The sequence below is a fragment of the Saccopteryx bilineata genome, chromosome 2 (genome assembly GCF_036850765.1).
Source record: "Saccopteryx bilineata isolate mSacBil1 chromosome 2, mSacBil1_pri_phased_curated, whole genome shotgun sequence".
Lineage (NCBI taxonomy): Eukaryota > Metazoa > Chordata > Mammalia > Chiroptera > Emballonuridae > Saccopteryx > Saccopteryx bilineata.
Window position 1 is genome coordinate 305,696,187 of NC_089491.1, and position 54,594 is coordinate 305,750,780.

General features: G+C 45.3%; 1 non-coding gene and 1 pseudogene across 1 annotated transcript; both read right to left on the reverse strand.

Moving 5' to 3' along the window:
• Positions 1–26,017: 26,017 nt before the first annotated feature.
• TRNAV-GAC (transfer RNA valine (anticodon GAC)) lies at positions 26,018–26,093 on the reverse strand. Its single transcript has one exon. It is a non-coding gene; the product is annotated as a tRNA-Val (tRNA).
• A 6,707-nt stretch (positions 26,094–32,800) lies between these two features.
• Positions 32,801–33,987, reverse strand: LOC136322549 (tubulin epsilon and delta complex protein 2 pseudogene; annotated as a pseudogene).
• Positions 33,988–54,594: the final 20,607 nt, after the last annotated feature.

Consider the following 54,594-nt stretch of genomic DNA (forward strand, 5'->3'; position numbering starts at 1 on the left):
ATGTTCTGCTTTGTCTGATGGCTGTTCAGAGGAATAAAATCCTGATTCCCTCAGAAGTCAGATGATAAAATGACGATTTCTTTCATTAGGAGGAAGGAAGTGAGCAAGTTAGAAGAGCCAAGGGAAGACACTGGCAGAAGTATAGCTTTTAAAAAGAGCTTCAGAGCTCCTTGGGAGAAGTTGGAGATTGGGAAAATGGAGCCGATCTCTGAGGCTTGGCACGCTGAACAAAGAGGCAGAGGTGCTGAGGAGATAATTAATGTCAGTAATCAAAGCAGAAACTGTGTACTAGCTACATCAGACCTGTGAGTAGGCTGGAGGCTGCCTGGAGGTAGGGAAAAAGATAAACAAGCAAATGTTTGGAGAAAATGAATTTATAACAATTTTGCTAATGACAAAGCATTTAATTTGCACTGTGGAGGTTTTATTTCTTTTAACCCTTCTCTAACTGGAGTATTCCATAGATTCGTGGAACAGTTTCTACAGCACCAGCTAATTAAATATGTGTTTTAAAATAAAAATCATGGGACTATATCTAGTGGTATATTTCTTTAAAAAAATTTTTTTTTATCACCCCTGCCTGGAGTAGTCCAACCACTGCTCTCATGCTTATTTTAACCAGGCAACACTTATTCAATAGGGTCAGTCTCTAGAAATCTGTAGAAATCAGAGTCCCCTTTGATGGTGGGACCATCACAGACCTGACAATGAAGCTGTAAGTCAGTAGAGTGGAGTCCATCTAATATAAACAAGGGAGAAGGAGGCAGTTTTCTGGCTACTTAATGCTAAGCAGAGTGAGCTACCTCAGCAGAAGCTGGAAAGTCAGCGAGGAACGAACCCCATCCCCCTGCCCACCCCCCACCCCCCACGGGCCAGGCTGTGAGCAGTGGTAGTGAGTGTGGTCTCTACAGGAGTGAATGACTATGAATTCTATTCTTACCCGGTTTGTATGACTCCAATCACCACAGAACAAGCAGCCTGATTATGGGAGCTACATAAATATCAGGGACACAAATATCCACAAAGAGAAGAGGTGAGGGGAGAGAAGTATCCTCACACACTGACTTACAGCAGGCTGGAAAGTTGAAGTTGCCTTCTTTGGGATAGAGAGAAGAATGACAGAATCTTTTGAATCCTGTTAATGCAAAGGGTAAGGGTTCAGAATCTGTCCAAGCAGGGAGGGGAGCCCTCTTACTCTTTATGCTGGGATACCTTAGGTTGAGCAACTACTATGACATCTGTATACCAGGAATGGTGAAGGTCAAGGTTCTGTCCCTGACCTTCTGTCCCAGTCCTGGTTAGGATGGTGAGGATGACGATGACACTTGTACAATGCACACTATCTGCCAGGCACTTTTCCAAATAACAAATGTATAACTTGTTTAATCCTCACAACAACCTTGCAAGTTAGGAAAACTTCCCCAAGGTCACATAGTAAGCAACAAAGTTGGTATTCAAACCTTGGCAGACTAATTCAGTACCCATTTTTAAAAAATTCTTTTTTCAAGTAAGAAGATGGGAGAAAGAGAGACAGACTTCCTTACGTGCCCTGACCAGGATCCACCCAGCAACTCCCATCTGGGGTTGATGTTCTGCCCATCTGGGGCCATGCTTGCAATCAAGCTATTTTTAGTGCCTGAGGAAGAGGCTCCACAGAGCCACCTTCAGCACCTAGGGCCAATGTGCTTGAAACAATTGAGCCATAGCTGTGGGAGAAGAAAAGAGAAAGAGAGAGAAGGAGAAGGAGAGGGGTGGAGAAGCAGATGGTCGCTTCTCCTGTGAGCCCTAACTGGGAATCGAATCTGGGACATCCACATGCCAGGCTGATGCTCTACCACTGAGCCAACCAGTCAGGCCCCACATAGCCCTGTTCTTAATCAAGAAAGGCTCTGCTGCATTTATATATGGAGATGCATATTAATATTAATATTAGAATATCAATACTAACAATAAATGCTATTGATCACTTGCTCTATGCCAGGCACTGTACTAAGCATTTTAGTACATGATTATATTTAACTCTTAAGACAACTCCATAAGAAAGTATCAATATTTCTCCAGTTCTGTAAATGACATGAGGTTTAACAGTTAAGGAACTAGGAAAGGTCATGTAGGTAATAAGTGGCAACGTTGTAACACCAGCTTTGGAATACATGACCCTTTCACAAATTAAGGGTGAAGTGAGAAACCTCTCCAAGGGCAGGTAAAGAGCTTAGTTGATCTGGTGAGAGGAGCTCCACCTCTGTCTATAAACACATGCACACGGCCGTCTAAACCTACACTAACCTTTCTCAAGTTATTTCTGAAAGAGGATAAAAAGCACCAAGGATGGCTCTTTTTTTCAGTATTCTTTTCTTTGCTAAGAATAGTTTTGAGATATATTATGGAGCAAGGTTCTGCAAATTGGGTCAAATCCTGACCATACCCATTTTTGTAAATAGAGCTTTATTGTAAGACAGCCATGCCCTTTGATGTCTATGGCTGCTCTCATACCATAATGGTAGAGTGGAGTAGTTACAGTGGAGACCATGTGACTCATTACCTGCAATATTGACTATCAGACCCTTTACAAAAAATGTTTGCTGCTCCCTGCCATAGAGGCAAAAACTGAAGGCACCTGCCAGTGGATTGGATGTGGGCAGAGAAGGAAAAGGAGAAATCCAGAGTGACCTTTAGGTTTGGGGGCACTCAACAGTTTATCACCCTTTACTTTTTTTTTCAGTGAGGGGAGGGGAGATAGTGAGACAGACTTCCACGTGCACCCTGACCAGGATAGACCTAGCAACCCTGTCTGGAGAAGGTGCTTGAGTACTGAGCTATTTTTAGCACCTGAGGCTGACAAGCTCAGACCAACCAAAGTATCCTCAGCACTGGGGGCCAATGATTGAACCAATCTAGCCACTGGCTGCAGGATAAGAAGAGGGAGAGAAGGAGCAGAGGGAAGGGGAGAGAAGTAAATGGTCACTTCTCCTGTGTGCTCTAACTGGGAATTGAATCCAGGACATCCACACACTGAGCCAAAGCTCTATCCACTGAGCCACTGGCCAGAGCCTTATCACCCTTTTCTTGAGTCCCATTTATTTGTCAAGCAAGGTGCTGCTACACACTGAGGACTCAGACATGAGAAATGTAACCTGGGTAAAGCACACAAAAACACCAGTGACAGGTGGATATGAGAGAGAGATGAGTCTGGGAGGGTGGGCTTAGCACCGCATCCGTGAAGGATGAAGACAGCAAGGAGTTGATGTTTATTTATTATCTCAGATGCTTAAGCCAACATGATGGGCTCTTCCTCCCTCCCCTTCAGAAGGTTATAACCACTGAAGATTGACTTGATAGATCAGGAAAGGATGGATATTCATGTATTTATCATCTGACACTTGTACAATGCGCAGGCACTGTACAATTTCACCAGGCACTATGCTAAATACTGACACGAAACAGACCCAGTCCATTACCCCACGGAACTTTCTTAATTGTAACCAGAAGGCAGGAGGAAAAGAAAATAAAAGGTGGGAGGAGTTTTAGGAAGACGAGGGAGTGGATTTCAGATGGTTTCTATTCTCCCAATAAAGAAAGAAGTGTGAGGCTTGAGGCAAGAAGAAAAGGCATCATAATAGGCATCACTGGGAGTGGAAACATTTTCCCCAGATAAAAACATTGGAATCACCAGGCAGAATTGGGTGCCAATTGTAGGGCTGAGGTCATGACCTTATGGTAAAAGCTGGTTCAGCAGCAAGGTTCCTCTGGCAACATCGTGCAGGTATGGGCACAAAGATGGACACGTGTTGGGAAGGACCAAGGAAGGGGGAGGCAGCCTCCCGGCAGGGGGAGCCATTCAAAATGTGGGACTGCGAAGTCCCTTAATGTATTGTAAGCATTTTAGTTAACTGGAGTAAGGTCATGGGTCATGATATTGGAAGTATTGATTAAATCCAAGTCTGCTGAGTAAAACACCTGCTTCCTTGTGGAAATCTAAAGACCTTATCTCTCACTGACAGGCTTTAATGATCCCAGTGCAGCTAGGACACTTCAGTTCCAAGAGATGATTAGCATTGTCAATTAGGCCTGGAAACATTGATTTTCTAATTAGCCTTGGTGTGTGCTGTAGTCTCTTCCCTTGTTAGGCTCTGTAAGCACGGGCTGCCACCTACACAGGTGAAGTCATCACTCAAGTGAAGACTCGGCCAAAAAATGTCCTACCTTAAACAATTTTTTACCTTGAAAATTATAAACGAACATTTGCTAATATTTTGATGTAAGAATGTGACCTTTTTGTAAATATAGATCTACTGCTTTTTCTCTCCTTTTCTTTCTTCCATGAGTCATACCCATAAGGCATCAGCGAACATTTCTGTTTTACCCAAGGACTTGAAAACATTTGTGTAGCAACCTGAATGTAGAGTCCTTGGGATTTCTATAATTCTCCTTCCCCACCCTCCCTCTGCTAATATTTTACTGACAACTCAAGCTTTCTTATTCCGTTTTTTTTTTAAAAAAAGTAAATTGCTTTTATGGGCTCTTTCCAACTTAATTTTCATAGAAATAACTCTATGGATTTTTTGGTTTTGGTTTCATCAGTTTATATATATTTAATTAAAAGTATATAATTGCAAAAGAGTACCACTAGCACGAGCAGATTTTGGACAAAACACAGCTGGCTGTGGGAAGCAGAGAGCACGAGGGGTGGGCAGAGGTGAGGGGGCTAAGGAGAGGCATCAGCTGAGGGAGGCAGTGGGTGAAGGGGCTTCTGCCACATGTCCTCCACACCAGGACACCTGAGCTCTCCGAGGCCAGACTGGTGGTTGAATCTCTTCTGCCCATATTGATGCCTTGGTGACAACATGGTGAAGTCCTTTCTCTAGGCTTGGAATTGCCCCTTCTCTTGATCATCTTTCAGACTACACATTGGCCTTTAGTGAGGGAGATGGATTGATTAAGTTTCTACTACAAAGGAAGAGTTTTTCAGATTATTGTTTTTTTACATGAAAGGAGGGGAGAGAGTGAGGCAGACTCCCGCATGCACCCCAACTAGGATCTATCCAGCAACCCCCATCTGGGGCCGGTGCTTGAATCAACCGAGCTATCCTCAGTGCCCAGGGCCAATGCTCGGACCAACTGAGCTATCCTCAGTGCCTGGGACCAATGCTCCAACTAATTGAGCTACTCGCTGTGGGAGGGGAGGAGGAAGAGAGGGAAAGCAAGGGGAAGAAAAGCAGATGGTTGCTTCTCATGTGTGCCCTGGCCAGGGATTGAAACTGGCACACCCATACATCGGGCTGATGCTCTATTCACTGAGCAAACTGGCCAGGGCCCAAATTATCTTTTTCTTCTGGAGAGAGCTGACAGTGCTCAATGTCTAAAAGCATGACCTTTGCTAAATGACCAGTTTTTGACCAGGTGCGCCCTTTAGAGGTTGGTGTGGGTGTGAATATGCTCTTCATCCCCAGCCCTCCGCCCTCTGCAGGCCAAGTCAGCTTCTTGGGTATGGAGCCTGGGGCTCTGTGCCGACCAGTTGGGGCTACAGGGCTCATGGAGAAGGGCTTTCTACTTCCTTAGTATCCACTGCTCTGAGGGAGGAGGCAGCAGTGGGGAGCATGGGCAGCAGCATTTGGATGGATGAGTAAGAGACAATCTGGCCTCCATCACTGTTGACCTTGACAGCAGCAGCTGCCAGCACTGAAGGCCAGACTGACTATGCTATGCACGACCCTGGTGCCTATTAAGGGAAATGGTGACATGGCAGCTCTGGGTAAACAGGGGGCTTATTTCTGGCTCCTGTTTCCAGGATTCTGGAGATTTGAACCTGCTTGTTGTGGGGATAGAGGGGGGCACTGTGGGTCCGAGCACTGCTTTTTTGCAAAGGAACCTTGGCCCTCTGGCTTCTGCATCTTGGAGACTCCCAGCTTTGTGCAGGATATTAAGAGACACCCTGGTGCCATGTAGGTGGCAGGACAGATGTGATTTCAGAAGCCAGACATCTGGGACATGGGAGCATGTAGAGGCTCAGAGCACTAGTCTGGAGTCAGTCTGGCTGGGTTAGCGTCACAGTACCTGTCAGTGGATGAGTAACCTGGGGCTACTTCGTCTAGAACAGTGGTCCCCAACCTTTTTTGGGCTGCGGACCGGTTTAATGTCAGAAAATATTTTCATGGACCAGCCTTTAGGGTGGGACGAATAAATGAACAAAATAAAATTATGCAACCGGCGTAAAAACTGTGGTATTTTAAAATATAATTGTCAAACTTACGAGACAAGCATCAAGAGTAAGTCTTAGATGGATGTAACAGAGGGAATCTGGTCATTTTTTAAAAATAAAACATCGTTCAGATTTAAATATAAATAAAATGGAAATAATGTAAGTTATTTGTTCTTTCTCTGCGGACCGGTACCAAATGGCCCATGGACCAATACCGGTCCGTGGCCTGGGGGTTGGGGACCACTGGTCTACAGCATACATTTCTGTACCTGTGCCTCAGCTTTTTTTTATCAGTAAAATGGGGGAATCCATACTCATCTTAGTGAACGGAAGGAAGAGAAAGTCACATAAAAACACGCAGCATACGCTGGCCCACTGGGAGTTGCCATCGATGCTAGCTTCCGGGAGCACCAGGGAGCTGCATAGTGTGAAGAGGTGGGGAACATCGGTCAGGTCTTCCTCAGAGCCCCCCCCCCCACTGCCTGTGCCTCACTGGGGGACTAGAAGTCAGATTGCTCAAACTCGCCTGGCCTCAGTTTCCTTTTCCATACCAGAGAAAGGTGCTTTCTGGGGAGGAGACAATGGGCTTTGATGACCATAACAATTTGCAGTTTGGTGCCTCTCGGGCATCAGCGTAAACTAGGGGCATTTCTGAGACAACATCAGAGCCAGTTGGCATTTGGAAATTTCAGATCACAGGATCCTCCAGTGGCAATCTAACCCAAAAGAATTTTCCACAGTTGTTTTTAAATCTCCAGAAGCTTGAGAGTGAGGTTCATGAGCATCCCTCTGATTCTACCTCTGGCCTCCTTCTCAGGCTCCCCAAGGCCAAAACCCTGTGTTGTGGTTTTAAAATCTCTGCAAATTTTTTGACCTCCTTTCTTCAAAAGGCAGAGCCTAATTCCCTTCATCATGACTGTAAGCCAAACTTAATAACTTAATTCTAAACAATAGGCTGTGGTAGAAGCCATGCGATGTGACCCAAGGCTAGGCTGTCCAAGGGACAGGCTCTGCCCACTCTCTCTCCTGACTCTCACCCCAGGGAGGCCAGCTGCCGTGTTGTGAGAACACACAGGCATTCCCAGAAGAGGCCCCATGAGCAGAGGAGCTGAGATTTCCTGCCAAAGGCCAGGACCATCTTGCTAGTCCTATGGGTGAGCCATCTTAGAAATGGCCCCTCCAAACCCAGGCAGGCCTTCACAGGAGGCCTGCACCCCAGTCAACGTCTTCACTGCCGTCCAGGGAGACGAGAACCCGAACTGCCAGGCCACACCTCCCAGATGCCTGGTTCACAGACACTCTGTTGATTATTTTTGTTTTTATTATTGTGTTAAGCTACTAAGTTTTGGGGTTAAGTGGACATGCAGCAATAGATAACAAATACACTCCATGCCCTGAAGTTAAATTAGCCTGGGCACCCTGCTTTCGCCCTCCTTCCAGTCTGTCTGGTGTCCTGGAAAGACAGTGGGCTGGCAGGTCAGCAGCAGTGCTCTGAGGACGAACAGTTCTGGCTCCTGGAGAATTGGACCGGAGAGCTGGTCCAATCCTGGATTCTGCAAGGAGCTCAGCAGAGAGGCTGCATCTCCTCGAAGGATGGGAGGGTCCTGGGACCTGGAGCAGGAAAGCAGAGCTTCCAAAGCGGGTCTGGTTCCCAAAGGGTCTCTGATCGGATGCTCTGCCACCAGCCACAGTTGGGATCAACACTGGAACACCATGCTTGAGCCCTTTTTTTAATATGAGAAACTGAGAAACTACCTGGCCTACTTCACCCCCTGGCTTGGCAAACTTGTTTAACGCAGGGTTGAGGTTTGTGCAATAAGAGTAACCAGTAAGCTGGGGGCTCAGGGTTCTAACCACTTTGCCGTGGACTCCACTTCTTCCCCTTCCTCTTCCCTAGATGCTGGTGTTCTCCATGGTTCTATCTGCAGTGGGGGGAGGAGTGCAGGCAGGCGCACTCCTGAAAAGTGGCACCTTTCATTTCATGACCACTGTAAACACAGATGAAGATCTTTTAGAAGAGGAAGCAGTGTGAAAGTGGCACCATGAGATGAGATGTGGAGAGACGGCCGTCAGAGGGTGGCACCTTTCAACTTTCTTACTTGCCCTTAATCGGCAACCAATCTGATCCCTGTCCCCAGGCAGGCAGGATGTTAGAGCCTGGATATGCAGCTTCCCTCACCCCTCTTCTTACTCTATTTGTGATACTAAGAGATCTTAAACTCGCCATTGCTCCAAATACCACCTGTATTCTGATTATACCTGAAAAATGCCTCCAACCACAGTTCCCTATGGAGTTTCCATCCCATGCATCTAACCAGCCACTAATGTGGCAGTCAGGATGTCCACTATCTGGGCTAAGCCTCATCTCCTAAGCCTTAACTCTATACCTCTGAGTTGGAGCCTACCTGCTAGAGCTATTATTCCCTGCGGTGGTGCCTGCAAGCTGCCGATTAAAATCTATATCCCTTCTTTCTAAGAGAACCGAGCTAAAAGATTAGAATTCCAAGCTTTCCTTGTAACTATATGAGGCCATCTGACTAAGCCAGTGATATGTAAGCCAAAGTAATGTGTGGGAATTCTGGAAAACTATCTAAAGGGAGTGGACTTAGCTGGAGGGAAGGCCTTTGTTCTCCTCCCCTTTCTTATTTTTGCTTCCTAGAATTAGAATGTGATGACTGGAGCTCCAGCAGCCATTCTTGGACCTTAAAGTGAGAGCCATGTGCTGAGAAAGGTGGAACCGAAAAACAGAATATTAAAATAGATATGGTATTCATTATACACTAGGCTCGATCCCAAACATATTTCTTATATAAAACCATTTAATCTTTATTGCAACCCTGAGACAGGTACGTTTATTATCCTATTTTACAGAGGATGAAAGAGAGGAAAGATAACATCCTCATGGTCTCAGGGCCTGAGAAGGAATTAGAATTCAGACAGTGTGACTCTGAAGTCCACGGTACAAGCAGCCACCTTGCACTGCCCGGGTTCCTGATGACCAAGGAGCTGCCGCATCAGCCCTGGGAGCCTGGATCTGCACTTTGCCCGTGTGTGAGAGAGAAATAAACCTCAAGCTTGCTTAAGTCCCTGCTATTTTGAGTTTTCTATTGTTGGCTGCCAAGCCTATGCCTACCTGATACATTCTCCAAATTGATTTTCATGCCTCCAGGCGCTTGTTCAAACTGTCTCTTCTGCTTGGAATGGCCTTTCCCTGTACACACCTCTGTTAGTGCATCTCGCACGCATAGCGACATCACAGTGACTTGTTTGACCATCTGTCTCCCAAGCTAGAAGGTCACTTTCCAGAATGTAGGGGACACACAAAACTTAATCTAGTCTAGCACATAATAAGTGGTTAACAATTGTTCTTTGAATTTAATCAAATTGGGAAAAACAATCTTGTCTTATAAAAAATCAGGGTAAAATAGTGTGGCATCAGATATATTGGGGCACAGTATTCTCCTCATCTCCTTTGACCAGTGTTGCCAAAAATCTTACTTATTGATCCTTCAACAAAGTTTGTCTTTTATTCCACAGTGAAATGAAACTTACTTTTAATAAGCACTGACTGTATGTTGGGCACTTTACACATTATTTGATTCTCTACACCACTGAGAAGTTTGTTACAGATGAGAAAACTGAGGGTCAGAGAGGTCAGGCAATGCTCCCAAGGTCACATGGCTAGTAAGAGGCAAAGTTAGGCCGGAACTATCTTACGTCACACACTCCTATGCTTATAAATGACAGACATTGTTTAAAACACATCACATGGTGTCACAAGTGCTAATCTGGGATTCCACAGGCCCTGTTTCTAATCAAGCCTCTTACATTTGATTAGGGCTCACTTTCCTCAGCCATAAATAATGGGTGACTTCTGAGGATGCGTCTCACTCTAACGGGGGCTGGTTCTATGACTTTAAACTCACAACAGGTTTAGGTGATTGAGAGATTTTTATACAGGAAAGTAAAGAAAGCAAAAGACACACAAAGGAAGTAACTGGAGGGCTCTGATTTAAAGGCAAGCTTGGTGTCAGTTCTGCTGGTCACTGACTCGGCTTGGCCCGCCTGGATCTCCTGTCTTTAAGCCCGTCCCTCTCGCCTCATAGTCTATCTGACATGGCCACCTCGCAGTGAAAGGACAGCAAAAAGAACATTTGCTGGGAGAGGCCTCGTCTCTAAAGAGATGTCTTTTAGCAGAGTCACTGGGATGGGGGGGTCATCCAAGCTAGAAGCCGTGGGCTCCCAGAGCCCCGTGTGTAGTGACATCCACTAGCGGAGCTCTTACTGCATCAGGAATTCCAGGGAGGCTGTCACCGTGGGGGTCTGGGCGAGGTGGAGTGAGTGTGAACACACACAGCACTTGCTCTTGGAGGAACCTCAGTGCCAGGAAGATGCCTGAAGAGATCTGAGAGCCACAGAACGCTCGCAAACAGGCTGGAAGACAGGAGGGCCGCTGCCTCTGCCGGACCCTCAGTGCTCTGCCGGACACCCCTGTGCTGCCCCCGCCCTGGCTTGGGGCCCCACCCAGCCCATGGCCCTTCTACCCAGAGTCCTGAGTTCAAATCCAGCTTGATGCGACCTGTATGTGAATTAAATATTTGTTTCTCTAAATTCCTATTTATTATACAAACAATTTAATGAAATGATTCTTCTACTCTAGTATATCAACTCCAGCCTGTCACATATCTCTGATACAATCAAAGCAACAGTAGTAGGGCACTTTCACAGTTTAGAAATCACCCTCTCATCTGTCATTTCATTGGGCTTCCCTTTGGCCCTATGATGTAAGAATTGTGTTGAAGCATATGAAATTGCTGACATTGTTTTTGACCTACAAGATGGCTCCTTCCTGTGGTTTGGCTTAATATTTGTGCTCTTGTCCTTGTTTTGCCCATGAGGAAACTGAAGCTTCTACTCGCCATGTGACTTGCCCAAGTTTTTAGAAAATGTCAGAGGTGGGCCTGACCTGTGGTGGTGCAGTAGATAAAGCATTGACCTGGAATGCTGAGGTTGCCGGTTCAAAACCCTGGGCTTGCCCAGTCAAGGCACATATGGGAGTTGATGCTTCCTGCTCCTCCCTCCTTCTCTCTCTTTCTCGCTCTCTCTCTCTCTCTGTCCTCTCTAAAATTAATAAATAAAATCTTTAAAAAAAGAAAAAGAAAATGGAGGAGCTTGGACTGTATCTCTGATTCTGATTCCAAACATCATTTATTTGTTCTGCAATTTATGTGCTGGGAGCCTGCTGTTTGCCAGGCACTTAGTGGGTAGAAATTCACCCAGCGGGAAGTGAGTCCTGGCCCTGTCTGCTTGGGCATGTGCACAAAATACCAGCGGGTGAAAGAACCCCTCACGGCAATAATTAGCACATACTGAGCACTCGCTATGCTGGGCCCAATTCTGCTTTCATATTTCTGTGTTTGTATTATTTATTTATATGTTTATTCCTTATTGTTTATAGATATAATTACTATTTATTATTATTCATACTTACATGTTAATATTTGCACCAGCGTTGCCCATTTTACAGGCAAGGAAACTAAGGCCCAGAAAAGCTAAGTCACATGTCCAAACTTAAATGACAGAGCCAGGACTGAAGTCATGTAGCTCCAGTCAACTGTAGTGACCGGTCTGAATCTACCGGAGCATCTGGGCAGCCTTCCCAAAGAAGGTGGGCTCTGAACAGAATGAAGCCTGGAGGATGAGGAGGACAGAGCCCTCTGGGTCCAGGGAAAACATGTGCAGATGTACAGCAGCCTGCAAAAGAAGGATATGCTTTGAGGGATCAGCCTGGAATATAAAGTGTTAGGGAAGGAAGTGGTAAGAGATGAGGTTGGATAAATAGACAAGGCACAGGTTATGTAAAGGGCTTATATTTTATCTTGCAAGCAACATGGAGTTATTAAAATTCTTGTCAGGGGAATGACAATCAGATTAGCCTGCTAGCAAGATCATTTGGAGGACAAGGTGGGGGGCATGCATTGGAAATGGGAAGGAGACTAGAGGGTATTGTAATTTTGGGTTCTGGGTCTACTTACAGACCCCTTCTTTAAACGTCCTGTTACTATTTGTCTCTGAGTTCTCCCACATCCTTGGCCATCTGGCCAAACCATTAGCTGCTCATGAGTCACTTTGGATACTTCCTTCAGGTCCTCTAGTCCCTTGGGAAGAGTGGTCAAAATATACCACTGGAAACTCCGTCCCTAAGATAATTTGCCTTCTTTGATGTCCTTCATGGATAGCTTTGAGGGCAGTCCTAAAGCCATAGCAGTCCCTTAGTGTGTGATGCCAGTGTAGTGTGTAAATCATGCTCCAGTTTTCCTCCAATCAACTAGTCCTAGGGAACTCTCCATGAGATCATGGGTGCGTGCTGAAGGTGGGGCAGCAGTGTAAATGGAGCAGGCGGGTTGGAAGTGTGAGCCAAGTACAACTTGCTCGTGTCTTCAGGCCCATCTTGACCCAGTTCCAAATACACTGCATTCACCTGATGGTACGGTGGTGCTGGGCACACCCTTCTTGCTTTGTTGGTCAAATCAGACTCAGTGCCTGATGGATAATGTGGTTTGCATGGTCACCTGGTGTCCTATTCTCTGGTGCCCAGTCTACAAGGTCCACTGGGTAAAGTGGTAACATCATTATTTTAAACCCCGAGATCCCCCTGCTCTGATTTGCAGTTGGTGATCTCCAATGGCTCCATATGAAATCCTGATCTGCACCAGACTTTGATCATCATTGGATCTGCTTGGTCATTAGAGGCACAGGGCAGAGCTGCTTGCTTTGTGTCCCGGACCCACAGCTCTTCTTTCTCTGTGCTACCCTTGCAGTTAGAAGCTGTTGATGGTTGCAATAATTTCTGCAACTCTTGCATGGCTGTGGGAGAAGTCCAGAGACACCCCTCCCCTCACTTGGCCCTTCTATGGCAACAGCCCTTTGTCTATGGAGCAGGAGCTAGGGAAGGCATTCTGCCAGTTGCTGTGGTTATCTATTCCAATCTTTTAGTCAGGAACTGGGAAAATACCTATGAGATAGGCTAAGTGCCACAATGGGTGTATCATGAAACAGACTCAGGTAAAAATCTATTTATCACCCGGTCTTCTAAGCCTCATATTAACCAATGAATAAAGTGGTGTCTGGGGTCCCTAAGAATTAATGTTATACCAGACCCAATGTCCAATAATCCTTGAAAGATCTGGGTGATCCAGTTAGCCTGATTAATATATATATTTTTGCCCTGGTAAATGGCCACAGATCCCTTCAGGGAAGACTAGAAGAAGGTTCACAATGCATTCTTATGGTGTTGTCACAAGATCTTCCCTCAAGAGTACTTGACCTTATCTGACCAGGTGCTGGCACTGGATAGAGCATCCCTCAGGACCCTGACAACCCAGGTTCAAAACCTCGAGGTTGTCGGCTTGAGCTTGAGCACAGTGTCACTGGCCTGAGTGTGGGATCATAGAGATGACCCCATGGTTGCTGGCTTGAGCCCAGCCCAAGCTTGCTGGCTTGAGCAAGGGGTCACTGGCTCTCTGGAGTTCCCCAGTCAAGACATATGAGAAAGTAATCAACGAACAACTAAGGTGCTGCAACTACGAGTTGATGCTTCTCATCTCTCTCCCTTCCTCTCTGTCTGTCCCTCTCTCTCTTGCTAAAAAAATAAAAATAAAAAATGAAATAAAGAAGAGTTCTTGACTTCCCACTGACCTGCGAACTGATTTAAAATGGGAAAGAAGTGAGGCCCACGATCTTCCATTATAACTTAAATCAGGCCTCTATTTGCCAGCTGGACTTTTCGGCAGTTACACAACTAGGCAAAGAGAAGCAAGAATGTAAAAGAACAATCTCTCCCTTCTTCACTGAGTGGGTTTTGATCTTCCTTCCGTTGGGTGTTGTGATTCTTTGGCAGGGCGGCAAGCCCCCTGTGAGGCAGGCCCCAAATGCTGGGCTCTGTCCCACATACAGAGGTGGGTTAAGGTCAGTTGAGGCCCCGGATACAGACTAAAATATTGGGCCCCTTACATTAGAAAAAGTGTAAAGTTGGGGTTTTGCGAGGCCCTTCAGAAGTCGGGGCCCAGGGTGTGCACCTGGTTTGTCCGCCGTTAAATCCGCCTCTGTCCACATATGGGCTTTTGAGAGGACCCTGTGCAGACCTGCACTGCAGTTTCCTGACTCAGGACACTGACTCTGGCTTGCCTCAGTTTTCCACCACTCACTAGCCCCAGCCAAATGTAATCACACTGGGCCTCCAGCAGCCAAGATGACCTTGGTGGGCAGGCAGTCCTTGTATGGAGTCACTGACAAACAATTCAAGACCAACTTCTTTCTGCTATGTCCACCCAACCATTGGGAAACTCATGGGTCTTTACCATGCAATGGTGGGATTACAGGCTTACTGCCTGTGCCCCACCCCCACGCCACAATACGCATGCCTTCCTCCACCGTCTCCCTCAAGTCTCCTTTCCATTGCTCAGATCAGCTAACAGACCTCCGAACCAAGATGTAAAATGGCAGTCTTCTCTGCTTCTTTCTTCACACGTGCTTCTCTGGGCAAACCCTCTCCTTTAGCTTCTTGTTAAGAACACTACATCCTCCCCAAAGGCTAGCAGATCTTTCTCGGTGTCACCACAGTGTGGGAGCAGGTAAGATGTTGGTGTTGGTGGTACCTATGCCTCAGTATGCCTTGCAGAGAGGTGAAATGATTACTCTGGATTTAGCATCTTTCTTTTTTCCTTAAGTGAGAAGAGGGGAGAGATAGTGAGACAAACTCCTGCATGTGCTCTGACCAGGATCCACCCAACAATCCTGTCTAAGGCCGACACTCAGACCAACTGAGCTATTCTCAGTGCCTGGGGCTGATGCTCGAACCAATTGAGCCACTGCCTGCGAGAGGAGAAAAGAGAGAGGAGAGAGACAGGAAGAGAAGCAGATGGTCACCTCTCATGTGTGCCCTGGCAGGGGATCAAACCCAACGACCATATACCAGGCTAACACTCTAACTACTGAACAAACCAGCCAGGGCCGCATCTTCCATTCTTGGCCTTCCCTGGGCTTTGATCATTATTCCAGGGCAACAGATCATGTTCTGTTAGACATCTTGGTAAACATATTTCTCGAGACCATGGAGGAAAAAATATTCAGAGGAAGTGAGTAGGTCTCACATAAATGTATTTATACATATCTACACCCCTCCCCCAATTCTATGCATTCTTTTCCTGTGTCCAAGGAATTTCTGGCATCTCAACTTCATTTCATGAAACCAATGTGGAATCCACACTTCAATCAAGCAAACACAGAATTAGAACTTGGAATTAGTGACTTAAGCTAGACATTCAACCTAGAATATTTAAATTTAGACAATCTAATACTGTATTCTTCTCCCCGTTGGTCTTATTCTCTCATATTCATTCTCACATGAATTCCCCAGATATTGGTAAGTCAAATTAATAACATCATGCAATACTTTTGGCATGCACATTTTCTCTTCCAGAGTATTACTATATAGTTCACCACCACCACCTCCACAACCCATCATCCTGAGATTTGCCTTGGATCCTGTGTGTGTGTGTGTGTGTGTGTGTGTGTGTGTGTAAATAACAAAGACAATGACTCCTCTCCTTGCAAGGTAACTCCAGAGGGGGAGGAACTACTGTTTCTGGCAAGAAAGAGTCAGTGGGAATGAGAGCGTCAGGGTACTGTGAGTCCACAAACTCTTCCCATACATTTTCATTCTAATTGTTGGGGTCCCATTCTTTGCTGGCCAATGCCCTATCTTTTACATTAGAAATGTAGAAAAGCTGTAATTTTTAACTAAATTTGTAGTTAGACCTCCTATAGGATCAAGCTTGATTGTTTTTAAATAGTTCATTCCTGTAACTATGAACTCTAAGAAAGCCTTTTAGTAGGGTCATAAAAAGTCCCTGGTTTCTGTCCATGTCTTGGGCTGAGATTTATGAGCTTTAGTTTTCTATTCTGTCCTTGAGCTTCCAGCCCTACATCCACCCTTGCATCTCCCCTCCTACCTCCTGCCCTTTAATTCCGTTCCTCTTCACAGTTCCCTGTCTTAGTTTGGGCTCTCCTGTAAGCAAGCTCAAGACTCAGACTTGGGTGCAGGTAGTTTACCTGGGGTTTCCTTCAAGAAGCAGATGAGGGAGCAGGGAGAGTGAATCAGGAAAGGCAGAAAGCCTAACAAAGGATGCATGGATTGAGCTGCTACATGGGACAGGTTCACTGGGGGTCTTTAGAAGCTCATTGCAGAAGGCATCTCTCAATCTTCCTAAGAAGGAAAGACATAGGAAGACTTATCCACCAGCTCCCATCCCCTTTGGGTTGAGGTTTGCCCTTGAGAATATTAATTTCCCCACACTTGGGAGCTGGGTGCAGTGATCATGGGCTGAGTGCTCTGCGGCTCTGGAGAAAGCCTTGAGGCAGAAAAGCGGAGACACTGGCACATGCTTGCATGTGCCAGTCCCAGCGCAGTGAAATCAGGAGGGCAGGGATGCGCCACAGGAACCAAGAGCATCTACTACAGAGGCTCCAGATCCATGCCTGCAGGGGGCGCTTCACTCCAGGAACCTAACACTCAAGTTAACTCCAGGCGATAACTTGAACTGGCCACTTGAGCCACAGCTGCTGGAGTTCCTGGCTGGCTTTCCATTGCCTTCAGCTCCAACCAGGAAGGTTAAAAGCCCCTCATTTCTTTTGAAGGTTTGTTTTTTGTTATCACTTAAGACACCAATTTCTGTATTTGTTAGGATTCTTCATTGTAAACATCAGGATTGACTTAGACCAATATATTCTGAAAAGAGTTTATTGGAAATACTGGACAACTAATAAAATTGTTGAGAAGACTGGAGAACCATGGTCAAACAACAGGCAGGAGAGAAGACAGCCAGACCACAGCCACACCAGCCCTCCATTCAGAATTTACTACAGGTCTCCCAGGTACTGGCTTGGGATGCTCTATTGAGAACTTGAGTGAACAGATCTAGGAAGAAGTACCCAACCATTGAACAAGAGAACAGACAGTTCTATTGGTCTGGTGTCCTTGGGGCCGGAGGCATACCACCTGAATAAGTGGGGAGAAGAGGCGTGAGAAACCTCTCAGGTCATAGTCACCCAGAGACACCCCGCCCCCACCATGGTTCTGGGTTTGGGGGAGGGCTCCTCTCTTCCTGTACTTTAGGACACAGGCCCTTACTTCCCATCCTCTCATATACTTCTGTTCTAGAGAGGGTATTAGAATTAACAAGCTCAGTCATTCAGACTATAAATCTACCTCGCTCTGAGGAAAGAAAATCTTTAAAATGTATACACATTAAATCCAGTGGAATAATTTATAGGTACCCAGCTTGATCATTGAATCCAGCTTGGCAACCACATAAGTCTGCTTTTCACAGGTTTAACTTTTAATGGCTTCTTGTTCCATGAAGGCCTCCTTTCCCCACTCTTTTGTGGGGACTGCAAGAGACTCTAGACCCTGAACTCCAGCACTTGAGTCCCATCTGCATGCTCAGTCCTGCCTCAGCCTCAGGCATTCACCTTGGCCTCAGTGATGGGAGTTCAAGAAGCTCAGGCATAAGTCACCCAGTCCTGCCCTGGCTACATGACCGGCTTCTTGGACCTTGTTTATGTCCAAAACACCCCACCTAGGCCTGACTAACTGCCTAAAAATCTTGGCAAGTACCCAGGTCCTCCAAAGCCAAGACCCAGCCTTATTTCCATTCATCTTCCCAGGATTCTTGATTCTACCCTTCTGTTCAGAAACCTTGCCCAGAGCCCACTGCTTCCAGTTCCCCTTGTTCGCAGCACCCCTCGCCCCTCCGTACCATGGTGCAGTAATGCTGGGGTCCTCTCCTTTCCCCTTTGATAAGCTTCCCTAAGACCACCACCTACACTATCCCCTATGTCTATCTGCACATCCTCAGAGTACACTGCCTGGCTGGATTCCCCTACAGCCTCCTGCACACCTTTCCCCAGTGAGTAGGACTCGCTTCTCTACTGCGACCACTCCTGGTCTGCCCCCTTCCGCTGTTTCCTGAGTTCTATATTCCGTTTATAATGGGTCTTATTTCTTTCTTTGAGCCTGCCTGCTTATAGCCCTAGATAATGGTTCTTTTGTGCTGGTCTCCAGGAATGAACAATTCATTGATTCAGTTAACAGCTGCTTTCTCTACAAGAGAATGGCTTCAATCAAGTTGTTTATTCCTCTGAGAAAACAATCTTTTCCTTATCTGTATGTTATTACATTTTGTTTATTCACTTAATTCACATTTATTGAGCAATGCTATATACCACGCACTACGTTAAGTTCTAAGGATATAGTGGCAATTAAGGCATGCTTTTTACCCTCAAAGGGCTTACAGTCTAGAGGAATAAAAAGTGCTATATCAAAAGAAGTTCAAAGCAACATGGTAAGTGCCATTTTATTTGAAATATGAGCAGCATTTAATTTAAAATATTTTTTTTATTACTTAAGGGATATTTGACTAGAAATATCATGTACACAGAAAAGATTAGAACTAGGTCCTAGGAAGGCTTAAAAATATCCTGATCTGCCTGACCCGTGGTGACGCAGTGGATAAAGCGTCGACCTGGAACACTGAGGTTGCTGGTTCAAAACCCTGCACTTGTCTGGTCAAAGCACATATAGGAGTTGATGCTTCCTGCTCCTCCCCCTTCCTCTCTCTTGCCTCCTTTCTAAAATGGATAAATAAATAAAAAAAAAAAAAAACTTAAACAGCCAAATATGTTTGGCCCTGGCCGGTTTGCTCAGCGGTAGAGCATCGGCCCAGCATGTGGAAGTCCCAGGTTCGATTCCCAGTCAGGGCACACAGGAGAAGCACCCAACTGCTTCTCCACCTTTCCCCCCTCCTTCCTCTCTATCTCTCTCTTCCCCTTCCACAGCCAAGGCTCCACTGGAGTAAAGTTGGCCCGGGTGCTGAGGATGGCTCCATGGCCTCCACCTCAGGTGCTGGAATGGCTCTGCACACAGCAAAGCAATGCCCCAGATGGGCAGAGCATCGCCCCCTGGTGGGCATGCCATGTGAATCCTGGTCGAGTGCATGCAGGAGTCTGTCTGACTGTCTCCCCGCTTCTAACTTCAGAAACATACAAAAAATATATATATCCTGGTCGCAGGCATGGTGCAAAGGAAGCTAAGAAGCCCCTTAGGTGAATAGAAGTGAGAATAGTAGCTAAGTAAAATGGTGAAATCCAGGATATGTTGATCATTATTGTTCAGCAAATGACGTCTTATAGAAAATCACTTTATATCTTAGAAATGCAATTTTTGTTTTGTTTTGTTTTGTTTTTGTGACAGAAAGAGACAGAGAGAGGAACAGACAGGGAAAGACAGAAAGGAAGGGAGAGAGAGATGAGAAGCATCAATTTTTTTTATTACTGTACCTTAGTTGTTCATTGGTTGCTTTCTCATATATGCCTTGATCTGGGGGGGGGGGGCTACAGCAGAGCAATTGGGCCCTTGCTCAAGCCAGCAACCTTGAACTTCAAGCCAGTGACCTTTGGGCTCAAGCCAGCGACAATTGGGTCACATCTATGACCCCACGCTCAAGCCAGCGACCCCTTGCTCAAGCTGGTGACCTCAGGGTTTTGAACCTGGGTCCTCTGTGTCCCAGTTGACGCTCTATCCACTGCACCACTGCCAGGTCAGGCAGAAATGCATTTTCTATTATTAGAAACTAAACTCAAGGGGAGAGTCCAAGGAGTTAAGGAAAAATAAGTCAGTTAGTTCCTGTGGGTCAAATAAGTTTGCAAATATGATGTATATGTTTGCTCGCTTATAGTTTGCATTGAGTGTGGGGAACAGGCTGGGTCCTTATAGCCTAAGAGGAGAAGCAGCCAAGATGGTGGAGTACTGAAGAAGAAGCCAGTTTGTGCAGAGTTTGTGCACAAAGAAGGAGATGGGGAACAGAGGTTAACACAGCTGATGAGGTAGAAACCTTTGATTCTAGGGCACATACCTAGGAGTGGAATTACAGGGTCAAATGGTAATTCTATGTTTTACTTGTTGAAGAATAAGCCATTTCTTCTTAACCAGGAAATTGCTGAACACCAGCCAAAAATTATAGAGAAAAATGATAATAGGACTTCTAAAATCTCATACATGGAGAGATTTAAGCAGATACTGCTGGCTGATCATCAAATCCAATCCCTTGTCTTCTGGGACACATGGCTAGACTACATTTCCACGTTTCTCTTGCAGCTGGGTGAAGCCATGTGTCTGTTCCTGCCAGCAGAACATAAGCAGAAGTCATGTGTGGCAGTCCAGGTCCGGCCCATGAAGACCACACACAGGCACTCTTCCATGCTCTTTCCTCTTCTGCAGGCTTGATGAAGACAAGCCCATCTCGACCTTAGAGACCACATATCAAAGATGGAGTTAATCACTAGATGGGAGGAGCCTAGGTTCCAGTATTATCACATGAAGGAGAGGTGCTGCCAATCAAATAATTGTTTTAGACTTTAAGTGAGTATGAAATAAACTGTTATTATGTTAAACCATGAGAGTTATGAGTACCCCATTACAGCCACTAGCAATACCTTATCCCCACCCTACGAGGCAAAAGGGAAGATCACACCTTGCTCAGAAAGACCTTATGCTCAGGACTAGTGGAATGAACTAGACTAGATAATGGAAAGAGCACAGAGGACCAAGGCAGCTTGAGACTGGAGAGGATTTGAGCCATGGTCCTTTTGGATCACAGCCAGAGAAGGATCTGGGAATCGACCTCTGGAAAGCTTAAACAGCATGACATCTGGACCAGCCCGAACTATGACTGGTTGGGGTGTCCTTAAAGTGAGGAGAGAAATGAGGTGTCTGTACCAAGTAAATTGTTTCAATCAGGAAAACTGTGAGTTAAAAATAATAGTGCTTCTGTGACTAGACTGAATAGACTTGATCTTCCTTAGACTCAGAAATATGTTAGTGCTCATCTGTTTTTATGCTTTGTTGCTTTCTTTGATAATTTCCCATCTGTCTTCTCTTAGTTTCTCAGGAAAGTTCTATGTGAAAATTCCAAATCAGACTCGATCTGATGAGGAATGGCAGTCAGGGCAAGCCGAGGCAAGACCCTGGAAGCCAGGCGAGGTAGTGCAGGAGCTAATGTTTCTCAATCTGGGTGTCTTGGTATTTGGAACATGTAATTTATTCATGTGCAAGACTATCCCCAAAACTTCAGGTTCTTAGCATCCGTGGTCTCATCCACTAAATGGCAGCAAAGTCCCAGTCATTGTGACCACCAAAACTCCCCCAGACACTTGCAAACACCCGAGGTAGGGAAATATCCTACCCTCAGGTTGAGAAGCACTGAATGAAAGATAGAGAAGCCAGATGAAAGTAGAAGATTTAGAGGTCTGGGGAAGATTTATGAAGGACCCCTGAAGTTGTTCCTGCCTTCTCTCCAGCAGGATTTGCCTCTAGCAACTTCCCAGCGACTCTCTCCCTCTTTCCTGACTGTCTTCTTCTTGACCCACCGCATCTCCCCTGCTCACTCAGCCCCTAGGCAGTTCCTCCCACTCTCCAGTGTGGATCAAAATCTTCTGATTTTTGTTTTCTCAAAGATGTTTTTACCCACCACTTTCTATCCCAGACCTCAGACCTTTCAAGTAATCACACAATTCAGCATGTCTAAAACCTACCTTATTCCCTTGTCAAAGCAGTAAATGGAGAATTGATCAAAACCCTTACAGCAGGCTTCCCCAAACTACGGCCCATGGCCCACATGCGGCCCCCGGAGGCCATTTATCTGGCCCCCCACCACACTTCCAGAAGGGGCACCTCTTTCATTGGTGGTCAGTGAGAGGAGCACTGTATGTGGCGGCCCTCCAATAGTCTGAGGGACAGTGAACTGGTCCCCTGTGTAAAAAGTTTGGGGACCCCTGTCTTATAGGTTAGGAAAACAGCATAGCAAAGGCTAGGGTCAGGAGTAACCCTGGAGGGCTAGCAAGATAGAGACAGAAGGTTTGGCTGTAGGCTTTGGAGTGTGCTGGGGGAGATAGGCTGGAGGCAGATGGTAATGGTCTCAGTCCTCACCTGGACAGTATATGGGAGGAGAATGCCCAACCCCTTCTGATACAGCCTGAGGAATGAGCCTTTACAATGGCGGCATTATAGGAGGGAGATCTAAATCCCTGGGGAGCTGAGGGAAGGACCTGAGCTCAAAGGTAGTGCTAGATGAGAGGAGATGAGTACCTTCCTGTCTGTAGTTCTCAGCTCACTTAGTTAAAACTAGATGCCTGACATGGCCACGAATATGAGGAAATACTCTTTGGAAAAAAAGGGGTTCTTGAGAACTGGCAAAGAGTGGGACACAGTAATAGAACTCAAGGTGGTTGAGTCATTGGCCAGAGTGCCCAATGATACACAAAAATCTTTTGTCTAAAAAGGTTCTCTCTCACATTACAGACCTGTAAATTGTACTAGCTGCATTTACTCATGCACTCAATCAGGCAATTGGTTTGAATACCTCTCAATTATCATTATCTTTTAATTATAATATGCATCTCCCCCCTTTCCTACACACATTTTAACATTTCTGAAATAAGATGTTTCTTAAAATAGATGTAATGTTTATTGCAAAGTTTGTCCCTTTTTTTTTTGAAGCACTTATTAAATCAATGGTGCATCTTATAATCAATGGCATATTAGAATCGAGGAAATAGGGTAATTACCAGAATTGATTTTCCATTTTGATGTAGTATAGACAAGATTATCATCAGGCGCCTGGAAGCACCTGTGCTTACTCTTGCATGCAAAACTGTAGAAAACTCAGCAGGCTGCGCGCGCGCACACACACACACATACTTTCTCTCTTTCTCTCTTTCTCTCTCTCGCCATCCACCCCACCTTTGAGGTGCTGCTGGCTGTGGGTTTGGATGCCATCAGATACCCAGGGAGCTCAGAGAAATGCATCATGTGCTAAATCCTACCTTCCCTTGGAAATGTCATGAAGAAATTGCTTTTGGCCCACTCTGCCGCCAGCTGTGCTGCTGATTGGTCTCGGTGAGGGGCAAAGACTCTGTTCCTGGCGGGAGACCAGGGCTGGCCGATGAGAGTCTCTGGCAGGCAAAGTTGATGGTTGCTGCTGACACAGAAACATCCGGGGAGCAGAGGTGCTTCCCATCTGGCACACCAGCTCTTATCCCCTCGGGGCCTCAGCAGCTCCACAGGAGCTCCCGCTGCCTAACTGCTCTCACTTCTCAATCCTTCTTCCTAGGAGAAAAGAAGGGTGTGGGTGAGAAGGTAATCAAGGCTTGTCATGAGGAGCAGAGGATGATGGATCACCATTAAACACCACTGGCGAGGCCACGGCAGTGAGAACATGAGTAAGTGGTCTGAGAGGCAGCAGGATTTCTAGTGGAGATTCTAAGAACTTTCCATCAGGCACAACCAAGAGCTCTGAGGACTGATATGTTGGAAACATGAGAAGTAACTCGGGTCACCAAACCTCAAAGTCTCTAGGACCCAAAGGGCTTCAGCGTAGGTTCCCTGCCCCAGAGCCTGATCTTGGAAGAATTGGTACCCATGGGTGAGGGCTCCCTCTTCTCAATCTAAGGCCTCTGGGATTCTCAAGGAACCTAGGCTCAGGCTACGTTCCAAAAAAGGAAGTCCCACCTGGCACCATTCCACAATGGGATCTCTGCCCAGGACATCACTCCAACTTAAATTCTGTGGTCATGGGAAAACAGCATGGAGGTTTCTCAAAAACTTAAAAATAGAACTACCATGTGACCTAGCAATTTCACTGCTGGGTATTTATTTGAAGAAACACTACTTTGAAGAGATGTATGCACCCCTATGTTTATTGCAGCACTGTGTACAAGATATGGAAGCAACCAAAGTGTCCATTAATAGATGAATGGATAAATAAGATGTGGTACATATACACAGTCAGCCATAAAAAGAATGAATCTTGCCATTTGCAACAACAGGGATGGACTTAGAGGGTATTATGTTAAGTAAAAGAACTGAGACACAAAAAGACAAATACCATATGATTTCACTTACTTGTGGAATCTAAAACAAAACAAAATAAATGAACAAACAAAACGGAAACAACTTTATAGATATAGAGAACACACTGATGGTTGCTGGATGGGAGGTGGGTTGAGGGAATGGGCGAAAAAGGTGAAAGGAATTAAGAAATACTAATAGCCAGTTACAAAAATAATCACAGGGATGTAAGTACAGCACAGGAATATAGTTAATAATATTGTAATAACTATGGAGGGGGCCAAATGGGTACTACAAATTATTGAAATGATTACTTCTTAAGGTATATAGATATCTTATTACTATGCTGCACATCTGAAACTAATATAATATTGCATGTCAACTATAATTAAAAATGAATTTAATAAACAAGTAAATTTTGTATCTTTTTTTTTTTTTTTGTATTTTTCCGAAGTTGGAAATGGGGAGGCAGTCGGACAGACTCCTGCATGCTCCCGACTGGGATCTACCTGGCACGCCCACCAGGGGGTGATGCTCTGCCCATCTAGGGCATCGCTCTGTTACAACCAGAGCCATTCTAGCACCTGAGGCAGAGGCCACAGAGCCATCTTCAGCACCCGGGCCAACTTTGCTCCAATGGAGCCTTGGCTGCAGGAGGGGAAGAGAGAGACAGAGAGGAAGGAGAGGGGGAGGGGTGAAGAAGCATATGGGCGCTTCTCCTGTGTGCCTTGGCCGGGAATCGAACCCGGGACTCCTGCACACCAGGCCGATGCTCTACCACTGAGCCAAGCGGCCAGGGCTAAATTTTGTATCTTTCACCTGTCTTCCCTTTGAAAGGTGTCTTGGTGCTATGTGGTGGGGTGGGTAGGATGGGATAAGGAATAAGCTTTGACCATAACCAGACCTGCTTGCTTGGCTCCTTCTGTCTAGATGAAAGGAGAGGGAAGTTGACCAAATGGATCACGTGGGGCAGCTGCTGGCAGAGAAGAAGTGGCAGCCCACTGAAGGATCATCCCCTCCCACCTCCCCCACACAGTGTCTGCAGAGAAATCCCAAGGAGATTGATCAGCTATCATCTCTGATTTGTAATTTCACTTAATGTTATTAAGAGGGCATTTGGGGCCATTTTCTGGAGTGCTGGCAAGGTTCCAGAATCCTTGGTTAATCAATGTCAAGTATTAATCCCATTAGTCTTCTACTGTCTGCCACTTCTGCCTAGGTCTGTCCCTCTCCCCTTCTTCCTCCAATTGTCCTTCCCCTGAAGGAAGCTCCCTGATGCCCAAGGATCATGGCTTGTTTCCATAGCCAGAACTGGGCTGGCCTTGCTCACCAGGCTTTTTAGTTTTACCAGCAATTGAAATAGCAGCATGGACAGTCTCTCATTTGGGGTGATTGGGGCAATTTCCTCAAGAGAATCATAGTCTCAGTTTTAAAAACTCCAAGAGGTCATGGAATTCCCCCAAGTTTTTTTCTGTAGCAGCGGTCAACCATTTTTCAGGGTAAACACACACACACACACACACAATCACCCAGTATTTGCATTTTTTTTTTTTTTTTTGTATTTTTCTGAAGCCGGAAACGGGGACAGTCAGACAGACTCCCGCATGCGCCCGACCAGGATCCACCTGGCACGCCCACCAGGGGCGACGCTCTGCCCACCAGGGGCGATGCTCTGCCCCTCCAGGGCGGCGCTCTGCCGCGACCAGAGCCACTCTAGCGCCTGGGGCAGAGGCCAAGGAGCCATCCCCAGCGCCCGGGCCATCTTTGCTCCAATGGGTGGGAGGGGAAGAGAGAGACAGAGAGGAAGGAGGGGGGAGTGGGGGGTGGAGAAGCAAATGGGCGCTTCTCCTATGTGCCCTGGCCGGGAATCGAACCCGGGTCCCCCGCACGTCAGGCCGACGCTCTACCGCTGAGCCAACCGGCCAGGGCTACCGCCGCATTTCTAACATACATAGTTAACATTCTTATGCAAGTGGTCCATGAGCCATATATTTAGAGACCTTGTTTGATAGCATCCCTGACGAATGGTTTCTGCTCTTTGGTTGAATAGCTCTTCTCTCTGAATTCATGAGAAGTAACTCTAATTCTTATCTCATATGACCACTCTGGAGCAGCCTAGAAAGACAGACAAGTTTTAGACAATAACTGCTCTACTCCAGCCAAATACCACAGAAAAAGAAAACATGTCCCACTTCCACCCATACCAGCAAAGCTTGAATGAGAAGCTTAGATTTTTATCCTCACAAAGCTGTAATGAAGTGTCCCAACATTCCTGTCAGGGTGTTGTCAGAGAAGGGCAAGTAAGAAGCTGGTACTTGCCTGCCCAGGTGGTAGTTCAATGGATAGAGTGTTGGCCTGGGATGCTAAGGAAACAGGTTCGAAACCCTGAGGTTGCAGCTTCAGCGCAGGCTCATCTGGCTTGAGCACAGGCTCACCCAGCTTGAATATAGGGTCACCAGCTTGAGCATGGGATCATAGACATGACCCCATGGTTTCTGGCTTGAGCCCAAGGTTGCTGGCTTGAGGAAGGGGTTACTGGCTAAACTGGAGCCCCACGGTTAAGGTACATATGAGAAAGCAATCAACAAACAACTAAGGTGCTGCCACTATGAGTTGATGCTTCTCATCTCTCTCCCTTCCTGTTTGTCTGTCTGTCTCTCTCTCTTTCTAAAACAAACAAACAAACAAACAAAAAACAAAAAAGAGGTCAAAACTTTCATTCCAATGGCTAGTAACATGATAGCGCCACCTCAGCGTCAGTGGAGATCACATGGGAAGCCTGGACTTTCATCTCAACGTTGCAATAATGAAGTTCCCTTCCTCTTCTCCACAGGAGTAGTGTCTGAAAAGGCCTAGTGGAAAGTCAGGACTCTCACTATCACTGGGTGTTGATAAAGCCTTTTCACCACTGTGCCAGAGAAGGCCATGTGAAGAGATGAAATTCCTACCCCTGACCAACATTAATGAGGAATCTCCCTCTCTAGACTGTCAACAGAGGCCCAGTGGGGAACTGGACTTCTCCCCCTTCACCTAGCAATAATAAAGTGATTAGTTGTCCCACCCTACCCCATTCCCCTGCTGGAGCTTTGTCAAAAAAGATTGATAAAATAGAAGATTTACATAATAAATGGAATCTCATAACATAATATAAAAATGTCCAGGTTTCAATAAATCGTTTATCATATCAAAAGTAGTAAGATCTCGGCCCTGACCTGTTGGCTCAGTGGTAGAGTGTCAGCCTGGCGTGTGGGAGTCCCAGGTTTGATTCCTGCCCAGGGCACACAGGAGAGGTGCCCATCTGCTTCTCCACCCCTCCCCCTCTCCTTCCTCTCTGTCTCTCTCTTCCCCTCCCGCAGCCAAGGCTCCATTGGAGCAGAGTTTGCCTGGGCGCTGAGGATGGCTCTGTGGCCTCTGCCTCAGGCGCTAGAATGGCTCTGATTGTGGCAGAGAGATGCCCTGGATGGGCAAAGCATTGCCCCTGGTGGGCATGCCAGTTGGATCCCGGTCAGGCGCATGCAGGAGTCTGTCTGACTGCCTCCCTGTTTCCAACTTTGGGGAAAAAAAAGTAATAAGATCTCAAACTGAATGAAATAAAATTACAATCAATAGATGCCAACACCAAGATGGCAAAGATGTTACAATTATCTGACATTTTAAAGCAAGCCATGATAAAATTCTCCAACAAACAATTATGAACATGGTTGAAACCAGTAAAATAATACAACCATGAAGTCTCAGCAAAGAAATAGAAGATATGAAGAAGAAGAACCAAATAGAAATTTTGTAACTTGCCTAACCTGTGGCAGTGCAGTGGATAAAGTGACAAACTGGAATGTGGAAGTCACCAGTTCAAAACCCTGGGCTTTCCCCGTCAAGGCACATACAACAAGCAAGTGGTAAACAACTAAAGTGAAGCAACTATGAGTTGCTACTTCTCGCTCCCCCTTCTCCCTCTGTAAAAAAAAAAAATCAATAAATAAAATATTTTAAAAAGAGAAAGAAATATAAGAAATTTTATAACTTAACAATACAATTCTTGAAAAAGAAAGCTCAGTAAATGGGCTTAACAGCAGACTGGAAGAGACAAAAGAAAGAATCAGTGAGCCTAAAGATGTAACAATAGAAATAACCAAATCTAAATAAATGAGAAAATAGGCCCTGGCCGGTTGGCTAAGCAGTAGAGCGTTGGCCTGGCGTGCGGGGGACCCGGGTTCGATTCCCAGCCAGGGCACATAGGAGAAGCGCCCATTTCCTTCTCCACCTCCCCCCTCCTTCCTCTCTGTCTCTCTCTTCCCCTCCCGCAGCTGAGGCTCCATTGGAGCAGAGATGGCCCAGGCACTGGGGATGACTCCTTGGCCTCTGCCCCAGGTGCTAGAGTGGCTCTGGTCGCGGCAGAGCAACGCCCTGGAGGGGCAGAGCATCGCCCCCTGGTGGGCAGAGCGTCGCCCCTGGTGGGCGTGCCAGGTGGATCCCAGTCGGGCGCATGCGGGAGTCTGTCTGACTGTCTCTCCCCGTTTCCAGCTTCAGAAAAATACAAAAAAAAGAAAAAAAAAAGTAAAGAAATGAGAAAATAGACTGGAAAAAAAAATAAACATAGCCTCCAGGATCTGTGGGACCACAACAAATGGTCTAACATCCACATCATCAGAGTCCCAGAAGGAGAAGAGAAAGGGCTGAAAAGGTACTTAAAGAAATAATGATTGAAAACTCCCCAAATTTGACAAGACACACAAAACCTACGGATTCAAGAATCAGAATGAACCCCAAACAAAATAAGCCAAAAGAAATACACACCAAAACACATCATAATTTAACTTCTGAAAACTAAAGACAAACATGTAGTTCAGACAAAAAAAAAAGTCACTACCTATAGAAGGAAAATAATTTGAATGACAGAAGATTTCCCATCATAAGGTATGGCAGCCAGTGAGAAGTGGCACAATATTTTCAAGTGATGACCAAAAAGAACTGTAAACCTAGAATCTTATACCCAGTGAAAATATCAGTCAGGTATGAAGGGAAGTTAAGACATTCTCAAATAAAGGAAGACTAAGAGTTTGTCAATACCAGATATACCCTAAAAGAATGACTAAGGAAAAAATTTGAAACAGAAAGAAAATAATAAAAGAGACACTTTGGACCATCAGGAAGAAAAAAGAACAGAAAGAATACAAATATTAATTAACATAATAATCTTTTTTAAAGGTTTTTAAATTACATTTGACAGTTAAAGGAAAACTTATAACATCATCTGATAACACTAAATGTATGTAGAAGAAATATATAAGAAAATTACATTGCAAACAAGGAGTGTAAAGGGACATAAAAGATACTGGTATTTCTGTACTACATTCAAACTGATAAAAATGATGACACCAATAGACAATAGTAAGTTATTATATGTAATGTCATGCCTGGAGGAACCACTGAAAATGCTATTCAGAGAGAAATGCTCAAAAACACTACGATAAATCAAAATGGCATTCTAAAAAGTGTTTGAATAGTCCACAGAAAGGCAGGAAAAAGAAAACAGAAATAAAAAACAGAAGAATGAAAGAGAAAATAAATAAAATGGCAAACTTAACCCCTAATATATCAATAATTACATTTAATATATATAAACAGCCTGAACATATCAGTTAAAAGACAGAGAATAGCAGAGTGAATTTTAAAACATGTCCAACTATGCCTGACCAGGTGGTGGTGCAGTGGATAGAGTGTTGAACTGGGAACACAGAGGACCCAGGTTTGAAGCCTCAAGGTCTCCAACTTGAGCACAGACTCATACGGCATGAGTGTGGGTTCATCAGCTTGAGCATGGAGTTGTTGCCTTGAGCATAGGATCATAGGCATGACCTCATGGTCGCTGGCTTGAGCCCAAGGTCTCTGGTTTGAGCAAGGGGTCACTCACTCTGTTGTAGCCCCCCTGGTCAAGGCACATATGAGAAGGCAATCAATGAACAACTAAGGAGCTGCAACAAAGAATTGATGCTTCTCATCTCTCTCCCTTCCTGTCTGTCTGTCCCTATCTGTCCCTCTCTCCACCTCTCTCTCTCTCTGTCACACACACACACACACACACACACAGAGAGAGAGAGAGAGAGAGAGAGAGAGAGAGAGAGAGAAAGGAACAACTATATGCTGTTTGTAAGAAACACATTTCAAATATATTAATTGAAAGTAAAAAGATAGAAAAAAGTATATTATGCAAACATTAAAGAAATCAAATATGGCTATATTAATATCAGATAAAATTACTAGAGATAAAAGGGGACGGTATATAACAATAAAAGCTCAATTCATCAAGAAAATGTAGCAGGCCCTGGCCGGTTGGCTCAGTGGTAGAGTGTCGGCCTGGCGTGCGGGGGACCCGGGTTCTATTCCCGGCCAGGGCACATAGGAGAGGTGCCCATTTGCTTCTCCACCTCCCCCCTCCTTCCTCTCTGTCTCTCTCTTCCCCTCCCGCAGCCAAGGCTCCATTGGAGCAGGGATGGCCCGGGCACTGGGAATGGCTCCTTGGCCTTTGCCCCAGTCGCTAGAGTGGCTCTGGTCGCGGCAGAGCAACGCCCCAGAGGGGCAGAGCATCGCCCCCTGGTGGGCAGAGCGTCGCCCCCTGGTGGGCGTGCCGGGTGGATCCCGGCCAGGTGCATGTGGGAGTCTGTCTGACTGTCTCTCCCCGTTTCCAGCTTCAGAAAAATAAAAAAATAAAATTAAAATTAAAATTAAAATTAAAAAAAAGAAGACATAGCAATTCTAAATGTGCACACACAAAACAACAGAGCTGCAAAACATATAAAGCAAAACCTGATAGAACTGAGCGCAGAAATGTTACATCACAATTAGAGTTGAAGACATCAACATCGCTCTCAGCAATTGATAGAACAAATAGACAAAAAAAATCATCAAGGGTATAGGGCCTGGAGATTTCTTTTGGGGAAATGTTTTAATTATGAATTCAATTTTTCCAATAGTTACAGGACTATTCAAATGATCTATTTTGTATTGAGTGAACTGTGGTGGTTTGTTTTTTCCAAGAAGTGTTCTATTTCACCTAAGCTGTCAAAATGTATACATACAAACTTGTTTGCAGCATTTCCTTATTAACCTTTTGATGCTGGCAAAGTTTTTAGAGTTATCCCCTGCTTCATTCCTGACATTGGCAATTTGTGTTCTCTCTTTTTTCTTTGTCAGTCTTGTTACAGGTTTGTCAACTTTACCAATCTGGCAAAGAACCAGGTCATTGATTTTCTGTATTGTTTTACTGGTTTCAATTTTATTGATTTTCATGGCTATCTTTTTTATTTCCTTCCTCCTGCTTGCTTTAGGTTTATTTTGTTTCTGTTTTTTAGGTTTTCGAGGTGAGAAGTTGGGTTATTGATTTGATAATCCGTTAGTGGGGGGGTCCAGAATCTGTAAGAACCAACAGTGGGGGCCCCAACTGTCTACAGGATGTGACAGGGAGGGAGAAACTACATCTCAGTGAGGACACTGCCGAAGGATGTGGGTTCATCTTCTTTAAAAAGGAGATACTAACTCCCATTAAAATATACCAGATTGCCTGACCAGGCAGTGGCGCAGTGGACAGAGCATCGGACTGGGATGCAGAAGGACCCAGGTTCGAGGCCCTGAGGTAGCCAGCTTGAGCACAGGCTCATCTGGTTTGAGCAAAGCTCACCAGCTTGGACCCAAGATCGTTGGCTCGAGCAAGGGGTTACTTGGTCTGCTGAAGGCCCATAGTCCAGGCACATATGAGAGAGCAATTAATGAACAACTAAGGTGTCGCAATGTGCAACGAAAAACTAATGATTGATGCTTCTCATCTCTCCGTTCCTGTCTGTCTGTCCCTGTCTATCCCTCTCTCTGACTCTCTCTCTTTCTCTGTAAAAAACAAAAACAAAAACAAAAAAACATACCAGATTGATTACACATACTTATCTGAGCTTCTTTCTAATACTTCAATAAAGTTTGGGTAAAATACTATAAAGTCATATTCCCTCAAGTTCAAAGAAGATAAGAGTCAAAAGCAGAAGAAAAATGTTTAAAAAGATTTAGAAACTAAAATGTTGGTGTGCAGATGATAACTTACTTGGCAGACCAGAAAAAGTGAAGATTTAAAAAGCTAATAACAAGAAGCCAATCAGCACTCCAGAGCTTTGTAAAGGTTTTGTAATGGAAGGTACATGGTATTTGTATGGTGAGGGCTGAAATAGAAGGATTTGTTGAAAATTTTTTTTCTTACTTTTTTTTGGATATGATGTAAATATATGCACTTTCTAAAGTAATTTTAATGTCACACAAGTAGCTCTTAAGTCCAAAGTGAGAGAAAACAGAGATAGCTAAGAAAAGCCCTCCACAGGCCTCTGTTCTCCCAAGTCTGTGGAGGGCCCAGGCACACCCTGACCAGGTTTAGCAGCGTGAGAAGGGTCCTAGCTCCTCAGGAAGAGTCAGGAGGTGGTCTCTGCCCCTTGAAAACCTGATTTCCTACGGAGTGCAGGCATCTCGGCCTAGGCCATTGCAGCAGTGAGAATCCCCTCCATTCCCGTTCATTTAACTCTGACCATAGAGGGGGTGCTCTCCCCAGAAGACCCAGAACCAGCTTGCCCTGCCACGGGAAGTGTTCAGTCAGCAGGTTCACCTCACAGTGTGGGGAGGAGACGCTGGCCTCCCTCACAGAGAAGGTTGTGCACAGCCCGGCATAGTAGCAGCCAGGGCAGTCCCAGGGGCCCTGTGCGCTCACCAAGGGGAGGAGTTCTGCATTCAGGCCCTTTCCCAGATGGATCTGTTGTCCAGCATGCCCACCCGAGCCTGAGGACTGCCGAGGTCTACAGCTCCCGAGTGCTGGAGCAGAGAAGCCGCTGGCTCTCCAGTGGGGTTCTGCTCCCCTTCCACAGGTCAATGAGGCCCTGGCGAGTCTCCCTCAGCCCCCGCCCCCGCTGCTGTTCCACCACTGCCCACAGCTCCTGCAGCCTGTGGAGACACTGCCCCACAACGGCGGCAGCCCCTCCAGGGTGAGCAGACAGCGCTACTGCTGCATCCAGTCTGTGGGCTCTGTCGTGAGCTCTTCCCCCATTCGCGGTCTCAGCAGCAAGCAGGCCTTCTGCAGGTGGCCTCCCCACTGCCTCCAACTCTGCAGCACTGAGCTGGGAGCTGGGCCTGCCTGAAGTCATCTGCATTTTCTGGAGGAGCCGGATTTTCAAGGACATGTGGCTTCCATGGAGTTGCTGGTTTGTGTAGAGCTAGCTGATCTGGGCCCACAAGCAGAGTTCTGAGAAGCCGACTTCCTGAAGGCCACGGGCGCCTGCAGCAGGGTCCTCTTCTCGAGCGTGAAAGCTTCTGGGGCCTGAGGAACAGCTGGTGGAGCTATTTGTTGGTCCCTGAGGCCTGGTCATAGCTTGGCAGCTTGGGGCCCTCCCCCATACAGATCTAGATTTAGGGAGGCTCTTAGCAGGCTTGGGGGTCTGGCAGATGCCCCTGGGGCTTTTGTTTCAGAGCCCAGGGTGGGGCAGAGGCTGTGGTAGCAGGAGAAGCAGCAAAGAACCCAGACTTCAGACTGGAAGACTTATCTCTTTCTTCAGCCCTAGACATGCCTTTTCGCTCCTGTACAGCTCTCTCTGGTGCCTGGGTCAGAAGGTCCAGCTCCTTGACGTTTTAGGGGCTGGGTGTGCATGCTGGAGACTGGCCTCTCTGTTAGTTTCTGGCCCTGGGGTTGGCTCTGGAGCTGGGGTCTCAGCTGGTTCCCAGGTCCACAGCAGCCCCTGGGAGATTTGAAAGCTCCACTCCAGCGCTGCTGTCAGTCGGTACAGGCATCCTGGGCACCCCGCATCTCGGTCACTAGCATGGGAAGGTGCACTGGCAATTCAGCACCAGAGGGAGCCTTCCCAGCACTGCGCTCACTCCTCCTGCTCTGCCCCACCCTTCTTCTTGCTCCCTCCGAAGCACTGCCTCACTGGGCGGCTGGCAGTGGGAAGGCAGCAGCCATGATTTGCCGTCGCCAGTGAGAATCTGCATGAAGCATTTAGATTGCCCAGATCCAAACCCCCGGCCCTGCAACTATGTACCTACCCCAATCCCACCCTAGCGAAAGAGAGCAGGTTTATTCTCTCAGGAGACTGAACAACAGGGCCTCTGTCCCTGGAAATACCAACAGGATGGACCAAGGGTGGGCAAAGCGGGATTAAATCAAAGTCTACATCCTAAAGTATGAGTCTCTTGCAACCTCACTCCTCCTCTTCCCCCATTTGGCTCCCAGAACATTGGCCACCAGTCCACCGACCTCCCACCCTTAGGCAGGACATTAAAGAATTCTCGTAGTAGAAAAGAGAAAAATAATAAAGAAATTTACTTTTGTTCTTCTCTTCCTAACAACTCCCTCCCCTCCACCCAGCAAAAGAGAAAAGGTAGGATCCCCTTCCCTCACCAGTGAAGCCCACTAGCTGCTACGCCTAGCTGAGTTTCTAATCAGATTTTGTCTCTTATCTTTAATTTGAGTGGACAATCAAGCATCAACAAACAGGAGGAAAACATCTAGACAAGTCTGCCCCAAAGAAAAAACAACAAAGAAAAGGAAAAAGCAGCCTGACCAGGCGGTGGCACAGTGAATAGAGCAGGGGTCCCCAAACTACGGCCTGCGGGCCACATGCGGCCCCCTGAGGCCATTTATCCAGCCCCCGCCGCACTTCCGGAAGGGGCACCTCTTTCATTGGTGGTCAGTGAGAGGAGCATAGTTTCCACTGAAATACTGGTCAGTTTGTTGATTTAAATTTACTTGTTCTTTATTTTAAATATTGTATTTGTTCCCGTTTTGTTTTTTTACTTTAAAATAAGATATGTGCAGTGTGCATAGGAATTGGTTCATAGTTTTTTATAGTCCGGCCCTCCAATGGTCTGAGGGACAGTGAACTGGCCCCCTGTGTAAAAAGTTTGGGGACCCCTGGAATAGAGCATCAGACTGGGATGCAGAGGACCCAGGTTTGAGACCCCGAGGATGCCAGCTTGAGCGTGGGCTCATCTGGTTTGAGCAAGGGGTCACTCAGTCGGCTGTAGCTCCCCTGCCAAGGCACATATGAGAAAGCAATCAATGAACAACTAAGGAACCAGGAACCGCAACGAAGAATTGATGTTTCTCATCTCTCTCCCTTCCTGTCTGTCTGTCCCTCTCTCTGACTCTCCCTGTCTCTGCCACACACAAAAAAAGGAAAAAGCAAATAACAAGAAAACACACCATGAGGGAGATTACAAGATGGTGACAGAGTAGGCGGGTGGATCTTCCATTTGTCAGCTCCTGGGAGAAAACTAGAGTTATAACTAAAGTTAAAAACAATCATCCTAAAAACTTAAGACTAAATGAAGAGAAGGCTATAGCATAGGATTCATAGAAGCCACATTGAGACTGGTAAGAAGGGTGGAGACACAAAAAGGGCTGCCCCACTCCCAGGAGTGACCAGCCAACGGAAGGTTTGCTCTAAGAGGTGTTGATCTTAAGCCCCAGGCTAGGCATACCACCTAGAGCACCAGAGCCCAGAAGAGGCACCCACACAGCATTTGGCAGTGTAAAGAACTGAGATTTCTGCCTGTGAGAAAGAGACAGGAGTTCTCAGAGACTCAGGCACCCTCTTAAAGGGCCAGTGCAGAAAATCTCATTCACAGCCACTTACCCTGGGCTCCACTGGAGGGAGGGCTGAGAAGACTAGACTCACATAAAGGGAGTGAAATTGGCAGCCTGGGGAGAGACATGGTCAGGAACAGCCGCTGGAAACTCTGTGCTGAATCAGTCTCCAATACCATGGTTGCCATCTTTCTTGGGTGGAGAAGTCTTCTCTGCATGGCTGCAACTTGGGGGAAAGCAACTGCCTCACCCTCAGGAATCTCTCTTGCTCCTTGGAGCAAGATTGGGCCCTCCTGAGAAGTAAGCAGCCTTGACCTGAAAGCAGGGGGCTGAAAGACTTAGGGGGTGACAGTGACTCACTCGTCTAGCATTAAGGCCAAAGCCAAGTCTCCCTTGACTTTCAGGAGAATATGACTGGTGCTTAGTTTACACAGGAGATTCAATAGAAACTGTCCAAACTGTGGGCAGACCAAAGCTCTGGGTTTCAAAAGCCACACTCATGACCCTGGCCAGTTGGCTCAGCGGTAGAGCGTCGGCCTGGCGTGCGGGGGACCCGGGTTCGATTCCCAGCCAGGGCACATAGGAGAAGTGCATTTGCTTCTCCACCCCCCTCTCCTTCCTCTCTGTCTCTCTCTTCCCCTCCCGCAGCCAAGGCTCCATTGCAGCAAAGATGGCCCGGGCGCTGGGAATGGCTCCTTGGCCTCTGCCTCAGGCGCTAGAGTGGCTCTGGCCGCGGCAGAGCGACGCCCCAGAGGGGCAGAGCATCGCCCTCTGGTGGGCAGAGCATCGCCCCTGGTGGGTGTGCCAGGTGGATCCCGGTCGGGCGCATGCGGGAGTCTGTCTGACTGTCTCTCCCCGTTTCCAGCTTCAGAAAAAAAAAAAAAAAAAAAAAAAAAAAAAAAGCTACACTCACCAGATTCCTAGTGGCCACACTCTACTGAGGTCTGTAAAAAATTCAAGACAGACTGACACCTGAGCCCTGGGGTGGGAGCCACACCCACCACCTTTCCTAACCCCTGAATTGTCCCAGCCTTTAAACTCTACCAGCAGACAGAAGCAGCAAGACGCAGAACTCAGAGAACCTTGGGCCTTTTGCTGACCTGTCCCCAGGCATGGGGCTAGTAAAAGCCAGCCTAGGTGTGCATCTTGGTCCTCCTATGTGCACCTATGCCCAGCAGAGGCAGCCACAAACTCTGGGTTGATTATAGCTCAAAAAAGGTTGCTGAGGGTCAGTCACAGGCAGTGTCTTACACTGGTATGCACCAGGTTCCCTCCTAAGAGGCCCAGAACCAATACATCCAATGGCCAGCTGCAGAGAACATGAGAGCAGAATCAAACTACCGTAATTAGCAGCATATCCAAAGGGAGAGCTCATCAGACTCCATACCCAGCAGAGGCGAATTCCGTTTTTTGTGGTCAACACTTGCACAGCAGCTTGTACACACTGAACGAGTTAGAGCTTCACAGTCAGCCAGCTCAAGTCCTGAATATCCTGCTCCACTGGGCTAAGTTCCACTTGGGGAAGGGAGAGAGGCATAGAGCACAGACATTTAGAGTGTGCGTTCCTTGGAGCTTATGGTTGGGACTGGTTGAGGGGCCAGTGACTGGTCTTGGGCGTCACAATTAGGCCCAGTGGAATACTCTCTCAATCTTCTTCCCTGAGACCAGGGGCTCCCCAGCTGAAAGAACTTTTGCAGAGGGGACTAACGGCCCCACCCAACCTGAACCTGCTGCTCACCTCACTGAGGAGAAATAGAATTGGAGTCTCCAGCAATGGCTGAAGTATTAAACTCTGGAGTAGGGGACACTATTTCTGTATTGAGCTCCTGGCCAAGAGACTGCTCTGAAGTAGGGGGTCTTACTAATGCTGTTATCCTGATGTCAGCTGCCCTAACCCTCCAAGCTTGCAACCTGTGGAGGGGTTGATGGGGTGAGCCCAGTCTGAGCCCACACTACAGTCTTTCTACCAAAGACTCTGTGGGAAGACCAGGCAGCTGCTAGAGGAGGTAAAGCACCTGAAAAGTAGAGGCAAATGTTAAGGAACTTGGGCCCTTTTTCTGAGCTGCTGTCAGCTCTAAGCAGGAGAAAGCTGATCCCTATACACAGGTTGTCCCCTTCCACACACACCCAGATACAGAAAATGCAAACACAGTGAACAAAGTGGTAGCTCTGGACAGGTAGCCCACAGTGGGTTACAAACAATGTTTGACATCAACCCATACCTGAACTTTACTCAAGAGAAGCCAGAACCAACACAGCCATTAGTGGGTGGCAGGCCACACCAGTGTTAGAATCAAGTAGCCACACAAGTGGCACACCCAAAGGAGGAGTTCAGAAGGCACCAGACCTTGCTGAGAATAACTGCATCCCATCGGACAGACACTGCACAGCATCAAATACATGTGACCAAGGTTGACCCTTAAAGCCAGCCATCCTGAAGGGTTAACTCCATCCATGAAAGGACCACTGGCATTCAAGACTCAAATACAATAGGAGGGTAAACATAACCCTCAAGAAGCATTGCTAGAGCAAGGAACTCAGGCGGCCTGGAGGTTAGTAGCACTACCAGTTGATGCTTCTCATTTCTCTTTCTTCCTGTCTGTTTCTCTCTCTCTCTCTCTCTCTCTCTCTCTCTCTCTCTCTCCCCTTTGCTAAAAATGATCAGAGTGGAAATAAATAAATAAATAAATGGAGCAATCCAACAAGAGGATATAACCATTGTAAATATTTATGCACCCAATATTGGAGCACCTAAATATATAAAGCAGGTCTTGATGCCATAAAGGGAGAGAGTGACAGCAATACAATAATAGTAGGGGATTTTTAACACTCCACTAACATCAGTGGATTGATCCTCCTGACAGAAAATCAACAAAGCAACAGCAACCTTAAATGACACACTAAATCAACTGGATTTAATTGATATTTTTAGAACATTTCATCCCAAAGCAGCAGAATATGCATTTTCTCAAGTGCTCATACTACATTTTCTAGGATAGACCCCACGTTAAGACACAAAACAAGTCTCAAGATTGTTGAAATCATATAAAGCATCTTCTCTGACCACAGTGGCATAAAACTAGAAATCAACTACAATAGAAAAACTGAAAAACTTTCAAACACTTGGAAGCTAAATAGCATGTTATTAAATAACGGGTAGGTTAATGATGAGATCAAGGGAAAAATAAAAAATATCTTTGAAACAAATAAAAATGAACATACAACCACCCAAAATCTATGGGACACTGCAAAAACAGTCCTGAGAGGGAAGTTCACAGCATTATAGGCATACCTTAACAATCTAACTCTGCACCTAAAAGAACTAGAAAAGGAATAACAAACAAAGCTCAGAGGAAGTAGAAAAGAGGAAATAATAACGATCAGAGTGGAAACAAATGACACAGAGGCTAAAAGCACAGTATAAAAGATCAATGAGACCAAGAGCTGGTTTTTTGAAAGGTAAACAAGATTGATGAACCTTTACTCAGACTCACCAAGAAAAAAAAAGAGAGGACCCAAATCAATAAGATTAGAAATGAAAGGAAAAGTAACAACTGACATCACAGAAATACAAAGGATTTTAAGAAAATACTATGAAGAACTATATGCTGAAAAATTGGACAACCTGGGCAAAATGGATAGATTTTAAAAACATACAATCTTCCAAAACCGAATCTGAAAGGATCAGAAAACCTGAGCAGACAGAGCATAACAAATGAAACGGAAACAATTATAAAAAACAAAACAAACAAAACAAAACTTCCAGCAAACAAAAGTCCTAGATTGGATGGGTTAACAGGTGAATTTTACCAAACATTCAAAGAAGAACTAACAACTACCTTTCTCAACTATTCCAAAAAATTCAAAAGGAAGGAAGACTTTTAAGCTCATTTTATGAGACAAGCATTACCTCAATTTCAAAAGCAGATCAAGACACTACAAAGAAAAAAAACTATAGGCCAGTATCCCTGATATCCCTGATGAACATAGATGCTAAAATTCTCAACAAAATATTAACAAACCAAATCCAGCAATACATTAAAAGGATCATATGTCATGTTCAAGTGAGATTTATACTGTGGAGGCAAGGCTGATACAATATTTACAAATCAATAAATGTGATTTATCACATAAAAGAAAATGAAGGATAAAAATCACATGATTATAGTAATAGATGAAGAAAAAGCATTTGATAAAATCCAGCACTGATTTATGATAAAAGCTCTCAGTAAAGTTAGAATACAGGAAACATACTTTAACATAATAAAGGCCATATATGACAAACCAACAGCCAACATCATACTCAATGGGCAAAAATTAAAAGCAATCCCCTTAAGACCAGAAATAAGACAGGGGTGTCCCCTTTCACCACTCTTATTCACATAGTAATAGAAGTCTTAGCTACAGCAATCAGACAAGAAGAAGCAATAAAAGGCATCCAAATTTAAAAAAAAGAAGTAAAACTTGTATTATTTGCTACTAGACCTGATAAATGTATTTGGCAAAGTGAAGGGTATAAAATTAATGTTCAGAAATTAGTGTCATTTTTATACACCAATAATGCACTGTCAGAAAGGGATATTGAGGTGACAGTGCCATTTACTATTGCAACAACAACAAAAAATGAAGTACTTAGGAATAAATTTAACCAAGGAGGTAAAAGACTTGTACTCAGAAAATTACAAGACATTGAGGAAACAAATCAAGGAAGATACAGACAAGTGGAAGCATATACTGTGTTCATGGATAGGAAGAATTAACATCATTAAAATGCCCATACTATCCAAAATGATCTATTGGTTCAATGCAATTTCTATTAAAATACCAATGGCATACTTCACAGATCTAGAATGATTTTCCAAAAATTTATATGGAACCAAAAATGAACCCGAAGAGCCTCAGCAATCTTGAAAATGAAAAACAAAGTGGGAGGTATCACACTTCCTGATATCAAGCTATTCTACAAAGCCATTGTAATCAAAATAACCTGGTATTGGCATAAGAATAGATGTATAAATCAATGGAACAGAACAGAGAATCTGGAAATAAACCCACACCTTTAAGGTCAATTAATATTTGACAAAGGAGGCAAAAGTATACAATGTAGTAAAAACAGTCTCTTTAATAGATGGTGTTGGGAAAATCAAACAGGTACATGCAAAAAATGAAATTAGATCACTATCTTACACCATTTACAGAAAAAAACTCAAAATGGATAAAAGATTTAAATGTAAGCCACAAAACTATAAAAATCCTAGAAGAAAACATAGGCAGTAGACTCTCAGATGTCTCTCATAGCAATATTTTTGCCAATATATCTCCACAGGCAAGTGAAATAAAGGATATAAGGAATAAATGGGACTATCAAACTAAAAAGCTTTTGCACAGCAAAAGACACCATTAACAAAATAAAAAAGGACAACTCACTCAATGGGAGAATATATTCACTGTTACGTCTGATAAGAGGTTAATAACCAAAGTTTATCAAGAACTTCTAAACTCAACACCAGGAAGGTAAAAAATCCAATTTAAAAATGAGCAAAGGACCTGAATAGACACTTCTCCAAAGAGGACAGATGACCAATAGGCATATAAAAAAATGCTCAACATCAATAATCATCAGAGAAATGCAAATTAAAACCAAAATGAGATATCACCTCACACCTGCCAGAATGGCTTTCATTAACAAACTAACAAAAAACAAGTGCTGGGGAAAGTGTTGAGAAAAGGGAACCCTCCTGCACTGCTGGTGGAAATGCAGACTCACGCAGCCACTGTGGATAACAGTATGGCGTTTCCTCAAAAAATTAAAAATGGAACTGCCTTATGACCCAGCTATTCCACTTCCAGGAATATATCCTAAACATCCCAAAACACTAATTCAAAAGGAAATATGCACCCCCATGTTCATTGCAACATTGTTTACAATAGCTAAGATCTGGAAACAACCCAAAAGTCCATCATTGAACGAATGGATAAAAAAGCTGAGGTACACTTATACAATGGAATACTATGTGGCTATGAAAAAGGAAATCTTACCTTTTGTGACAGCATGATCTGGAGATTATTATGCTAAATAAAATAAGCCAGGCAGAGGAATACAAATGCCATATGATCTCACTTATATGTGGAATCTAATGAACACAATAAACTAAGGAACAAAATAGAAACAGAGGCAGTGTCCCAGAGAACAGATGAACAGCTGTCTGAAGGAGAGGGGAAGAGAGGATGGGATCAAAGAAGGTGAAGGGATTAGCCAGATTATATATACATAACACATAGGTACAGAAGACAAGGTAGCAATAGCCAGAGGGAAAGGGGGAGTGGAGGTAGAGGAGGGACACGAAGGGGGTGAAACAGAGGTAGAAAGGGAATTTGCATGAGACATGGGGCATGGGGGCACAGATGCACTGTGTAGAGTATGTTATACTAAGTGGGCCACTTGAAACCATGTCAACACAATAAATTAAAAATAAAAAATTTAAATTAAAAAACATATCATGAAAAACACAAAATAAAATATTTAATATAACTTTAGAGATATAGGGGAATATATTACATCCACACACAAAAAAATAATTTTATAAAAAAGAACATTAAAAATAAGCTAGAGCTCGCCTGACCTGTGGTGGCGCAGTGGATAAAGCGTCGACCTGGAAATGCTGAGGTCGCCGGTTCGAAACCCTGGGCTTGCCTGGTCACGGCACATATGGGAGTTGATGCTTCTAGCTCCTCCCCGCTTCTCTCTCTCTGTCTCTCTCTCCTCTCCCTCTCTCTCCTTTCTATAAATGAATAAATAAAATAATAAAATAAGTTAAAAAATATTAGGACATTTAAAAAAAAAAAAGACTGTGATTTTAAAAATAAGCTAGAGCTCTTGGATACACACACACACACACACACACACACACACACACACAGTGGGTCCTTGGGTTATGACACAGTTCCATTCCTACAATAGTGACGTACCCCGAATTTTGGTGTAAATCTAAGTCACTTACCCTAACCTAAGTCACTTACCTACCCTAACACAGTTGTAAAGTCACTAGAACATAAAAATACAACTAAATCACAGAAAAAGGAAAAGAACATAAATATACCATACTGTGCACTGTACTGTAGTGACAGAAAAAAATGACAAAAAGTGAATGTAAAAAAATTCCTTACCTTTATCCCTGTGGTTGGCTTGCACACTGGAAGGAGCATTGCAAAGTGGGAGAGGAAGCTGGAGAGGCAGGAGAACTTGCAAAAGGTGCTGGAGATACTGGGTCAGGTGAACCAGGATTGCCTAAGGAACATGCAGGAGACCCTGGAAATGATTCTACAGGCATTTCATCTCAAGAAGCAGCTGATATAGAGGGTACAGGATCTGTTGCAGACCTCTCTACCTTCTTAAAGAGTTATTCCAGGCTAGTCTGGAAGGTTGATGACTTCTTCTCTTCCAAAATCTGTCTATAGCATTGCGAGACATCCATAACAGCTCTGTAGACCTTCCTGAATCTGCCATCGCTGGGGTCCTCAGCCTGAAATTTTGCCAACTCCCTCACTCAAATGCCACATTACTGTGTATTCTTCTGCCATGTGCAGCCAAACTAGTTTGCCCACATCATCTGTAAGTATGACGCTAACGGTATAAGCCGAAACACTCAGGTCTCAATTTTTTAAGTTTTTATGGGAGTGTTGTAAACTCAAAACGTCATTATGTTGAGACATCGTAACCCAAGGACCGGGTGCATGCGTATTTTTTTCCGGGGAATAAGAAAGAATTCTTGGAAATATAAGTAGCCTGATTGGTGGTGGTGTAGTGGTTAGAGCATGGACCCAGGATGCCAAGATCCCCAGTTCAAATCCCCGAGGTCTCTGGCTTGAGTTCAGGCTTGCTGACTTGAGCATGGGGTCATTGGCTTGAGCGTAGGATTTCCGACATGAGCCCAAAGTCACTGGCTTGAGCAAGGCGTCCGAAGTCAATAAACAACTAAAGTGAAGCAACTATGAGTTGATGCTTCCCATCTTTCTTTTCTTCCTTTCTCTCCTTGTCTCTTTCTCTTTCTTTCTCTCTCTAAAAATCAATTTTAAAAAACTACTAAAAAGGAAATATAAATATAAAATACATATATGGCAGAAATTTCAAAATTAAAAATAGTTTAAAATGTTAAGTTGAGGAGCCCTGGGTAGCTCAATTGGTTAGAGCATTGTCCCAATAGCCAAGGCTGTGGATTGGATCCCCACTCAGGGCACATACAAAAATTAGCCAATGAATGCATAAATGAATGAAACAATAAATTGATGTTTCTCTCTCTCTCTCTTTAGAAATCAATTAAAAATTACAAATAAAAATTAAGTTGAGGAAACCTCCCCAGGAGTCAGAATAAAAGGACAATGGTGGGAAAAAGGGGAAGAAAAAGAGAATGATAGAGAAGTTAAGAAAACTAGAAGCTCATTTTATGAATAATAGGAGCTCAGGAAGGAGAGAACAGCAAATGAGGGAGAAATTAGCAAATAAGTAATATAAAAAAATTTATTTTCAAAACTAAAGAAATATGTATTTTTATGTTGACAGGTTTTTTTTGTTTTTTGTTTTTGTTTTTTTTTTCATTTTTCTGAAGCTGGAAACAGGGAGAGACAGTCAGACAGACTCCCGCATGCGCCTGACCGGGATCCACCTGGCACGCCCACCAGGGGCAACGCTCTGCCCACCAGGGGGCGATGCTCTGCCCATCCTGGGAGTCGCCATGTTGCGACCAGAGCCATCCCCAGCGCCCTGGCCATCTTTGCTCCAATGGAGCCTTGGCTGCGGGAGGGGAAGAGAGAGACAGAGAGGAAAGCGCGGCGGAGGGGTGGAGAAGCAAATGGGCGCTTCTCCTGTGTGCCCTGGCCGGAAATCGAACCCGGGTCCTCTGCACGCTAGGCTGACGCTCTACCGCTGAGCCAACCGGCCAGGGCGACAGTTTTTATATTGATAGATTTTCTAGTGTAATAAATTAGAATACATCTATTGTAATATATCAGAATACATCTTGAGAAATTAGATAAATAGAAGAATATAAATTCTCTCAGAGAAAAAAAACCACAAAGCAAAACAATAACAAAGTTTATATAGAAAAGATGAGGAAAGAGGGTAAAAGAGAATGGATCAATGCCTTTAAAATTTTAAGCAAGGATTAGCTAACTATGACCTGTGGGCCAAAGCCAGGACACAGTTTATTTTTCTATGGCCCCTGAGCTGCGAATGGTTTTCAAATGTTTATAGAGTTATAAAAAGAAAAACATTTAAAAAGAAGAATATGTGACAGAGGCCATTTGTGGATCCTAAAATCTAAAATATTTACTATTTGCTTCTTTATAGAAGTGTGCTATCTCCTGACCTAAAAGGAAATTCATTTCAACCCAACCAAACTATTAAACAAGTATAAGAATACATAAAGCACACTTTCCGAATCATTTTATGAGGCAAGTATTACCCTGATACCAAAACCAAAGACATCACAAGAAAAGAAAAACTATAGACCAATATCTGTTATGACTGTAAATGCAGAAATGCTGAACAAATACTAGCAAATCAAATTCAGCAACATATAAAAAGATTATACACTATGACAAATTGAAATTGTCCCAGAAATGCAAGATTAATTTAACCTACTAAAATCAATCAATGTAATACACCATAATAAAGAATAAAAACCACATGATCATCTCAACACAAAGAAAAAGCATTTGACAAATTCAGCACTTTTCATGACAAAAACACTCAGCAACCTGGGAATAGAAGGAAAGTTTCTTAAACTGATAAAGGGCTTCTATAAAAACCCTTTCAATGGTGAAAGGCTGGATGCATTTCCCCTAAGATCAGAAACAAGGCAAGAAAATCACCTCTCATTACTTTTATTCAATATTAATACAGGAGGTTCTTGCCTGCACAATTAGTCAAGAAAAAGAAAGTCATCCAGAATTGCCGAAATAATATTGGGCATAAAAAGAGGACTTACACTTACACTTCCCAGTTCAAAACCTACTACTACACAGGCCTGGCCAGTTGGCTTAGTGGTAGAGTGTTGGCCTGGTGTGTGGATGTCCCGGGATCGATTCTCAGTCAGGGCACAAGTGCCCATCTGCTTCTTCACCTCTCCCCCTCTCACTTCTCTCTCACTCTCTCTCTCTCTCTCCCCTCAACCCCCCAGCAAGTTGGCCCGGGTGCTGAGGATGGCTCCATGGCCTCTACCTCAGGTGCTAAGAAGAGCTCGATCACTGAGTAACGGAGCAGAGCATCACTCCTAATGGGCTTGGGGGGTGGATCCCTGTCAGGGCGCATGAGGGAATCTGTCTCTCTGTCTCCCCTCCTCTCACTGAATAAAACAACAACAAAACTACTACAAACAAACATACAATAATCAAAATGATGTAGCACAAGGATGCCAAGACAATTTCATGAGGAAAAGCCTGGGATTTGCACATATTGAGATGAGTTTTATTGTTCTGCCAGAGAATTTAAAGTGAACTTGTGATAAGTACATGGAAAATTAAGCAAGGAAGCAATCAAACAAACCGATATTGAGGCAACTATTAACATCAGACAAAAGATAAATTTGTCCAAAAAATAAAATAGTTTTATTGTATCTCCTAGATCAGCAGTGAATTACATTTCCATGACATCACAAACACTGAGTATTGATTTCACCCACAAGGTGACAATACTATACTGGGAGCGTAAGAGGAAGTGTCTGTGTGAGCATATTGGGCGCAAGAGTGCAGGAAAAGGTGTTGTAAGGGAGCGCAATCCTCATCTTCCATACAGGATCCAAAAACGTAGACCTGCAAAACAGAGAAATAGCAGTATAATCCCGCTAGTTAGGAAAAAGGGGTGGGAGAAATATAAGAACAAAGAAGAGAGTTGAAAGTTTATTCTAGAAAGCAGGAATTCAAAAAAGTGGGGGAAAGGATTGTAATATTTTCATTGTAGGTTAGTGGTACTTTTGAATTTTAAAACAGAGTACCTGTACATTGGTACAATAAAAAAACTAAACAAGTAGTTCTTAAAATAAAGTAGATGGTGGCCTTGGTTAATGGCTCAGTGGCCGGCATATGGACATCCCAGGTTCGATTCCCAGTCACGGCACAAGGAAAAGCGATCATCTGCTTCTCCCCTTCCCCCTCCCCTTTCTCTCCCCCTCCTCTCCCCCTCCTCTCCCTCTTCCCCTCCTGCAGCCAGTGGCTCCATTGGTTCGAGTGTGACCCTGGGTGCTGAGGATAGCTCCGTTGGAGCTCATCAGCCTCAGGTTCTAAAAATGGCTTGGTATTCAAGCATTGGCCTCAGGTGGGGCTGCCCGGTGGATCCTGATTAGGGGAGGGCACATGAGGGAGTCTGCCTCACTATCTCCCCTCCTCTCACCTGAAAAATAACTAAATAAATAAGGTAGATGATGGTGCAGAGCATCTGCCTTCCCAGAGGCATTCCTCAGCTCCTCCCATACTTGAACCCTCAGCAGCTTCCCACCTCGGTAATTGATTTAGTCCCCTAACCACCTTCTTCTATCCTCTCTGTCTTCTCCACCTTGTTCTCTCACATTCATCAGGTCCATTCCCTGTCTCTCTTGACCTTCCCTTCTGCTTTAGAATCCTAGACATGAGCCCGGGCCAGCTTGACTCTGACTCTGTCAGCCTCAGCCAGCTAGTCTGGTCCAGCCTGGTTCTCTTGGCTGCTCCTCAGCCTGCAAGCTCTTTGCCTGTACATCCACAGAAGCCATCAGCCTGCCTCTCCCTGGGCCAGCAGTGGGCAGCACTAAGCACAGTTGTCGAGGGGTGGGCTGGCAAGATGGGTACAATGTACTCTCTGAAATTCAGATACACTGATAATAAAGCCACAGGCCACAAGGGCATATATGCCACGAGGTCACTTCCCCCACTCATTCTGAGTCCACTAAACTCATGGGTATCTCTCAAGCTGTGATTCCAAGTCTCCCCATTTGTGGACTGATGTAATGGATCTTTTAGGCCTACATGCAACATATTTACTTATGTAACATTTTATCTTTTTTTTTTATCTTGTTTTAACTCATCTATGAAGCAAAGGGTAAGGACACTCTAAGTGACATGCAATGTGGATTCAAAGTAGAGGTTCTCAGGCATACAGCTGGCAGGATGAACACAGTCCTCACAGACCCTTGTCATGTCCTCATGGAGAAGCATCCTTGGGACAAACATGGCTTGGAGTGCCCTGTGTGTGAGTATATGACCCAAGAGAGGGGACCAAGTGCCTCATTGCCTTGCATATTAATGATGAAGGTGGAAGGAATAGACCCCGAGCTTTGCAACGTGAGTTGCAAATCTTGTTGCATGAGAAATATTCTATTCCCCAATGCGAGTCACGTGAGGAGTGCCAGGCTGGGTTCTTGAAGCTCTCATATAGAGCCAGCATTCTGCTGGGCTGCACATGGGAGAACTTCCCAAACCATCCAGCACACAATCTGGTTTGTCTCTCTTCATTTAGTCTTTAAATATCTGATTGTGCTGATTTTTGTATTATCTTTTTCTCTAAGATTTAGCCATGTAGTCTATCCAAGTCACTGATTAAAATAGTGAAAAGTCCTGGCCAGTATAAGAGCCCTGTGTGTACATCTATGATGGCAATAATCAACACTCTTTATGGTATTAAACCAACAAAATCCCCATCTAATAGACTATCACCCAACTCATTCCTGTAATTTGTCCACAAGGTAGTTATAAGAGCCTTTATCCAATTCTTAGGAAAATCAAGAACCCCTGTACTTGTCAGGTCTTACCCATGGCAGAGACAGGGCAGGCAGGGGCTGGCCTCAGAGGCAGGAAATGAGAAAGGGGTTCAGGAAGCACATCTGGCTGTGTGGAGATGGAACTCCTAACTGCCTCAGGGGATGCAGGAAAGGAGAGAAGAGAGCATAGCTGTGAGGCGAGCCTGATCAGAAGCCTTTTAGGGTAAATGTGTTAATCAAATATTTCCCTCTAAGATTAGAGAGCATCCTCCACCCCAGACAGTATGAAAGTTTTAGCACCTAAAAATGGTATTATTGAAGGTGAAAAGGGGACAAAGAACTGAGAAAGAGGGTCCCTTACACACTTAATTCTCTCCATCAACCAGTGGTGGGATTCAGCCGGTTTGCACCAGTTTAGCAGAACTGATACCTAATTTTTTGTTGAATTCAGTGAACCAGTTGTTAATCAGGGTTCTCTCTAAGGTGGATGCCTGGGCAGCCGCCCAATCTTATATATATATATTTTGTATTTTCTGAAGTGAGAAGCAGGGGGGGGGTTAGGGGGTGAAGGGAGGCAGACAGACAGACTCCCTCATGTGCCCAACCAGGATCCACCCTGCATGCCCACCAGGGAGCGATGCTCAGCCCCTCTGAGGCATTGCTCCGCTGCAGTCGAAGCCATTCTAGCACCTGAGGTGGAGGTCATGGAGCCATCCTCAGTGCCTGGGCCAATTTTGCTCCAATGGAGTCTTGGCTGAGGGAAGGAAAGAGAGAGACAGAGAGGAAGGAGAAGGGGAAGGGTGGAGAAGCAGATGGGAGCTTCTCCTGTGTGCCCTGGTCAGGAATCAAACTCGGGACTTCTACACGCCGTCTGACACTCTACTGCTGAGCCAACTGGCCAGGGCCTTCTTAATTTTTGTTAACATTCATCTGTGCAACAGCATATTCTAAGCACCTGTAGTAATGTTCATTTCATCCATAGATGAAAAAAATTTGATGGAACTATGCTTGTAATATTTATTTATTCATTTCATAAAACTCATTATACCTTTGATGAAATATTACATTTTAATTCCCTCGTGTTTGTTATTTCTGTAAACAAACATATAAAATAAAGAGAAAAAATACCAAACAACTAGGGGGCTGTCATTGGAAATATCTTAACAGTTTTATTGTTTTTTGTCAGGTATTATTTAATATTTATTCATTAATATTTTAAAACTCTTTCTTATAACATAATCTAGTTTTGGTACCTCTTTTATTGTTCTTATTTAAGTATTAAATGTGTGAAATAATAAACTACCTTTGTTATATCTTTTTTTATACTTAAACCGGTCATTAAGGCAAAGAACTGGTTGTTAAATTATTTGAAACCCACCACTGTCATCAGCCCTTCGCATACGGCACCTGGTCTCTTCACATGTGGGAAGGTAATCACATGAATTGTATGACGGGTTAGTTCCTCTCCTGGGAATATCAATGTTCTGGCCACTGGGAGAGAACAGTGCTTTACCCAAACGACTAAATTCCAAACCAAATCATATCACTTACTTTCAGTTCAACACAGGCACCTCTCCTGTGTGGGACTTTCTTCGTGTCCTCTGTTTACATAGACACTGGGCCTATGACAGTGGATACGCAGATGTGTCTCCATGTCTCTCACATCTGCTAGAGTCTCAGCAGCTGGAATGATGCAGGTATTGGGCTAGTCATCCTTGTATTCCCAGGGCTGGTCACGTGCCTGGCACACTCTACCCATTTGCACAGTGAAGGCTGGCCTTGGGGGTCCTGGATAGGAATACAGTGGCAATATTTCAACTGCCCATCCTTCTTTCATCCAACCAAAGTTGGTAAGCTCAGTGTTTGGCATATAGTAGGAGTCCGACAATAATTGCAGAAACAATGAAACAAAGGTATTTGCATGCCTGTGGAGGTCTGCCTGCACTGCTCATCTCTGCTCTGTTGATCAAGGCCAATGAAGAGTCCGTGGCTCACCACTCTACACCCCCTCAGGCTGACAGACCACGTGGGTCAGAAAGCTCCCTTCAGCACAGGGAATGAAGAGCTGCCATGGCAAGGCCCCTCAGCAGCCTGTTGTGCGGAAGGCATCCTGCCCTCTTCACACTCACTAACAGCTCTGACATTGGGCACGTACTGACAGAGCACCTACTGTGTGCCAGGCCCTGGGGACAGGGCAGTAACACATAGCAAAGTTCAGCCTCCGTGAAGCTGACATCTTTTATTAGGAAGCAGACAATGCAAACAAGTACATGACATGGGGTGGTGGGAGAAATGAAAAAATGAAGCAGGGTAAGGGGACAGAGCGCTGGGGTCAGGTGTCTGACCTTGACAGCGGGTACACCTGCTCTGAGGCCTGCGTTCAGGTTTCATTCCTGTGCGAGTCAGCGTGCCGCGCCCAGCCCCTGCTCCTCTCTGCGGCCCGCTGGCTCTCCAAGGGCCTGCTCTGGTTTTTCCCAGCGCCTGCGCTGCTACTACTCCCTCACCGTTTCAAGCTCTTGTTTAAATGTCACCTCTCCAACCAGGCTGCCCCGACCACCCTATTTCAAATTGCAGCACCCTCTCCTTCCCTATCCTTTCCACTATGCTCTATATTTTCTCTGGAACTCCTACAACCTTCTAATACACTACCTAATTTCCTTGTTATTGTGTGGCTACTATCCTCTCCCCTGCCTAGAATGTAAGCATAACTGTTGCAGGAATTCTCATTCCTTTGGTTCACTAATGTATTCCAAGTGCCAGGAATGATGCCTGGCAAACAGTAAGTACTTCAAACAGCCACTCATTCATCCAACCCTGAAATCCTTACTCTGTGCTGGGCACTGCACTTGAGTAGCAAGCAGACCCTTTATAATGGTGTGTGTATGTGTGTGTGGGAAGGGGGCGGGGACACCACCCCCGCTTCCCCATGAGCTGTCTTGGTCTAACACAGGTGGCAGGTGGTATGATTGGTTTGGGATTTGCTCTAGGCCTTATATCCCTGCCATCTGTAAAGTGCTTAGGGCATATGACCTTGCTTAGATCAGGAATCTGAATAGGACCTATAGAGCGTGGGCATGGCCAGAGGGCTGGCACAGAGCTAAAGGAGGGTTGGGAGGGAGCCAGGCGCTAAGAGCTGGCAGCAAGGGAGTGGGTCTGCTAGGTCGGTTGGAGTTGAGGCAGAGAAGCACAAGAACCTCCCGCAGAGGCCGAGGGAGAGGAAATCCCTGTCCTCCTGGGCTCCCTCCGGCATTCTATAATGAACCTCACAACGCCATCCCATTTTCAACTCTACAAGGCTCCTGGCGCTCTCAGTGGTGTGCCTGGAAGAATGAACTGCCTGAATGCCTAATGACGGACAGGGGGAGCAGAAAGCGTGTTCGCGCGTGTGCGCATGCATGTGCATGCACATGTGTAATAGTGGGGAAGAGGCAGTGCCTTCTCTCTTTAGCTGTACTGCAGATTTCTGTTTCTAGAGCCAGTCTCAGACACCCCACCCTGCACAACCACAACCTCTCTGCATCTCTGCCCAGGGCTGAGACCTGTTTTCCCAAGCAGGGCTTGCAGATGCGTTTCCTCGAGTTTAGCACCAATGCTTGCTATGCCGTGGTGGCCTTGCATGCTGTGACCCACTCCAAGCTGACACAGTCATTCTCTCCAAGGGCACCAGTCACTTGATTGCCAACAAGTGATCCCTGGGGCTGGTCAGAGTTAAGTCCACAGCAGCGCATTTCTTCCTTGCTTCCTCCATTTCTGAGCTATGAAATTATCCATTGAACGAATCAATAATTCATCAGATTATCCACATTTAGTCTAAATTAGAGCTCGCCGCCTCAGGCTAGACTTTGAAGCCCTGCTTCACCTGAGTCCCCCGCCCAGCCGGCTGTCCAATAGAGTCTGGCCAGCTTGCTCCGTGCAGGGCTTCTGCTTTCCACCACGTATGCCTGCCCTCTGTCTCTGCCCCCTCTGTTTTAGTCCTCTTGCTTCACTGTAACCCAGCTTGCTCTTTTGGGCCCTGTTGCAAACCCAGCCTTCCCCATGAGCTTCCCCGGGCCTCCGCAGCAAGCAGAGGTATTTCATAACCAGAAGAACGCAGCTTTGCATTTAATTGCTCTCCATTTGTTTCGCATTTGCAAACTCTGTCTTCCCCTGGAGTTGTTAAGCAACACATGGGCAGGACACAATAGTAATAGACCCCTCCTGACACCAGGCACACTAAACTTTTCTATCCTCTCCGGTTCTCGCTTTCTCTTAATCTACTTAAACCACTTTTAGCCCCTCAACCCTCAACCCCCCTTTTTCTTCCAGTCTGCAGAGATTATACAACCCTGGGTACAGGACCAGACTTTGGATTGTAGAAGAACATGCCAGCTGCAAGCCTACCGAAGAGGATACAAATAGGGTAGAGTGGACACATGCCAATCAGAAGGGGCATTGCAGCAGTCCAGCTGAGAGACGGTGGAGCTGGCTTGAGGAGCCGTTGGTAGAGATGAAGGCAACTGGGTAGATTCAAGAAATAATCAGAAGATAAAAAGATGATTTGTTTGTCTAGCATTATACCATTTCCAAAGTACTTTTAACTCTGTGTCCTTCGAGATTTATGTCCCACAACAACCCATAACAGATACTGAGCAGATATAATTGCTCTCTCCATGTAGATGCTAACACAGTCTGGGAGGAGTAGAGTGTATTGCCAATTTGACACAGCTGGTTAGGACGAGCTTGGGACCCACATCCAGATCCCTCAATGCCACATCGCTGGTGCCAGTGCCCTGTCAGGGATTCACCCCGAAGCTGCCATGGAGGGCTGGTGTTCAGTGCAAGAGCCTGACCGACCTCTGCCTGAGGCTATTTACATGTTGATTTGTTTCCATAATCATTTTTGTGGAATTCCCCCATCTTTGCTTTCTACTCTCCAGCAGCTTGGGAGATAAGTGGGAACACGTAAACCTTTCTCTGATCCTGAAATAAAAGTTGAGGGGAGCCCAGATGCAAGTTCGCTGGCCTGCTCCCTCATCTGCCTTTGGCCTCTTCCTCAGGCTTTCTTTCTCCCCGCAGGTGGGAGATGAGGACTCAAGCCACATCTCTTAGCAGTGACTCAGGTCTGTATCTGACCAGCAACCAGCCAGAAGGGGAAGAACCTCTCGAGTCCCTAACTGTCTCTCTGCTATGTAACCATTTTCCACGGGCACATCTCTGAAGACATTGACTTGTTGGAAGGAAAAAGAGTGAGGGAACACTCCAAGGATGAATTGTTAATTCTCTAAGTTAAATATGACTGTGAGATGCCCCCTACCTAGGGGGTGGGAGGCTCCACTATGCTTGGGGAACCCTTTCCTCTCTCCTAGGTGGTTTGAGTGTTCAGGATAGTCATCATTTTCAGAAAGCTTGGGGAAAGGCTTCTGGCCATCACCCAAACCTGTAAGGCCCCTTCAAGGAGCTGAGGGCTGCTCGTGGGGTTTGTCCTTCATGCTGACTTTGCCCTAGTCCCCCAGACCCTGAAAGAGGTTCAGATGTGTCCCACTCAGCTCGTGGGTGTGGAAGGCAGGTCTCCACTCATGGTAAGTATATCCTCCTCACTCCCCTGGGGTTCAAACCACTCCTCAGTCCCAGGGGGAGCTGCAGCCTCCTTCTGCTCCCTGTGGGGCCAACTCTATCTCCACAAAGGCTTTTTCTTTGTTCAGTCTTTTAAAATTAGAGTGAAGACAGAATGAAGCTGTTCACTCGTCTCAGGCACAAAAAGAGCTTGAACCTCAGTGCTCCACGTTTGGGTGGCCTTTCTGCCGGAGCGGAGAAGTTGGAAATAGCTCTCATTTGTGACATGCCTGAGTCAGGAAAACAGTTCATTTCTCCATCTGGTTATCCTACTGCACTGTCACTTATCAGGTAGCTAGCTCACTGACACAATTTGTGATCTTCATTATTATAATCTCAAGGTAGTTATGATTAACCTCACTTTACATATGAGGAGGTGCAAAGAGACTTTTTAAAAGCTTGTTTGTTTTGTGATAGAGCAGGTTTCAAACCCAGGCCTGGCCAAAGGCTGTTTCCACTACGCCAGCCACCACCATGTGGACTTGAATTCTCTCTTCCAAAGGTATTT